Source organism: Diaphorina citri, unplaced genomic scaffold (assembly GCF_000475195.1).
Source record: "Diaphorina citri unplaced genomic scaffold, Diaci psyllid genome assembly version 1.1 scaffold787, whole genome shotgun sequence".
NCBI lineage: Eukaryota > Metazoa > Arthropoda > Insecta > Hemiptera > Psyllidae > Diaphorina > Diaphorina citri.
In genome coordinates, this window is record NW_007378220.1 from 39498 (window position 1) to 109743 (window position 70246).

The 70246-nt window shown below is 38.3% G+C and overlaps 4 protein-coding genes and 1 long non-coding RNA gene across 5 annotated transcripts; 4 read left to right on the plus strand and 1 right to left on the minus strand.

Annotated features, from left to right (window-relative positions):
* The first annotated feature begins 4200 nt into the window (after positions 1 to 4200).
* Positions 4201 to 8720, plus strand: LOC103512073 (glucose dehydrogenase [FAD, quinone]-like). Its single transcript, XM_026825656.1, has 7 exons — positions 4201 to 4463; positions 5111 to 5320; positions 5455 to 5521; positions 5599 to 5775; positions 6308 to 6793; positions 6940 to 6983; positions 7231 to 8720. The coding sequence occupies exons 1-7, from the start codon at positions 4295 to 4297 to the stop codon at positions 7929 to 7931; spliced, it is 1854 nt and encodes a 617-aa protein (XP_026681457.1). The 5' UTR covers positions 4201 to 4294; the 3' UTR covers positions 7932 to 8720.
* A 27885-nt stretch (positions 8721 to 36605) lies between these two features.
* LOC103512072 (GPI ethanolamine phosphate transferase 1-like) lies at positions 36606 to 37905 on the minus strand. The gene is made up of 2 exons (XM_008476825.3): positions 37871 to 37905; positions 36606 to 36954 (listed from the first exon to the last, which is right to left on the minus strand). Exons 1-2 carry the CDS (start codon positions 37898 to 37900, stop codon positions 36739 to 36741), a joined length of 246 nt encoding a protein of 81 aa, XP_008475047.1. The 5' UTR covers positions 37901 to 37905; the 3' UTR covers positions 36606 to 36738.
* A 70-nt stretch (positions 37906 to 37975) lies between these two features.
* LOC103512074 (integrator complex subunit 3 homolog) lies at positions 37976 to 57452 on the plus strand. Its single transcript, XM_026825658.1, has 13 exons — positions 37976 to 38111; positions 39643 to 39788; positions 40626 to 40732; positions 41859 to 41983; positions 43979 to 44058; positions 45317 to 45518; positions 45978 to 46206; positions 46705 to 46784; positions 46827 to 47034; positions 48138 to 48316; positions 48561 to 48719; positions 56664 to 57198; positions 57309 to 57452. Exons 1-12 carry the CDS (start codon positions 37976 to 37978, stop codon positions 57008 to 57010), a joined length of 1998 nt encoding a protein of 665 aa, XP_026681459.1. The 3' UTR covers positions 57011 to 57198; positions 57309 to 57452.
* A 3428-nt stretch (positions 57453 to 60880) lies between these two features.
* LOC103512077 (dual specificity mitogen-activated protein kinase kinase dSOR1) lies at positions 60881 to 64886 on the plus strand. The gene is made up of 5 exons (XM_026825659.1): positions 60881 to 61122; positions 61403 to 61609; positions 62590 to 62614; positions 62865 to 63041; positions 64609 to 64886. Exons 1-5 carry the CDS (start codon positions 61025 to 61027, stop codon positions 64795 to 64797), a joined length of 696 nt encoding a protein of 231 aa, XP_026681460.1. The 5' UTR covers positions 60881 to 61024; the 3' UTR covers positions 64798 to 64886.
* An 830-nt stretch (positions 64887 to 65716) lies between these two features.
* LOC113468605 lies at positions 65717 to 66736 on the plus strand. The gene is made up of 2 exons (XR_003392294.1): positions 65717 to 66079; positions 66198 to 66736. It is a non-coding gene; the product is annotated as an uncharacterized LOC113468605 (long non-coding RNA).
* The last annotated feature ends 3510 nt before the right edge of the window (positions 66737 to 70246 follow it).

A 70246-nucleotide genomic window follows, 5' to 3' on the forward strand; every position in this document is an offset into this window, starting at 1 on the left:
TGGGAGAGAGAGAGGAGAGAGAGAGAGAGAGAGAGAGTAGAGAGAGAGAGAGAGAGAGAGAGTAGAGACTTGGGAGGGAGAGAAGGAGAGGGGAAAGAAGGCATTTCATAAAAAAAAGGTAATCAGGCAGATTTTATTTTTTCAATCACAAGGTCTTAACTTTATTAAGGAAATAAATTATTTTATAGTTAGTTACGTAATTCGACTACCAAGTGATTCAGTGGACTATGGAACTCATACCGTAGGTATATTTTCCTTTCGTAAACACACCCGGTTACATTTGTTTTGGAAACTGATAATAAGTACTGATACCATAGGCATAGGAGATCCAAGACCTACAAACTTGAGTATACTAATTAATGTAGAATTACAAACAAATAGATAGGTAGGTAATTTTGTTATCTTTTTAATTTTAGCTAGGTATACCTACACAGGTAACTACCCATTATCCAATAAATTGATAGTGTAGCATTATTAAATTTTAATTAATTAAAAATAAAATAGCGTGATAGTCCTATTAGAAAACTCACTCTCTTTCTCTTTCACCCTCCATCTCCCTCTCTCTCTCTAAAGAGGGTAGGGGTGGGTACATAATACTGACCATACCTACACATTATTCAGGGTGTTGTTAGACAACATGAATGGATTTATTTTTCGAACTTCAGGTACCTAGTGGTTAAAATGTCGTGGGGTACCTATACCTAAAACAGGGTAGGTAGGTACCTATACCAATATCACACAGTAGATATGACTGAAGCGTGGTCAAAGCCACAAGGAAACCTATGGAGAATACCTACCTATCTACCTAGTCACCCACCTACCTACCAAAGTAGGTACCTACATATTATATCTAATATACCTACATATCTATCTACAGTTGCCTACCTGTGGTCAGAGTACCTAATAATTACACGTATCATCAAGAGAGGACTTATTTGCATAAACAGGGTGTCTCACAAAACATTATTTGCATACGTAAGTGTTCAGGGTGTAGGAAAAATAGAATATGCTCTATGAACATAGGTTTAGTTTAGCATGTAGGTATACAGAGAGTGACAAAAACCAGAATATAGATTTGGGAAGAATGGAGCAGTTGCAAATGGGTAAAAATTATAAAGAAATGGTCGATTCTTATATAAAAAGTTGGGAAAAATCCAAATCTGAGGTCAAAACTCCGAAAAAATAACTGTACAAGGTCGAAAATTCAATTTTTATTTTCTGTTCTAATGAAAGAGTTCAAATACTACTGCGTCAGACTTTACGCAGTAGTTTTTTTCGTCCGTTAGGTAGCGCCACTATGCAAGCGCGCTAGCGGAGGGGCAGAAAGAACTGCGCAGAAACTTATGCGCACAAAACATTAATGCGATGCCTGCGAGGGAGCTTTGCTCGGGACATTTGATGTGACGTCATCGCCTTCGGGAGCGTATGCCGTGACATCAAAGTTCACGATTTACCGGTAATTTTTTAATCGATTTATCTCGGGATCTAGAAGTCGTAGAAGAAAAAGAAAAATTCCGTTGGTCCTCATTTTTCCTGCTCTATGAATTCTTGCCACATTTTATACCTTAACTGTCTAAATAGGGGAGCTTCTACCTTATTCATCAATTAGCAGATGTAAAATATTGTTTTCAGACTGTATACACAACTTTTAACTTACCTACAAAGGTTTTCTTTCCCCTTACCCTATAAAAAGGAGGTAATGTAATGTATTCGATATATTTCTTTGCCGTTTCAGTGATGCCTCCTAATACTTACCATATATCGACTTGAATTTCAAACGATATCCTTAGGTACAGGTACACTTTTGTAGAAGAGACCTTTGTTACAGAATTGTAAAATTTGAAATTATTCCGGAGTCATTATAAAGTGAGCCATGACAACACTTACACTAAGAGAGAGAGAGAGAGAGAGAGAGAGAGAGAACCCCCAAGAGGATCTCTTTTGCCTGTGCTGGTATGTTCTGTGCTCAAAGTTACGATTCTCTCCCTCCCTCCCTCTCTCTCTCCCTCCCTTCCCCTCTCTCTCTCCCTCCCTCTATCTCTCTCTCTCTCTCTCTGGCACAAGCGCCATGTTTGTTTACGTGTTTGTAAATTTGTAATGCGTTGGGTCATGGGTTAAAACCTTAAAACTTAACCCCTATCTGGAATCTTGAACATAGGTAAGATCAATGACGAGTGATGGTCCTCAAAGATAACTCCATACATATACCAGAGTGATGGTCCTCAAAGAATAACTCCATATACCAGAGTGATGGTCCTCAAAGATAACTCCATACATATACCAGAGTGATGGTCCTCAAAGAATAACTCCATATACCAGAGTGATGGTCCTGATAAGAGATTGTACCCTGTAATAGCGATTATACCTAGTGACTGTGTACTCTTTTGTGAAATAAATAAACTTGATGTACTCTAGTTATAATTAAACGAATTCGCGAGTGTTTTTACTAGCCCTAATCTTTTACGAACCCGATCACGCCCACGGCTGGTATGTTCTGTGCTAAAAGTTACGATTCTCTCCCTCCCTCCCTCCCTCTCTCTCCCTCCCTCTCTCTCTTTCTTCCTCTCTCTCTCTGGCACAAGCGCCATGTTTGTTTACGTGTTTGTAAATTTGTAATCCGTTGGGTCATGGGTTAAAACCTTAAAACTTAACCCTCTCTGGAATCTTGAACATAGGTAAGATCAATGACGACTCATGGTCCTCAAAGAATAACTCCATATACCAGAGTGATGGTCCTCAAAGAATAACATCTAGTCTTAAAATTAAAAATCATACAAACAAATAAATATGTGATACTTTTAATTTATCCATTTTGTTTTCTCTTCATCCATTTTGTATTCCTTTTTTCGAGGGATTAATCCATGTTTGTGTTAACCCAAATTACATGACGCGTCCTTGGGACTACCCAGTGCTAACCGGACGTATAAATAAGGTAAATTATCTGAGTAACCTCTCTCCATAAACCAGCGGTTCTCAACCTTTTTTTGCCCGCGTACCCCTTGGGTATCCGGATTCAATCTCACGTACTCCCACCATCATAACCATACTTAGGTTGACGTGTACCAATTTTTCTTCTAGACAAGAGGGAGGAGAGGAAGAAGAAGAAGAATAAGAAGAAGAAGAAGAAGAAGAAAGAGACGACGAAGAAGAGGAAGAAGTAGGAGAAAGAAAAGGAGAAGAACCTTAAATACATAGGTACCTATGTAGGCAATTGGTGGATCCAGACTATACCCACGTGGTGGGTTATTGACGGCATTAAATTTGTTGTATTGTGACGTAAGACGGCAGTTTTTAATGCAGATTTTCCTTATGACAATCCGGCAGTTCTGGTATGCCTCCTTGAAGAATTTCGAGTTTTTAATAGAAACTTGTTTTACCAAAATTTCATTTTTCCAGTTTTTCAAGTGCCTGATGGCTTTAATTTTACCAGCTCCAAGACATTCAAATATTTTTCTAAAAAGTGTTTCTATAAAGACTGGAGACTGGATTTTTTTTTTTTCTTTTTTTAGGGTTGTACCGTAGAGCTGTGCGCCAATCAAAAGTGTTCCTCTTGTGTGTACAATGATCATTTTAATCTAAATCCAAATCCAAGTATGTGGTTTGGTAATTTATTATGATCTAACTTTGGAATAGTGAATTAGTGATGTCTGAGTATCAAGGTGACTTTTTTGCAAGTCAGGGTGCATTTTTTGTAAGACAGAGGCGTTTAGTAATGTTTATGCTGCAGACAGAACGTATAGGTTGTACCCATGGGTGTTATGTAACATGTGTTATATCTTGCTATGTCATCCTCGTTTGTTAAACCCAGTATATGAAAAACTAGTTGCTCTGGTGTTCCTGTATGATCTAACTTTGGAATAGTGAATTAGCGATGTCTGAGTATCAAGGTGACTTTTTTGCAAGTCAGGGTGCATTTTTTGTAAGACAGAGGCGTTTAGTAATGTTTATGCTGCAGACAGAACGTAGGTACCCATAGGTGTTATGTAACATGTGTTATATCTTGCTATGTCATCCTCGTTTGTTAAACCCAGTATATGAAAAACTAGTTGCTCTGGTGTTCCTGAGGGTACACATAGGTATTATGTAACATGTGATATATCTTGCTATGTCATCCTCGTTTGTTAAACCCAGTATATGAAAAACTAGTTGCTCTGGTGTTCCTGGTCTACACAAGATATCAGATGGACTACCTTTAGAATATTTTCTACCATCTAGTCATTTCATTGTAGAGCCAGTGTTCAGTTCAAGTGGTTTCGTTATCAGTGGTGTTGGACCTAAGAAAAAGTTCTCAACCATGATTGTGCGTCTGTTCGTCGTGAGTTGTTTAGTTTTCTTTTACCATGAAGTGTCCAGTGAACCTTTAACATTTTTAGAAACAGTGATGCGACTGTATACCAAAACCTATCCAGAAATACAAATATTACCCGAGTATGACTTTATAGTGGTTGGTTCAGGACCTGGAGGTGCAGCAGTTACCAACAGACTCTCAGAAGTGAAGAACTGGAAGATCCTCCTGATGGAATCCGGAGGAGAGCAGATTCCATTCAGTGAGTGGCCCCTGATAGTAAGCTACTTTCAGTTGACAAGTTTCAACTGGGGTTACAGAGCAGAGAAACAGCCAGGACAATGTCAAGCTATGGTGAAGCAGAGATGTCGCTGGCCTCCGTCTCGACATGGCAGATCCAATCCGACTTGATAGTAGAATTTTGAACAGTCAATTTGGACGTAGGTATTTAATTTCAGGAGAAAAATTTGAAACTGTGACACTGTACCTACGAGATTGATTTTTAAGAATGAATAAAAATAAAATCAGGTACTGCATGGCCTTATGGAGAGCCAAATATTTCTCTCGGTATACCGATGAATTTTTGGTTTTATAGGTATCAATATTTTTTAGAGCATGACTAAAACTTTTTTACCCAAATTATCTCAAGGCCCACAACTGACGAAATAAATCTTCCAATGTTCACTTCTTGGTCATACGAAAAAATTCGCCATTCTGTTCACAGTTCACAGCCATCTTGAGCCTCCCTCCCCTTTACAGTTCACAGTGTACAATTCTCATTTCATTTCTCCCTCTCCTCCCCTCCTCCCTCCTCAGGACCTGGAGGTGCAGCAGTTACCAACAGACTCTCAGAAGTGAAGAACTGGAAGGTGCTCCTGATGGAATCCGGAGGAGAGCAGATTCCATTCAGTGAGTGGCCCCTGATAGTAAGCTACTTCCAGTTGACAAGTTTCAACTGGGGTTACAGAGCAGAGAAACAGCCAGGACAATGTCAAGCTATGGTGAAGCAGAGATGTCGCTGGCCTCGTGGGAAAGGTATGGGAGGTAGTAGTGTATTGAACTATATGATCTATACACGAGGTACACCACGGGATTATGATAGATGGGCAGCTATGGGCAATCCTGGCTGGAGTTATGATGAGGTCTATCCTTACTTCTTGATGGGAAAGGTATGGGAGGTAGTAGTGTATTGAACTATATGATCTACACACGAGGTACACCACGGGATTATGATAGATGGGCAGCTATGGGCAATCCTGGCTGGAGTTATGATGAGGTCTATCCTTACTTCTTGATCCACGGGATTATGATAGATGGGCAGCTATGGGCAATCCTGGCTGGAGTTATGATGAGGTCTATCCTTACTTCTTGAAAATAGAAAACATGACTATTCCAGAACTCAGGAATTCCCCACATCATTCTACTACGGGATATGTCCCTGTTGGATACAATCCATATAAGAGTCAGGTGGTAGATGCTTTCCTAGAATCATCCAAATATGTCAACCAATCTACAATTGATTACAATCAACCAGAAAACTACTTGGGATTTTCAAGAATTCAAGCCACGACGAGGAACGGCAAGCGGGTAAGCTCTTATCATGCTTATATTGAACCTGTGAGAAATAGACCGGGAAAGGTATGGGAGGTAGTAGTGTATTGAACTATATGATCTACACACGAGGTACTCCACGGGATTATGATAGATGGGCAGCTATGGGCAATCCTGGCTGGAGTTATGATGAGGTTTATCCTTACTTCTTGAAAATAGAAAACATGACTATTCCAGAACTGAGGAATTCTCCACATCATTCTACCACGGGATATGTCCCTGTTGGATACAATCCATATAAGAGTCAGGTGGTAGATGCTTTCCTAGAATCATCCAAATACATCAACCAATCTACAATTGATTACAATCAACCAGAAAACTATTTGGGATTTTCAAGAATTCAAGCCACGACGAGGAACGGCAAGCGGGTAAGCTCTTATCATGCTTATATTGAACCTGTGAGAAATAGACGTCCAAATATGTCAACCAATCTACAATTGATTACAATCAACCAGAAAACTATTTGGGATTTTCAAGAATTCAAGCCACAACGAGGAACGGTAAGCGGGTAAGCTCTTATCATGCTTATATTGAACCTGTGAGAAATAGACCAAACCTTCATATTAGTTTGAACTCTCAAGTCACCAGAGTACTTATTGATTCTGAATCCAAAAAAGCCTATGGTGTGGAATTTGTTAAGAACGGTAAGAAGAGAATAGTTTTCGCTAGGAAGGAAATCATTCTCTCCGCAGGAGCTATCAATACACCACATATTCTTATGCACTCTGGTGTAGGTCCACGCGAACATTTGGAGAGCTTTAAAATCAAAGTGGAAAGAGATCTACCGGTTGGAGAAAATCTTCAAGATCACATTACTATGGCGGGTCTGGCTTTCACTCACAATACGACAGAACTGTTCAACTATAACACAATGCTGGCACAAGCTTTCACTATGATGTATAATAGAAAATCAAAGTGGAAAGAGATCTACCGGTTGGAGAAAATCTTCAAGATCACATTACCATGGCGGGTCTGGCTTTCACTCACAATACGACAGAACTGTTCAACTATAACACAATGCTGGCACAAGCTTTCACTATGATGTATAATATTAGTAAAGGCGGTGGCATGGGTAGTATTCCAGGGGGTGTGGAAGGTATTGGGTTTGTACAAACCAAATACAATACTGATCCTTCCTATCCCGATATTGAATTTATATTTGCTATCGGTAGTCTTGCAGCAGACTCTGGCCATACTGTAAGGAGAGGTATGGGTATCACTGATGAATGTTACAACCTGATATCGAATTTATATTTGCTATCGGTAGTCTTGCAGCAGACTCTGGCCATACTGTAAGGAGAGGTATGGGTATCACTGATGAATGTTACAACCAGGTGTGGAAGGTATCGGGTTTGTACAAACCAAATACAATACTGATCCTTCATATCCCGATATTGAATTTATATTTGCTATCGGTAGTCTTGCAGCAGACTCTGGCCATACTGTAAGAAGAGGTATGGGTATCACTGATGAATGTTACAACCAGGCTTACAAACATTTAGAACAGAAGAACACTTGGACAATATGGCCTATGCTATTACTTCCTAAGAGTAGAGGTAGAATATTACTCGGGTCTAGAAATCCACTGAAGGCACCCTTGTTATATGGAAATTATTTCCAAGATGAATCTGATCTGTGGACATTGGTGGAAGGAATCAAGATGGCGGTCAACTTGAGTCGAACTGAACCATTCCAAAGAATAGGAAGTAAGTTGAATCCAGTACCTTTACCTGGATGTAAACAATATGAGTTTGAATCGGATGACTATTGGGCATGTACTGCGCGACAGATTACAGCTACTGTGCATCACATGAGTGGTACATGTCGTATGGGTATTAATGAGGATGGTACGACAGTAGTAGATAACGAGCTCAGAGTACACGGTATCAAGAACTTGAGAGTGGCAGATGCATCTGTCATGCCAATCCTCATAGCAGCTCATCCTATGGCACCTATCTATATGATAGGAGAGAAATGTGCTGATATGATCAAGGACACATGGTCTCAAGGAGAGAACAAGGTAGAAATTCGGTAACACAATACAGAATCATGATATTGTGTTGTGAATAATTGAATTCTTGTGAATCACATGGGATTACCATGTGGTTCAGAACTAGTCGTCCTTGAGTTTTTGACTTACCTATTTATTTATGAAATAAGATTCTTCTAGAAACCACTGTGTTTGTGGCGAGGATGTATGGTGGGAGCTCTATTATTGAGAGTATAAATTGTCATCATTACTATAAATCCTGATAAACTTTCATTGATATTGCCATGTCCGTTATCACTTCAGCAATTTCATTTAAGGTAATTTCACTAGGTCAAGTACTGATTTTCAGTGATAGTGATTTACCGACAAATATTTTCACTGATTTTAGGTAGGTATTGTTTCTTTGAATTTTTCAAATCAGATAAAATCCGGAGCTATTTTTTCAATAGATCTAAGGTAGGTACATATGTACCTACCACTAGTTTTAGGTACACTTAAAACTTTTAGTAGTGGGTACAAAAACCTAATATGTAAATCTAATGCGTTCCTGATGTTTTTGTATTAGGATATGTTTGAGGTTTTTGAGGACTTTTTTTATGTTACATTCGAGTTGTATAGAAATTGCCTTACTTCCTAATTTCCTCATTCACTTTTATAATATGTTATAGGTTGAGATAGTAGGTATGGTACTTCTCTAGAATTCCAACACGATATGTGTAAACACTATAAACCTATAAATCAACTGGGTCTCACCAGCATACACTAGGTGACATAGGTCTCAATTCTCAATAAATCTATCATTGTACTTGATAGTCCATTGTTCCTTTAGCTTAAACATTTTATACCTTAACTGTCTAAGTAGGGGAGCTTCTACCTTATTCATCAATTAGCAGATGTAAAATATTGTTTTTAGACTGTACACAACTTTTAACTTACCTACAAAGGTTTTCTTTCCCCTTACCCTATAAAAAGGAGGTAATGTAATGTATTCCATATATTTTTTTGCCCTTTCAGTGATGACTCCTAATGTCCTAATACTTACCATATCGACTTGAATTTCAAACGATATCCTTGGGTACAGGTACACCTTTGTAGAAGAGGCCTTTGTTGAAGAATTGTAAAGTTTGAAAATATTCCGGAGTCATTATAAAGTGAGCTATGACAAAACTTACACTAAGAGAGAGAGAGAGAGAGAGAGTGGATTGGTTCGCGTTGAAGTCATGCTAGTACTAGTAGAGAGGACAAGTCTGATAGGAAAGGCCATTGCCAAGTTCGTAGCACGTAACGACCACGTAACCCATGCTTATACCATAATAGATCCACGTAACAAGTAACCAGTTGCCCCTCTGTATGCAGCTTTACATTCCTGTCCACTAATTGATATCCACAACCACATCTCACAACACAATAAAACTTAGTGGACCGGTTTGTGTCAATTTGAGAAGAAAAAATATAAAGGTAGGTACACAGACTCGTAAATTGGTTAATGATATTGAAAAAAAAAAGATTTTTGGTCACAATTAATTTTTTCTTTAGTGTTTTCCTTGTTTGTCATTTCCGAAGAACGTAATTTTGTAAAACTCTACCTTACTGTTTTAAACTTTACAGTGTTAATGCCGTTACTTATGATTTGGGATTCACTATTCTTACTTGTGGTTCATCTATTTTGTAGACAAATTTTCCTATAGAGCTTATAACATGGTGGTGTTTTATAAATATTATTTTTTGTTTTATGAATATAGGATGTACCTATAGGTAATACCTACTTGTAAGAACGTATAATGTACCTATTTATTGTATGATGTATGTCCAAAATAAATGTTTTCTAAAACCTTTCGTGTTTTTGTTTTCCCTTTCTCTATTCACCTTTACCTATTTAGATCCAATTTACGTAGGTACTTCTTTTTCCTGAATATCTAAACTGCTGAATACAGCTCTGAATTTTCTTCTTCGCCTTCATGAGAAACGGTCCATAGAAATTTCTAAAATGGCCCCCCTGTTGAGGAAGATATTACTCGTAATTAGATCACAGCAAAGTCACTAAAAGTCCGGATGAAAATTTTGCATGTTCCGGAGATTTCCAAACACCCTGTAACTTAGTACTTGAAAGCTAACTTCTCAGTTCTCACAGAGTGATCCTGAATAAATGTAGGTACCTATCTGCATAATGTTTTATTAGTTGAATGCGCAGTTAATATTATTCAACACAGACAGTGTAGTAGGTCGGGGTTTGTTTGTCAATGTTTTTTTTTCTTTTCTTTTCTTTTCTTTTTTCTTATTCAGGTTTTTTATTTTTATTTATTTTTTTTTGCACTCAGTGTTATGAGGGCGTTGACAATTCAAGAATGGCACACCATTTCCTCTGGAAGTTTATATTTTATCGGAGAGGTTGGTTTTCTCTGGCAACACTGTAAAGTCTGCAACGCGCACAGAAAGGTACATCCAAAATATGGCGATTGACCCATTTGTGGTCAGTTAGCAGTGTTCTTTCTGGCCTTCGGAACATGGGCTCGGCACATTAGATCTTCTTCAATTGCCTTTGATATCGTCATTCTCCACCTGACTTTTCTCTATGGAAATGGAAATGATAAATACGCTACTGTACCAAAGATAAAAGATAATTATACACCTATAGTAACTAGTCACCCAAGTAACCATAGTCAACTTGGAATAACTAATGCCCTAGAGATGAATACAATCCTGATTGAGTGTGTAACCCTACCAGTATAATTTTCATATCCCTCTGCAACGAGCACAGAAAGGTAGGTACATCCAAATGGCGATTGACCCATTTGTGTTCACTTAGCAGTGTTCTTTCTGGCCTTCGGAACATGCATGGGCTCGGCACATTAGATCTTCTTCAATTGCCTTTGATATCTTCATTCTCCACCTGACTTTTCTCTATGGAAATGATAAATACGCTACTGTATTAAAGATAAAAGATAATTATACACCTATAGTAACTAGTCACCCAAGCAGCCATAGTCAACTTGGAATAACTAATGCCCTAGAGATGAATACAATCCTGATTGAGTGTGTAACCCTACCAGTATAATTTTCATATCCCTCATCTTATCGGTTCTGCCACATAGATTTGGCACGCAGTCCAACATTTCCATCGAGAAGAATAATATGTACCTACCTATGTTTGTAAATCAACATCTATGGTAGCTTACTAGTCAAGTTACCACTCAATCAACACGGAATAAATAATGTGCTAGTTGTTATAATACACTAATAGGTTACGTGTTACTACTGTAAAAGGGTGTAAATAGTGAGTTAATGTGTTTAAACATAAACATTGTCGTGTACATGGCTTTCCTTTTTGACTGGATTGTTCGTGGTACTTATGGCATCCGAAATTTTGAACCGCAGCTCCCTGGTTTTCCCGTTTATGAATCTCATGCCTTAGCAACTGCACTCAGTACTTGAGACTTCTTAAAAATGGTACCTATAACTATAAATCCAAGGAAGAACTCAAGTTTCAGAAATTTTTCGAGGAATCTCAGATAGAAAGTTCAATCTTGGATCGAGAGTGGGTGCAACGGACTCTAGATTTCACAATGCTTCACAGTTTAATTAAAGCTGAGGATATCCTCCACTTCTTACCCTTGTAATCATTTCCCATGTAATCCTGTTTTGCGTAAGGAATCTTTCTTGAGACTTTTGAAAATGTTGGTTTTCCTATATTCATTTTGACCCTCAATCCTTGCACCACATCATTACTATGAATAATTCTAGCCCCTCTCTTAATAGTGGCGATGTTGTTAACTTTGGTTGTTAAAACAAATGAGGCCGAGAGGATGAAGATTAAGGATGGGTTCTATTCCTGAACAATATTAAGGATAACTTTCCTCTGCACCTGGAGAGTTTCTGCTTCAAGGCACAACATCCCGAGGGCCGGGTGGGAATTTTTTTTTATATAAACTACTCGTCTAATATCTTCAACTTTTAAATTATTGAAGTTTCAATTTCAGAAACTTTGCCAAGGTGTGGAGGTGAGGTAAGGTGTTAGAACTGTTTCCCAGGGCAAGGAGCGGGTTTGACGAATTGCAATGGATGGGATTCCTCCATTGAGGAAATTCCCTGAAGACATTATCCTGGAATAGCAGAGAGGTGAGCTGCTGGAGTGTTTTCATCAAGTTCTCGTGAATATTTCATTTCACGCTTCTGTTCCTTCTCGTTCGGTTCACATTGATTTCCATCAGTAGTGCATTATTTTGCATTTAATATGTATAGATAATTATTGTTAACGTCTATAATTCTATATCTATGTATGTTATACACTTGCTGTCTATTATAAGTGTATCTATATATCTATGTATGTTATAGATATGCACGTGGTGGAAATAAATAAAAAGTCCAGTTGTGCCAACAATTAGGTACCATCGAGCTTTGAGTCGGTGTGATGTTTTAATCTGAGAAAAAGAAATTGTTGGCAATATGAATTGATGACCAATCAAATCGCTTTATCCGATTGGTTTGGCTTGAACAAAAAGTTACTTACGGAAGCTCCGGTTCCGGCCAACCGGGCATAACCGTTTCCAGAAATAGCTAATTGTGCTCACAGATTGAATCATGGTGGCATCGATTCTTTTCATTTGGACCAGGGAACCAGCCTCATATTTGGATAAGTTGAAAGCTACGTATAAAAGTAGTAAAACCCTGGTAGTTACTAGATTACTACTTTTTACTTTCCTTAAATTTAAGAAAGAAAAGTTTTTTTATATATATAGGAATTAGTGAATCATTGTAAAGTTACTACAACTTATTTATGTAACAATGTCTAAACAGGTGTCTAAGTAAAGATGAGCTTATGTCATTTTCAAATGAAGAAGACACGTTTAAATTATTACTTTTATACATAAAAATACAAGTTTTCTTAAACAATAGTTACATACGTATGAGAAGCACCTGATAGAAAGCTCAAAGCTGCCCTGGATAGATGGAGTGCCTGTATTTGTATCGTGTTATAGTATACATAGGTACTTTTGAATACAAAAGTACATAGCACGGGCAAAAGTTCATGGAAAGCTTGAGAAATAAACCACACCTCCTCTCTCTCCTACCTATTCTCTCATCTCCTATGTTTTTTTTTCTTTTGACTTCTGACGTATTCTTATTCTTGTTCACACATATTAATGTCGATTTTTCTTTCCTTCGCTGTCTCTCATATCCGCCAGAAACAATTCCAGCCACGGATAGCAAATAAACCTGGAATATTATCCTCTTCAAACTTCCACCACTAAAAACCTTAACAGTTATGCAGTGACTCTATACCCCTATGAAACAAATAGGAAACAGAACTTACAGATATCTTAATAAACCCTAACAAAGGTCATGAACCCATGGCTTTTGGTGCATTGTATGCCCTTTTCAATTGTACTTATTTTGTCCTCCTTCCAACTTACTTTGAATAAGCTCTAAAAATCTTCAAGTAAAGCACTTGATAGAAAGCTCAATGCTGTCCTGGATAGATGGAGTGCCTGTATTTGTATCGCGTTATAGTATACATAGGTACTTTTGAATACAAAAGTACATAGCACGGGCAAAAGTTCATGGAAAGCTAAAATTTGCCGTTTTTGACGAAAATTTCGACTTTTTTTTCAGAATGTAAAAAATATTCGAACCGGCCCTTTGTCTTTATTTTAGTGGAATTTTCAAATTTCGTAAAAATGGCGATAGAATTTCAAATTTTGTGTTACGTAAAATAGTTAACAGCAATGAAAAAATGGGTGTTGGGCCCTGTTGTTTCTTAAACGCCGATTTAATTATTATATTCACAGGAATGTATGATTATAGCCCTGATTTATTGCGAAGAAAGGAGTAGGTAATGTTGGGCCCAGTTGTTTCTTAAACGCCGATTTAATTATTATATTCACAGGAATGTATGATTATAGCCCTGATTTATTGCGAAGAAAGGAGTAGGTAATAATGGTAATGTCTTTGTTCTATGTAGGAAGATAAGTTTCAGATTTAGAAACAAGAAGAAAAGGAAGCCGGTAAATTATGAAGAGAAGAAGAAGAAGAAGAATAAGGAGAGTTTTATTAAGACCAATCTACGATCTTCCTCAATTTTTTTCGAGAACCTCCCTCTAATCAAGCAGTAGTTATAATTATTATAATTAAGTATTGAGGATAAAATTTCATAACCCGCTCGGCTGGAATTGAACCTAAGCCCTTCTGTTCACGGGGCAAGCGTCTTGACCACTAAAAAAACGAGACAGAACAAGGAGGAGGAGGAAGACATGGGAGAACAAGAAAGTAGAAGAAAAACGGACACATACCTACCTACATGCAAGTAGGCCGCGGGTTTCATTCCCGCCTGGGGCGGATTTTATCCTGATGGGATAATGTTCGTTCTCGGAACGGCTGGCTTTCTCCTATCCTGTCTTCCTTCTCTCTAAACGAGACAGAATTTGCAGCTCTAGGTACCTGTAGGTATCTTTCAATCTTGCTTACGACTGGTGATGCACAAGAGAAATTTCAGAGAACAAAGTCCTGTTAGTCCGGGAAAATTGGACTTTGACTTGGGAAAAATTAGTAACAAAGGTTTCTCTTCGGCAAAATCCTCGGTATGTGACCCTGAATCATGGATCGAACGTCCCCTAAAATCCCCGGTACGTATGTTATAATAGATAGGTACTACGTCTCTTCTCGTCAATTTCGGTACATGACGAGAGAAATTTATCGTCTCATCGTGCATGACTACATACTCGTACATATGTATAGTGATTACTTCGCCACTGGTCACTGAGGTAAAGGCTAACTTCTCATTGTCATCCTGAGATTATTTTGTTCCCTGTCAAATTGGACTGGTTCGCGTTGAAGTCATGCTAGTAGAGAGGACAAGTCTGATAGGAAAGGCCATTGCCAAGTTCGTAGCACGTAACGACCACGTAACCCATGCTTATACCATAATAGATCCACGTAACAAGTAACCAGTTGCCCCTCTGTATGCAGCTTTACATTCCTGTCCACTAATTGATATCCACAACCACATCTCTTGTTATAATACACTAATACGTGTCACTACTGTAAAAGGGTGTAAATAGTGAGTTAATGTGTTTAAACATTGTCGTGTACATGGCTTTCCTTTGACTGGATTGTTCGTGGTACTTATGGCATCCGAAATTTTGAACCGCAGTTCCCTGGTTCTCCCGTTTATGAATCTCATGCCTTAGCAACTGCACTCAGTCCTCTGAGACTTCTTAAAAATGGTACCTATAACCTATAACTATAAATCCAAGAAGGAACTCAAGTTTCAGAAATTTTTCGAGGAATCTCAGATAGAAAGTTCAATCTTACCGGCGTGAACGACCTGGGATTCCAGAGTTAAAACGCCTTATTCGAAAAAAAAATTTGTTAAGAACGGTAAGAAGAGAATAGTTTTCGCTAGGAAGGAAATCATTCTCTCCGCAGGAGCTATCAATACACCACATATTCTTATGCACTCTGGTGTAGGTCCACGCGAACATTTGGAGAGCTTGAAAATCAAAGTGGAAAGAGATCTACCGGTTGGAGAAAATCTTCAAGATCACATTACCATGGCGGGTCTGGCTTTCACTCACAATACGACAGAACTGTTCAACTATAACACAATGCTGGCACAAGCTTTCACTATGATGTATAATATTAGTAAAGGCGGTGGCATGGGTAGTATTCCAGGGGGTGTGGAAGGTATCGGGTTTGTACAAACCAAATACAATACGGATCCTTCCTATCCTGATATCGAATTTATATTTGCTATCGGTAGTCTTGCAGCAGACTCTGGCCATACTGTAAGGAGAGGTATGGGTATCACTGATGAATGTTACAACCAGGCTTACAAACATTTAGAACAGAAGAACACTTGGACAATATGGCCTATGCTATTACTTCCTAAGAGTAGAGGTAGAATATTACTCGGGTCTAGAAATCCACTGAAGGCACCCTTGTTATATGGAAATTATTTCCAAGATGAATCTGATCTGTGGACATTGGTGGAAGGAATCAAGATGGCGGTCAACTTGAGTCGAACTGAACCATTCCAAAGAATAGGAAGTAAGTTGAATCCAGTACCTTTACCTGGATGTAAACAATATGAGTTTGAATCGGATGACTATTGGGCATGTACTGCGCGACAGATTACAGCTACTGTGCATCACATGAGTGGTACATGTCGTATGGGTATTAATGAGGATGGTACGACAGTAGTAGATAACGAGCTCAGAGTACATGGCATCAAGAACTTGAGAGTGGCAGATGCATCTGTCATGCCAATCCTCATAGCAGCACATCCTATGGCACCTATCTATATGATAGGAGAGAAATGTGCTGATATGATCAAGGACACATGGTCTCAAGGAGAGAACAAGGTAGAAATTCGGTAACACAATACAGAATCATGATATTGTGTTGTGAATAATTGAATTCTTGTGAATCACATGGGATTACCATGTGGTTCAGAACTAGTCGTCCTTGAGTTTTGGACTTACCTATTTATTTATGAAATAAGATTCTTCTAGAAACCACTGTGTTTGTGACGAGGATGTATGGTGGGAGCTCTATTATTGAGAGTATAAATTGTCATCATACCTATATAAATCCTGATAAACTTTCATTGCTATTGCCATGTCCGTTATCACTTCAGCAATTTCATTTAAGGTAATTTCACTAGGTCAAGTACTGATTTTCAGTGATGGTGATTTACCGACATATATTTTCACTGATTTTAGGTAGTTTCTTTGAATTTTTCAAATCAAATAAAATCCGGAGCTATATTTTTCCAAATGAGAAGAAATAGAAAAGAAAATGGTTTGTCAGTGGAGTATACGGGAAAACTGAACAATACAAATAGGATTAGTTAGCGGAACTTGAAGTCTCCCTGTTCAGCGGACCAAATTTCGCACCAATTTCACAAAAGGATGATGGCTGATTTCACTTAGGGACAAAGGTAGCTTAACTTTGGAAAACTGTTGTGCCAGGAAAACCAACATCTACAATAATATCTTTTAATTCTTTACCCTGATTGGTTACTGCGAGTTGTTATCCTCATTCTCTCCTGATGTAACCAATGAAGGAAAACGTACTAACACGAGTAGCAACGTTACAAGGTACAAGTTCAGTATATCACAGATTTCCGTAAAGCACATAATAGGTATCTTGAAAGCTTAAATATTGATACATCCATTTTAATGTGGGTAAGTAATGTAAGAACATACTTGTCAGTTAAGTAGGTACTCAATTTAAGTACTTGTACGAGTATGGAAGTATATGTTTATGAATTATTGAATTTAGTTTCACCTAAAAGCTGCCTAGCAAGTTCCTGACAAACCATCGATAATTTATCGATTTATAATTAGTAATTACCTATATTATCTATGAAATTATGTATTCATCAGAAATATTACACTACTGGTACATACTTATCCTAATAGATTAGTTACCGGAACTTGAAGTCTCCCTGTTCAGCGGACCAAATTTTGCACCAATTTCATAAAAGGATGATGGCTGATTTCACTTAGGGACGAAGGTAGCTTAACTTTGAGAAACTGTTGGGCCAGGAAAACCAACATCTACAATAATATCTTTGAATTTTTTTACCCTGATTGCTTACTGCGTGTTGTTATCCTCATTCTCTCCTGATGTAACCAATGAAGGAAAACGTATTAACACGAGTGACAACGTTACAAGGTACAAGTTCAGTATATCACTGATTTCCGTAAAGCACATAACAGGTAAGCTTAAATATTGATACTTACCTACATTTATTTTAATGTGGGTAAGTAATGTAAGAACATACTTGTCAGGTAAGTACTTAATTTAAGTACTTGTACGAGTATGTAAGTAGGTATATGTTTAATTGTTTATGAATTATTGAATTTAGTTACACCTATAAAAGCTGCCTAGCAAGTTCCTGACGAACCATCAATAATTTATCGATTTATAATTAGTAATTACCTACATTATCTATGAAATTATGTATTCATCAGAAATATTACACTACTGGTACATACCTACAAGTATATTTATCCTAATACCTAATAGAGACTTTAGTGGAAATACTTTCTATAAAATGTTTACAACTTTACTATAACATAAGTTGCAGGCAGGAAATGCACTAGTGTGTACAAGGAAAAATGGTTCACAGGGAAAATGGTTCATGGATACCACCAGATAGTAAACCTAATGTCAACCAAGAAATACATCACTTGAATGCCCACTCTGGCCCACCACACCCGTTATGGTTACTGGAAAGGCATGGCCTTTGCAGACAAAGCTTCTCAGAAAGACCTGTGACCTCATGGAGCGTACACCACCTTCCGATCAGATGTAATTAATAAGTCAGATAAGTCAGATTCAATTAGTTCATTGGACTATTAGATTTAGATTCCTGTTCTGAATGATTTCCTTATGAAAACTGAGGCCTGATCGCCTTTCCGGTCAAAATAATTGGATTTTGGATTCTGTAATCGTCACCAGTAGCAGAAAATGGCAACATTTCTATCTCTCGCTCTTACCGCCTCACCGCACCTCTATACATGTGGTGGTGGTTCCAGTACAACAAGTTTTATAGGTACCGCCATATGTATTTACTTTTATAGGTCCGACAGGTTTTTCTTCTTCACAGGTAAGTCCTAAGTGCCTTATTTGTAGATCTAGATTGTGACAAATAGCACGTAGATATACCTATATACCTACCTAATTACTAATTTTATTACTGTCTATCACTGAAAAGTACCTATCATAATAGGTAGATATATATTATTTCCAGTACCTACCTATGTATTTTTATCTAATACCTATTTTAGGTTGTTTTACGCATACTTAGGAGCTACCTTAGGTACATTACCTACTAAGATAATATACCTACCTACCTATTACCATTAACAGTCATCTAATAACTTGATACTTGTTAGCACGTGGCTTTTCCATATTTAGGTTTAATAAGTAAGTACCTATCTACATAGTTTTGTTAAACTTGAATCAATTTATGTACAAAGACCACTAAAATTATTGTGATGTCACAATACCTACGAAGAAAATAATATATGTACTTAGAAGATATTAGAAGGTAGATACTAGAAGAGTACATGCTTCGGTATTAATCAAGTTTTCTTGGCTATAAAAAACAAACCCTTGTTAAACACTATAATTCAACCAAAATCGATCGACATCAAATGGTACCCGTAAAGTAGGAAGTAGATACAACCCATACCCCATACCCCATATACAACATATAAGATCAATTTTGGTGTACTGAAAAATGAATTTCATAGTGTGGATGTGATTCATGTGTATGGACCTTAGTCCTCAGTGTTTCTAGATTTCCTTTAGCTTATAGTCCTTCCACAGAACAAACCCTTGCTTCAGATTCCCTCTCTCTATTCTCTAGAGATATTTTAGTTGTCACAAAATTTCCTCAGTAATTTTTGAAAGAAAATGATACATTGTGAAGGAAAATGATGTACCTACCTAGAATAAATGAGAATTAACCACATGAGATACCTAATATTGATTTGGTCCTTTTCGAGCTTTGGTAGGTACCTACATACCTACACACTGGAAGATTAATAAAATCTCTCTCTCTCCCTCTCTGCCTCTCTCTTCCTTCAAAACTAATTCGAATCCTTTTTGCTCATCCATCAAACCAAACAAACCAAATGTAAAAATTATGAACTCTTTTACGTCAGAAACCATCAAAATTTAACTCGTTATTGATGTTCTAGTAATTATCTATAATTCTATAGTTAATTTCTGCGTAGTAGGGTAAGTGTACCATTTATTCGCCCACCTAAAAAACGTACCATTTATTGGCCCACCTGTACCTACCATACGCCACATAAGTCTGACTCTCACTCTCTCTCATCCGTTCTCTACCTCTCTCTTTTACTTCTGCCCCTTTCTTTCTACCTCTTTTACCTCTTTCTCCCACTCTTCTTTCTCTTACCTTCTCTCTCTCTCCCTCTCTACTTCCCTTTTTTTACGTCTGTCCTTCTCACCTTCTCTCTAACTATTTGTCTCTCTATCTAGGTATCTCTCTCTTTGTCCCTCTTTCTCTCTCCCCCTCCCTAAAATTTTTGCCAAATTAAAAAAAAGGTATCTATAGATAATTATTTAGGTATACCTAGGCTAGGTAGGTAGGTACTGAGTTTTTCAGCAAAATTCGTGGTTTTATGAATCGTAGGTACACTGCACCTTGCATACACAAAAGGTAACAGGCGTTCATAAAAATTCCCTAAACCAAATATTGCGCTATTTAGGTCGCTCGGTACATACTTAACTACATAATATCCATGTACCTAATTATATAGGGGTAGGTAGGTACTTTAGCGCTATTTAAGTACATATGTACTTAACTATACATAATATCCCTGTACCTATTTACTTAGGGGTTAGAGGTAGGTAAGTAGGTAATTTAGTCATATAAAAACACTCACTTGTCCCTCTTTCTCTCTCCCCCTCCCTAAAATTTGTGCCAAATTGAAAAAAAGAAGGTATCTATAAGTTTATTTATTTATTTATTTAAACACTTAAACGGGCGGACCCTTTGCTATCTAAATACACAATTAACCCTAACTAAACCTTATTTCAAAGTACAAGATAAAATTGCAAAAATATCAACTTAATATATATCTGAGTTAAAAAAAAAAAAGGAGAAAGAAGGGGAAATCTAGTTAGAATGGAAGTACTCATGGAGGAAATGTGATTTTATCTCAGGAACAGAACAACAGAAAAGATCAAGATCTTCAGAAAGCTCGTTGGCAAGTCTTTGGAACCGGTTAAGGGGAGAGTTTATTAGATAGTTATAGCGAGCATGAGGTGTATAGATTCTAGTTACCTAGGTAGGTACCTACTGAGTTTTTCAGCAATATTCGTGGTTTTATGAATAGTAAGTACACTGCACGTTGCATACACAAAAGGTAACAGGCGTTCATAAAAATTCCCTAAACCACATATTGCGCTATTTAGGTCGCTCGGTACATACTTAAACTACATATAGGTAATATCCATGTAGGTACCTAACTATGTAGGGGTAGGTAGGTACTTTAGCGCTATTTAAGTACATACCTAACTACATGATATCCCTGTACCTATTTACTTATTAGGGGTTAGAGGTAGGTAAGTAGGTAATTTAGTCATATAAAAACACTCAAGAGCCCATAAGAAAAATACGACATTTTTACGCTCATTCTATGGGAACATAACTTTTTTTATGCTCAAAAGATTTTGCCGATAAATTTCAAATTCATGCTCAGCCTTACGAAAAAGACTCTTTACCTACCTAGAAGAAGAAGAAGAAGAGGAGGAGAAGAAGAAGAGGAGGAGAAGAAGAAGAGGAGGAGGAGAAGAAGAAGGGGAGGAGGAGGAGAAGAAGAAGAAGAGGAGGGAGCGAGGGAGAGGATGAGAAGGAGGAAGAGAAAACTTTTCTTGTTTGTTGCTATTCGGACAAATGAAGGCAAGGGAGAGGGGAGATGAAGAAGAGAGAGAGAGACAGAGAGGGAAAGTGGAGGAGGAGGAGGAGAAGAAGGAGATTGCAATGGATGTGAAAGAAAAGAAGAGAAGAAACCTCGTAAATTTTCCGTCAACTTTTGTTCAAGTTTTTTTCTTGTTGGACAAATCTTTACACTTTACAAAAAAAAAAAAAACACATCAGAAGATAGGTACGAATTCGCAGAGTAGTGCATCTGCCTTTTAACCGCTAGGTCCTGTAAGGCGTTCTCGGAACGGCTGGCTTCCGGCTTTCTCCTATTCTGCCTTTTTTCTCTCTTTGCTCTCGGCTCTCGGGACGATAAGATCTCAGTAGTTACTGTTCCCTCTAACAAACCTCTTGAAAAAAGTGAGGTGTCAAAAAAAATTCAAGGCATTTGAAATTAAATTCAAACATGGTTGATGTCAGGAAAAATAATCGTTTTAGTGGAAAATGAAAAACTATGGAAAATGGAAACCCTCAAAATGCCTCTCTCTCTCTTTCTCTCTCTCTCTCTCTCTCTCTCTCTCTCTCTCTCTCTCTCTCGCCCTCTCTCTTTATCTCTTAGGTAGGTACACATCAGAAGATACGAATTGGCAGAGTAGTGCATCTGCCTTGTAAGCGCTAGGTCCTGTAAGGCGTTCTCGGAACGGCTGGCTTCCGGCTTTCTCTTATTCTGCTTTTTTTCTCTCCTTGCTCTCGGCTCTCGGGACGGTAAGATTTCAGCAGTTACTGTTCCCTCCATCAAACCTCTTGAAAAAAGTGAGGTGTCAAAAAAAAATTCAAGGCATTTGAAATTAAATTCAAACATGGTTGATGTCAGGAAAAATAAACGTTTTAGTGGAAAAAGAAAAAACTATGGAAACCCTCAAAAATGCCTCTCTCTCTCTCTCTCTTTTCTCTCTCTCTTTCTCTCTCTCTCTTTTCTCTCTCTCTCTCTCTCTCTCTCTCGGAATTCCCCTATGAGGCCTTAGCCTGGAAAATTCAGTTAAGATGCCATCATAATAACTTTCATCCTGAGAAGAAAAATGTATGAGAGAGAAAGAGGAGGAGGGAGAGAAACAGAGGAGGAAAGGGAGAGAGAGAGAGAGAGAGAGAGAGAAAACTCTGGTCACATTCATAAATCATCCGACAAGGAGATCTCCATAGGGAGAGAGAGAGAGAGAAAATTCCCCTATGAGGCCTTAGCCTGGAAAATTCAGTTAAGATGCCATCATAATAACTTTCATCCTGAGAAGAAAAATGTATGAGAGAGAAAGAGGAGGAGGGAGAGAAACAGAGGAGGAAAGGGAGAGAGAGAGAGAGAGAGAGAAAACTCTGGTCACATTCATAAATCATCCGACAAGGAGATCTCCATAGGGAGAGAGAGAGAGAGAAAAGTTAGGTAAAAGCGCGAGTTGAATATCAAACTGGAAAGTTCTAGATGTGTTTTTGTTCTATGAAATAATATATTAGCTGTATGTTATGTATTATAGGTACCTACCGTATAGGTATAGGCGCTTAAGATGTCACAGCGCCCAACGATGGTTTGGAAATTCAAAATAATGAATCCTGTCGACTTTGGCCCGGTTTGAGTATTTTTTCGTGAAAAAATTTTTGACGAAAATTTTTTTACAATCTAAAAATAGGTATATATTTTTTTTTTCAATCGGTTCGAGTCTCCAAAATTTTCACGAAAAAAAAAAAAGAAAGAGAGAAAAGTTAGGTAAAAGCGCGAGTTGAATATCAAACTGGAAAGTTCTAGATGTGTTTTTGTTCTATGAAATAATATATTATTAGCTGTATGTTATGTATTAGGTACCTACCGTATAGGTATAGGCGCTTAAGATATAACAGCGCCCAACGATAGTTTGGAAATTCAAAATAATGAATCCTGTCGACTTTGGCCCGGTTTAAGTATTTTTTCGTGAAAAATTTTTTGACGAAAATTTTTTTACAATCTAAAAATCCATTTTTTTTTTTTCAATCGGTTCGAGTCTCCAAAATTTTCACGAAAAAAGTACCTAGGTATTAGGTTCTGAGGTATCTATGTATAGAATAGGTAATAAAAGCCATGTAGGTACCTAGGTAATACCTATATACGTGTAGGTATGAGTAGGTAATTTTAGGTACCTATGGAGTATTAAAATGATATTTTATTGATGAATCGGTAAGCTGCTCTGTTGCCAAATAGAAACTCTGTTGCCAAATTATTAGATAATTCTGTTCTCACAGTATTACAGAACCTAAGTTTTCTTTGGAGACCAATATTTTCCTCCCTTTTCCCCTCTTGTTCTTTCAAAAAGTCGATTCTTGAGTTTAAATCCATCATGGAGAAAGCCAACACAAACCTCACAAGAACAACAACCGAGAGAGAACAAAAAAACGTTTTATTTGAAAGTTAAATAGTTTTCTCCGAGTTTTCTCTCTCCCGAAAAAAGAACGCAGAGAAAAGAAACAAAAACACATCTCCCGGCTCTCGGTCAGTTCCCAAATGAATTTCTCGGGAAAGTTAATCAAAAAGGTTTCAGACATATTTATTGAAGAGGGATTATTCGTGGGTAAAGTCCACATTAGATTGTAAAGTCCACAGGAAAAGAAACAAAAACACATCTCCCGGCTCTCGGTCAGTTCCCAAATGAATTTCCCGGAAAAGTTAATCAAAAAGGTTTCAGTCTTTCAGACATATTTATTGAAGAGGGATTATTCGTGGGTAAAGTCCACATTAGATTGTAAAGTCCACACTAGAGTGGGTATACAATCTATACGAATAAAGTATTATAAAGTCCACTACAATACACACATGGTCAAACATTTAGGAAAACTCCAACTTCTCTTCAGTTAAGGCCAAAGAGCTTACCAAACAGAAAGTAGGTAGGTAGGTAGGTATGTATCAGATCGAAATTCTTAATCCTCAGATGAAATCAGATCCTTATTTAGCTGGGTTTGATCTAAAAAATGGGTACAATACACACAATACATGGTCAAACATTTGGGAAAACTCCAACTTCTCTTCAGTTAAGGCCAAAGAGCTTACCAAACAGAAAGTAGGTATAGCTGGTATAGGTAGGTAGGTATGTATCAGATCGAAATTCTTAATCCTCAGATGAAATCAGATCCTTATTTAGCTGGGTTTGATCTAAAAAATGGGTCTGTAAAGCATACTTCAATGGCTCTAGAAAATGCCGATCTCCATTGAATATACATAATTCAATACCAGGAAGTTTTATTGCAAAACGAAAATATCGAATTTGGCAGAATGAGCATTTCGCTATCTACACTTCTAAATTAGGCTGCCATCAGGACGAAATGTTAAAGTTAGGTACATCCCTAATATGTTACATACATATAGGTAGCTATAACATATAGAATGTTACATACATATATAAGTATAGCATGTTACAGTATAGAATAGAACGTCCTGGCATGATGTATGACAGTATGACCAGCGTTGTAACTTTGTATCCTAAATAATGAAAAAATATCTACACAAAACACATACTACCTATCTGTATAGGAGAGGAAGGATACATATATACGTATCTAGTAGAGATGTGCTGGTACAAATTACAGGCATCTAATATCCCTAAGGAGACCCTGGGATGTATAAACCTAACGTAGAATATAACGTATAACATGTATAACGTATAGAATGTAACGTATAACATGTAATGTATAAACCTAACCTATTGCTATGCCAGAGAAAGACAGGGCTGGTCGAAACGTGTCCGTTTGTCCATGTGGATTACATAAAACCTATGTGGAAATTGCGAAATTCAGAGTGGGAGATTTTTTGGGGCAGCGTAATGTCTAATAGGTAACTGCTAAGGTTTTTAGTGACAGGGGTTTTACCCTCTTTTGGTCACAAGCTACTTGCCTCCTAATATTCTTCACCCAGCCTGAGAAGGACCCGTTGGGAGAAAGTGACAAGCATCACCTTACGTTAGACAAGCATCACCTCACGTTAGACAAGCATCACCTCACGTTAGACAAGCACCACCTCGCGTTAGACAAGCATCACCTCACGTTAGACAAGCATCACCTCACGTTAGACAAGCATCACCTCACGTTAGACAAGCATCACCTTACGTTAGACAAGCATCACCGTACGTTAGATAAGCATCACCTTACGTTAGACAAGCATCACCTCACGTTAGACAAGCATCACCTTACGTTAGACAAGCATCACCTTACGTTAGACAAGCATCACCTCACGTAGCTTCCTGCGTAACGTGTATCAATGATGTGAGGCAAGCGGCCTGGAAAACTCAGACAGTAGTTTAAAGACATTCCCATTCTGGGGGATCTGGTTTAGTGGGATATCTCCTAAAACTCTCTGACCTAAGGCTCGCTTGCAATCTTATCTTTTCTCTTCTAGTCCTCACATTGATAATAGTATCGTCAGGTTCACCACAATGCTCACAGAGCCCATCCTCTCCCACGAGAGTGAGTATCCGTTTCCTGTAGTCCCTACAGTCCTGAAATTGGCCCGGTCAGGGTACGAGTGATTCAGCCGATTCAAGGGCACGTCTAGTTCTATTATACGAGCCTGCACACTCTGGCTCTATAACTCACCTTGTCGACACGATCGATCGACACCATATGGGTACTGAAAGTTGTCCTGAGATCAGTATTCAACAGCAAAATGGGTAGGTACCACCACCGCACCGTATCCACATGTCAAAAATTATGTACAGCTTGGCCTAAACTGGATTAAAAGAATAGAAAATTAATTTATTCGTCTTATTTAGCCGCCATCTTGTCCATCTGTAATACTTATAGCTTCTTAAATCGGCAAAATAACCAATTTTTTCAAGTCAGCATACCTGAAAACATACAATTCAATATATTATTTCAATATACCTATTGGACAATTTTTAAGGATTTCCCTATAGTAGCAGCATATCCCAAAAACGGGATCAACCATTATGGGATAACGGTACATCCTAGAAGAAAAGTGTAAATGTATAAAATGTAAGAAATAAAAATACAAACAACTTTCTAATTCATTGTTCTTCACAAAAAAATACCGGAAACGAGATATTGTAAGAAAACCTCTTTTTTAGCCGCCATTTTGGAAAAATCATTACGGTACGGGATTACGGTACATCCTAGAAGAAAAGTGATGTATAAAATGTAGAAAATTATAATACAAACAGCTTTCTAATTCACCGTTTATAAAAAGAAATTACCGGAAACGAGATATTGTAAGAAAACCTCTTTTTTAGCCGCCATTTTGGAAAAATCATTACGGTACGGGATTACGGTACATCCTAGAAGAAAAGTGATGTATAAAATGTAGAAAATTATAATACAAACAGCTTTCTAATTCACCGTTTATAAAAAGAAATTACCGGAAACGAGATATTGTAAGAAAACCTCTTTTTTAGCCGCCATTTTGGAAAAATCATTACGGTACGGGATTACGGTAAATCCTAGAGAAAAAGTGTGAATGCATAAAATGTAGAAAATAAAAAGACAAACAACTTTCTAATTTATTGTTATTAGAAAATTTTTATCGGAAACGAGATATTCTCAAAAAACCTTTTTTTTTTTTTTTTTTTGGTTTGGTTGAGTAATATACCTTTTTCATTTCACTGTGAAAGTTTTATTAAGACCAATCTACGATCTTCCTCAAGTTTTTTTTACACTTCAGAGAACCTCCCTCTAATCCAGCAGTAGTTATAATTATTATAATTAAGTAAGTATTATTGAGGATAAAATTTCATAACCCGCTCGGCTGGAATTGAACCTAAGCCCTTCTGTTCACGGGGCAAGCGTCTTGTCCACTAAAAAACGAGACAGAATTTGCAGCTCTAGGTATCTATAGGTATCTTTCAATCTTGCCTACGACTGGTGATGCACAAGAGAAGTTTTACAGTTAGACAACAAAGTCCTGTTAGTCCCGGAAAATTGGACTTTGACTTGGGAAAAATTAGTAACAAAGGTTTCTCTTCGGCAAAATCCTCGGTATGTGACCCTGAATCATGAATCAAACGTGCCCTAAAATCCCCGGTAAAATCCCCTAAAATGTTATAATAGGTACTACGTCTCTTCTTGTCAATTTCGGTACAAGACGAGACAAATTTATCGTCTCATCGTGCATGACTACATATATGTATAGTGATTACTTCGCCACTGGTCACTGTAGTGGGTGGCCTAACGTCACAATTTTGGCCAAAAGCTGCATTTATTCAGGAAAGCACCAAATTTGGTATGGACCTTCATTGGGGCCTCCCGGCACGCTTGATTTAAGTTTTTTTCAGGTCTACTATACCTTCTTATATATGTATACAAGGTTGAAGTATTGTGTGTTGTAATCGCTTTGCAGGCCATTTTACCGTCCTTTTAAATCGAAATTTTCACTCGCTTTTTCTGTAGTTTTTATCTTCTTTTCTGCCAGCCTAGTTAGCTTAGTTGGTAGTGCGTCTGCCTTGTAAGCGCTAGGCCGCGGGTTTGATTCCCGCCCGGGGCGGATTTTATCCTGTCGCTGCATTTGATCAAAACATGTACAAACCCTTCTTGAACCGTTCAATTCACGCAAAGGACTTTACAAACTGCTAGTGTTGTAGAATATGACGAATCAACTTCAATCCAATTTAGCTTTAATTAGAAGTCGAAGTCTGCGGGTTCGATTCCCGCCCGGGGCGGATTTTATCCTGATGGGATAATGTTCGTTCTCGGAATGGCTGGCTTTCTCCTACCTGGCTTCCTTCTCTCTTCGATTTCGGGACGATAAGACCATAGCAGTTACAGTTCCCTCTGTCAAACCTCTTTAAAATGGTTCGATTCCCGCCCGGGGCGGATTTTATCCTGATGGGATAATGTTCGTTCTCGGAACGGCTGGCTTTCTCCTATCCCTCTCTTCCTTCTCTCTTCGATTTCGGGACGATAAGACCATAGCAGTTACAGTTCCCTCTGTTAAACCTCTTTAAAAAAATTCCTTCTCTCTTGATTTTGGGACGATAAGACCATAGCAGTTACAGTTCCCTCTGTCAAACCTCTTAACAAAAAAATACATGTGTTTTTTTTTGGGACGATAAGACCATAGCAGTTACAGTTCCCTCTGTCAAACTCTTAAAAAAAAAAGACTTGTCCAAATTCAAGTCAAACAAATCAACTCAAACATTGGTATGTTAACATAGAGAAGGAGGTGGGGTCCTCCTTGGACAAGATGGTAGTGGAGGGTTCCTTAAGGACATGGGAGGAAGTGGAAGGGTCCTTAAGGACATGGTGGGTATTGAGAGATAACATTTGGGAAAAAGGGTTTGTCATCTTCAGAGCTTTGACAAAGTTGACTAAACACACAGTAGGTTACACAGGGAGATAGAAAGGTTTACTCATTGTAATACAGGGTGTTCCTGATATGTATCTACCAAAAGAAGAAGAAACTTCTAAAAAGAAAAATAGAAGGAAAAAAATCCATGAGGTTTTTATGAAGAGATTTGATGGACGGAACTGTATCAGTCCCAAAATCGAAGACAGAAGGAGAAGATCAGGGTACGAGAAAGCCAGCCGTCCCGTCCCGTCCCGTCCCGAGACCGAACCTTATCTGTTTGGGATAATGTTCGAAATTAAACAGATACAAATTTCATCTCCGCTCAAATTTTAAAATATTCCATCAGCAATTGTCCTAGAGTACCTATGTGATCTAATCCTTCGGACTTTATTCCACCTAAACTGACCACTACCCTGTCCATTTCTAAATCCCAAGACCACCCTGTAACAAGGATGTATTAAAAGCGAATTAAACTTCCCAGTTAAATAAATTCCTACAGCATAATGCGAAATTAAGGTAAGAGTTTACCTATGGAATGTTTTGAAAGACAGTAGGGCATTGGATAAGTAAATATGAGAAACGAAATTCATGAGTTTTTAAAGAATTTAAAATGGACAAAGTCACAAAATTTCCTCAGTAATTTTTGAAAGAAAATGATACATTGTGAAGGAAAATGATGTAGAATAAATGAGATTTAACCACATGAGATACCTAATATTGATTTGGTCCTTTTCCAGCTTTGGTAGGTACCTATATACCTATACCTAATACACACTGGAAGATTATTAAAATTTCTCTCTCTCTCTCTCTCTTCCTTCAAAACTAATTCGAATCCTTTTTGCACATCCATCAAACCAAATGTAAAAATTATGAACTCTTTTACGTCAGAAACCATCAAAATTTAACTCTTTTTTGATGTTCCAGTAATTATCTATAATTCTATAGTTAATTTCTGCGTAGTATGTGCAGGTAGGTACAACTCCGCATCATGGAGAAAGCCAACACAAACCCCACAAGAACAACAACCGAGAGAGAACAAAAAAACGTTTTATTTGAAAGTTAAATAGTTTTCTCCGAGTTTTCTCTCTCTCCCGAAAAAAGAACGCAGAGAAAAGAAACAAAAACACATCTCCCGGTCAGTTCCCAAATGAATTTCCCGGGAAAGTTAATCAAAAAGGTTTCAGACATATTTATTGAAGAGGGATTATTCGTGGGTAAAGTCCACATTAGATTGTAAAGTCCACACTAGAGTGGGTATACAATCTATACGTCTAAAGTATTATAAAGTCCACCACAATACACACATGGTCAAACATTTGGGAAAACTCCAACTTCTCTTCAGTTAAGGCCAAAGAGCTTACCAAACAGAAAGTAGGTAGGTACCTAGACTACCTAGGTATGTATCAGATCGAAATTCTTAATCCTCAGATGAAATCAGATCCTTATTTAGCTGGGTTTGATCTAAAATGTGGGTCTGTAAAGCATACTTCAATGGCTCTAGAAAATGCCGATCTCCGTTGAATATAATTCAATACCATCAGGAAGTTTTATTGCAAAACGAAAATATCGAATTTGGCAGAATGAGCATTTCGCTATCTACACTTCCAAAAATTAGGCTGCCATCAGGACGAAATGTTACAGTTAGGTACATACCTAATATGTTACATACATATATAGGTAGCTATAACATATAGAATGTTACATACATATAGGTAGCTATAACATATAGAATGTTACATACATATAGGTAGCTCTAACATATAGAATGTTACATACATATATAAGTATAGCATGTTACAGTATAGAATAGAACGTCCTGGCATGATGTATGACCAGAGTTGTAACTTTGTATCCTAAATAATGAAAAAATATCTACACAAAACACATACTACCTATCTGTATTGGAGAGGAAGGATACATATACGTATCTAGTAGAGATGTGCTGGTACAAATTACAGGCATCTAATATCCCTAAGGAGACCCTGGGATGTATAAACCTAACGTAGTTCCTCCTCCTCCTCCTCCTCCTCCTTTGGTTTTCTCCTCTTCCTCTTTTCGTTCGCCCTCTACAGCCAATGTGTTCCCGACTCTCCAGAGAGGTAGAGGAGGAATTCTTGTCGTTTGATTGAGGTTTGGAAATGAGTGGAATTGTGCCGTCGGGAATATGAAACCAGGCTACGTAAATTACATTATGCAGTTTAGAACCAAATATGTTTGGGTGAACATGAGATGTACGAAGAGAACTGCTGATTCCAGAGATTTTTACGATAATGATCAGATATTCATTTGGGATCGTACGGTTTGTGTTATTATTATGGAATGGGTGTACCATACGACTCCACCAGGAGTCTGAGGAGTAGGTACCTACCTTGGTTATTCTTTATTCTTAGACAGGTACAATTTCTATTACTGGATGTTAGCAATCAATGTGGCCAAGATACCTACGTATTGGATCTTCAACTATTACACCGACGAGTTCGCTTCTTGATATACCTACCTAACCATTCTCTCAGGTTCTGCATCCATGATATTCGCTTTCTCCCTCTTCCTCTTCTTCTTCTTCCTCCTCCTCCTCCTTTGATTTTCTCCTCTTCCTCTTTTGCCCGTTTTCGTTCGCCCTCTACAGCCAATGTGTTCCCGACTCTCCAGAGAGGTAGATAGAGGAGGAAATTCTTGTCGTAGAATGTAACGTATAACATGTAATGTATAAACCTAACCTATTGCTATGCCAGAGAAAGACAGGGCTGGTCAAAACGTGATGTCCGTTTGTCCAAGTGGATTACATAAAGCCTATGTGGAAATTGCGAAATTCAGAGTGGGAGATTTTTTGGGGCAGCGTAATGTCTAATAGGTAACTGCTAAGGTTTTTAGTGACAGCATTATGCAGAGATGTGACTCTCTACCTCTCCCTCTTTCTCTCTCTACCTCTCACTCAGTGGCGTAAGCGTGGTCTAAAGTCAAGTGTAAGGCGTGTATTATAGGGCACTAATTTCCATCACCATGCACATTACTACATAAGTCATGCACATGCTTCTAAGGAAGAGGAGGAGAAGAAGAAGAAGGGGGAGGAAGAGGGGGAAGAGGAGGAGGAAGAGGAGAAGAAGGAGGAGAAAAAGGAGAAGGAGTTTTTCCACCTTACCATTGTGATGTGAATGTGGAATAGAAAGTTATTTACATATCTACTCTATACAGGGTGTTCTCACTAACTTGAGAGACACGTCTCTAATGACTAGATTAGGTATATGAGGTAGTCCAGTTATTAATGGCCTCATGTAAACACCAGGGCTGTATTCAGTAGGTAGGTATATTACCAGGTACTTACCTAGGTATTTATATTATTTTTTGCTCCCAAATCTCACAATACCTACGATTGTAGCAAGATGAAGCGAAATAAAATTCTTAATGATCCCACACCCTGAAAGTTTCACAGATAAGCTACCATACAGTATGGCTGTATTCAGTAGGTAGGTATATTACCAGGTATACTTACCTAGGTATTTATATTAATTTTTGCTCCCAAATCTTCCAATACCTACCTACGATTGTAGCAAGATGAAGCGAAATAAAATTCTTAATGATCCCACACCCTGAAAGTTTCACAGATAAGCTACCATACAGTATATGAAGTTACAATGATGATTATTATTATTGTATGGTTTTGTATTGTGTTGATACTCGCATAAATTTTCAAGTTTAAGATATGAATTATGAGGAGTGAGGAAATAGGTACGAGATATCTTGGTAGGTATCTACCTATGTAGATATCTTAGGTTCTTAGGTAACTATAAGATGAAGATTCATTATAATTATTATTATTGTTGTTGTTGTTCCAGGTTGTTTACCTATACTGTCCACATTATTATCTATCTACTTTTCAAATATGAGATACCTACTTATCCCTTTATTTTTATCTTTCTTGATATCCAGGACAGCAAAAAATTATGCACTCTGTCTGTCTGTCTCTCTCTCTCTCTCTCTCTCTCTCTCTCTCTCTCTCTCTCTCTTTCTTTCTTCCTCTCTCTACCTCTTTCTCTAATGGACACAGATCCAGGTCATTAAGGAAAAATTTATGGTTCAGCGAGTATCGAACCCCCAGAAGATGATGCGAGTGTACCTATCTAAATATTGAATAGATAGGTACATAATATCTTAATAAGTATAGGTACCTACATACTTTTTTTTTAAAGAGGTTTGACAAAGGGAACTGTAACTGCTATGGTCTTATCGTCCCGAAATCGAAGAAAGAAGGAAGACAGGATAGGTTTCCTGTTTTCAAGCCTAGATTCAAAATTTCATCAAAATTCCGACCAGGCTATCGCGAGTTATATCGGAACAAATATTCAAACATCCAAACCAAATGCAAAAGTTTCGAGTCAAACGTAGACATCACTTCGTTCGGTCAATCTCACCTGTAAGAGGGTATCCAGTAGAGTTCCCATAAGTAGTAGACACTTGTCCAGGATAAAATCTGACCATTGAGACACCATGGACTTATTGAATTGTTCTCCTTCCAGAAACTGTAAAAAAAAGAAAAAAAAAATGATGTTGGCTAAAAAAAAGGGTGAATTTTTGGTACAGGTCTCATGCCAACAGATCAGAGGAAAGATTTTTTTTTGAAGAGGTTTGACAAAGGGAACTGTAACTGCTATGGTCTTATCGTCCCGAAATCGAAGAAAGAAGGAAGACAGGATAGGAGAAAGCCAGCCGTTCCGAGAACGATTCCTCTTTTGTTTGATAGAGATACGTCACAGTATAAATTCTTGCCTTGGTGGTGTAGTGGTCAAGACGCTCGGTGGACAGGAAGACGTGGGTTCAATTACAGCCGAGGTATGGAATTTTATCCTCAATATAATTTGAGAATTTGACTACAATAACAGTAGTAGCCTACTGCTGGAGTAAAGGGAATTTTCAGTCCTTACGATTAGTATAAATAAGCACTTTGTATTATTAATATAACTGCTAAGGTCATCTTTAGTGACAGGAGTATTACCCTTCACTCGGTGACAAGCTACCTGTCCACTAACATTAACCTCACCCAACCTGAGTAAGGTCAGGAAGACTCATCTATTGGAAGGAAATTTTTGTGCAGACCAAAAATAGATTCGCTCAGTTCTGAGAACCCAAATTCAAGGATCGACGTGCCTAGATTCAAAATTTCATCAAAATCAGACCAGGCTATCGCGAGTTATATCGGAACAAATATTCAAACATCCAAATCAAATGCAAAAGTTTCGAGTTAAACGTAGACATCACTTCGTTCGGTCAATCTCACCTGTAAGAGGGTATCCAGTAGAGTTCCCATAAGTAGTAGACACTTAAGAAGGGGGAGAGAAATGAGTGAAAAGAAGAAAACACGCTTATGACATTTCTCTCTCTCTCCCTCTTTCTTTCCTTCTCTCCCTCCCTCTTTTTTTCCCCACCATCTCTACCTCCCTCTTTTCCTTTTCTCTCTGTCTCTCTTCTTCAATTCTCTTTTTTGATTTTCTCTACCTATTTTTTTTCGTATTAATTTTCTCTCTTTCATTTTCATTTTTTCAAGTCCGTCGTGTCATTGATATACAAATTAATCAGGAAGAGCTTATTTTCTACTTTTTCTCCTCTTTCTACCTCTCTTCTTCAATTTTTTCCTCTCCCTCCATGTCCTTGCATCTCTTTGTGTGTTTCTCTCGCATTTCTCTACCACCTACTCGTATTTATTTCAGGATTCTACATAGTTTCTACGTAAGTATGTACAATTGTACATACCTACTATACATTTCACAATTTTATTTTTGTCCCATAAAAAATAGGGGTGACTAGGGAAATTTATATGAAAATAGGGAATTAGGGAGGGGCGGGGGAAGACTATAGCACCCCCTCTTGTTTATTACTTCCGCAGCGAAATGTTCCCAACAGCTAAAAACAACGAATTAAAAAAAAAAATAAAAAAAATGACGTTTTCTTTAGCTCTAATTTAAATGAATGTTCTCTGAAAGACATAATTTATTAAATTTCGGCAAAACGAAACAAGACAAATTGCCTGCAGATGGATCCCGAGATAAATCGATTTAAAAATTACCGGTAAATCGTGAACTTTGACGTCACGGCATACGCTCTCGTAGGCGATGACGTCACATCAAATTTCCCGAGCAAAGCTCCCTGGCAGGCATCGCATTAATGTGTTTGTGCGCATAAGTTTCTGCGCAGTTCTTTCTGCTCCTCCGCTAGCGCGCTTGCATAGTGGCGCTACCTAACGGACGAAAAAGACAACTGCGTAAAGTCTGACGTCACACATATTTGAACTCTTTCATTAGAACAGAAAATAAAAATTGAATTTTCGACCTTTTACAGTTATTTTTTCGGAGTTCTGACCTTCTGACCTCAGATTTGGATTTTTCACAACTTTTTACATAGGAATCGACCATTTCTTTATAATTTTTACCCATTTGCAACTGCTCCATTCTTCCCAAATCTATATTCTGGTTTTTGTCACTCTCTGTACCTATACCTACATGCTAAACCTATGTTCATAGAGCATATTCTATTTTTCCTACACCCTGAACACTTACGTATGCAAATAATGTTTTGTGAGACACCCTGTTTATGCAAATAAGTCCTCTGATGATGATACGTGTAATTATTACTCTGACCACAGGTAGGCAACTGTAGATAGATATGTATATTAGATATAATATGTACCTACTTTGGTAAGTAGGTGGGTGACTAGGTAGGTAGGTAGGTATTCTCCATAGGTTTCCTTGTGGCTTTGACCACGCTTCGGTCACACCTACTGTGTGGTATAGGTATACCTACCCTGTTTTAGGTATAGGTACCCCTCGACATTTTAACCACTAGGTACCTGAAGTTTGAAAAATAAATCCATTCATGTTGTCTAACAACACCCTGAATAATGTGTAGGTATGGTCAGTATTATGTACCCACCCCTACCCTCTTTAGAGAGAGAGAGAGAGAGAGATGGAGGGTGAAAGAGAAAGAGAGTGAGTTTTCTAATAGGACTATCACGCTAATTAATTTTTAATTAATTAAAATTTAATAATGCTACACTATCAATTGGATAATGGGTAGTTACCTGGGTAGGTATACCTAGCTAAAATTAAAAAGATAACAAAATTACCTACCTATTTGTTTGTAATTCTACATTAATTTCTAGGTGAGATGGTGAGAGGTTAGCATTGGTAAAATCCTTTGATTCTTTCCTCCATCTATTTATAGCTTCAACTTTGATAAAATTAATTTTCTTTGGAGTTTTCAGCTCTTTTTGCCTTTTCTTTCAAGTTTTCCAGCAGCTTTTGCATCATCTCAGATTTCAGTGATTATTCTAATCATGGTTTTCACAGCGCGTGTCATGGACACTCCCCTCAGTGTTTTTGTTTATCTTCCTGTCTGCGTTTATTTTCATTTTATTTCAATCAGTTCTGAATTCCGAATAAGAAGTTCTATTCGCCTCTTCAGTGACATAGGGCATTGAACAGCCATTTTTTTTAGTAAATGTAAGTTAGGTAGGTATAGTTGTATTTTTCTTCCGGAAACTGAGCCGATTTCCCCTCTTCTGAAGCTCATTTCCCCTCTTTTAAAGGAAAATATGGGAATTGATTTAACCACTAGGTAGCGTGGTAGTGCCTGTTGTAAATACCTTTACTTAGGCTTGCCAAATATCCAAAATGTCGATTCGGGACGCGAATCCGCGAACATAATTGCCAAATTCGCGAACATAATCGCAAAATCCGCGAACATAATCACGAAATCCGCGACCATAATCGCCAAATCCGCGAACAAAATCGCTAAATCCGCGAACATAATCGCGAAATCCGCGAACATAATCGCAAATTAAGTATTATTCTAGTTCCCTGAACTAACATGACAATAAAGAAACAACCTACACCAAAAGATAAAGAAATTGGAAAAAATATAACAACAGAAGTAAAATATTTAACTATTTACAAAGTAAGTATGTAACAGGGAGGAGGAGATTAGTCTTTAAATAAATCGATATAACTAAAAATTTCCTTGATCGGTACAATGTTTAGAATTTAGAAATGTGAAATTTCAAGTTATCTTTAAAAAAACACAACAATTTTTTGAAAGCTTAAAAAAAAACGATCTTTTTTCAAGCCTAGACTAGCCTGGCCCAGTGTATAAGCTTAATAGTTTCTCTTATATCTCGCACTAGGTATCAGATAAGAGGCAAGAATATACAGACAGAGTAGTGCCAATGTTATGCTATGTACAATGACTACATGGGATATACTAAGTCCTATTTGTTTCCAGCTGCCTGTGTTCCGAACTTGATATAGAAACACAATGCCCATCATATCGCAGAAACCAAGCACTACTTGTAGAACCAACTCCGCCTCACCCTGGAAACAAACAAAAATCAAACAGAAATCGTCAATTATTCATGGTAATAATGTACTTAACCGTAATCGTGTATGTTAATTGAAACTCCGAAAGTTTTCACATAAACTGAAACCCCATGAAGATGCCATGAGGTGATACCGGTTCGGTATATGTATATCAAGCAGTGGCGTAGCGTCCATGTAGGGCGTGTATGGCGGCCATACACTCAAAAATTCTACTCAAATACCTACCCTTAAATATTGACTTTAAATAATTATTGTATTCTTATTAGATAGATGTTGTGATAGAAATTAGTGTCCGCCCTACACTTGGAGTTAGACCACGCTACGTCACTGATATCAAGTAATTGAAGTAGACAAAGTTATTATTTTTACACTTTTGATATAGAGCTTCACAAAGTTACCGAGCTATTTTTATTAAACAACTGTTACATTAGACACTTGTGCTCTGTATCGTAGCATGCCTATCTCGTCTCCCGAAGTATGTCCCTCATCAGATGGGCGAGAAGAGACGCCAATTTAGGTGCTGGGTCAACACGAGAACACGAGAAAGTAACCCGTTGATATACTTCACTAGTGTACCCAATATTTACAAGGCGTTAGTAGCTCAGTGGATAGAGCACTTTAATTTCACTGGAAGTGAACCACAACACGATCGCTGATTCTCCCCTTTAAGAAGCGATCCTGTGTTCGTACAAAAACTACCCACTCATGTCTGGTAACTTACATTTTAGACACCCTGTATAGATACCTACCCGTATTTGTTATATGACTTTTTTGGAGTCATCATACGAAATTCCTCTTTGGACTGGCAGCGGGTCTGGTGGCGCCATTATGTTCAAACTAGTCCAAAGAGAAATTTCCTATGATGACTCAAAAAAGTTACATAATAAAATACGGCTATACATTGACTTACCCGTGAGTCACATCTGGAATGTTGCACCATATGTATAGATCTATTAATAATGTTTGAGCGATTACCTCTTTGGTGTTCAAAAGAAATTTTCTGAATCAAGTACTAATGCAAGCACTGTTCTATTTTATTTCAGGTCGGGATCTGGTTAGACTCCTGCAGAACGTAGCAAGGATACCCGAGTTCGAAGCCCTGTGGAGGCAAATGATTCATCAGCCACAAACTTTGAGTCCCAAATTTACAGGTAAGTAAAAATCAAACCCTTAATGGCTGGTTTCACAAAGTGAGATCAAACGCAGGGCCGGATTAGCCCCCCGCGGGGCCCGGGGCAGTTTCAAAGGCGCGGGGCCCCCAGGACCTACCCCCCTCCCTACTAGAAAACTGCTAGGCTGGTTAGGGTTAGCTGTTCTCCTCCCTGTTTATAGTCCCACAGCCAGACGCTAGTCTACTCTCTGTTTAACGTCCCCTAGCCAGATAAATGTCCAAATAATCTCAGCACCCAATGTTTACCTACCATGCTGACACCGGTCACTATGCGCATTTATATTAGCTAGGTACTCATTTTCCTCACGAGGCTGATTGGGCCCCGCAACAGCCAGTCACGGAATCAATCATTTGCATGATACAATTATTTGACCCCACCGGGAATATTTAGAACCCGGGTCTCCCGCGTGCAACAAGCCAGACAAATGGATTCAAGTATCTGGATTGGATGGATATGAAAATCCCATTCACTGGACTCGGATTTGATAGATTCATTAGACTCAGACAAAATTATTTTAAGAGTATCTTTCAGATTCACTTAACAATAAAAAAAACCCCCTAAGCTAAAAACTTCAGCTGTTAAATCTGAAGTTGTTGTAGGCGATGACGTCATGATTCTGACTCCCGCTTCGTTCGTTGTGCGCAAGCGTTACTGCCCATTGTGACGTCACAACTGTTTGCTGTTTGTGAGCACATCTTTCATGCAAAATATCATGCAACATTCTTTTTTTTAGAAAAAACCCATAATATCTAGTGTAAGTCCTCAAAGCGCGGGGCCCCCAAAAGCGCGGGGCCCGTGGCAGTCTGCCATTCTGCCTTATGGGTAATCCGGCCCTGGTCAAACGCTATTTAAGTTTTACTCTTGGATTAAGCAATCTACCTAATTGTTAAACTCACTTTGTGGACCAGGCCGTAAATGAGCAACCTTCGTAGTCCAGTGAGTAGACTTGCACACGGAAGGTCCCGTGTTCGACTCCCGGTAAAGTAGACGTTTTTTTCGTTTCTGTTCTTCAAATATGAAGTGCACTCAAACTCGTGAGGACAATTGAGTTGCTACTTGAATTGAGTAACTACCAGCAGGCTGGTTATTTTAATCTATTGTATTCTTTTCCAGTCTATCTATTTTATTTTATTCTCATTTGTATTTATTCTATCCCATTTTATTTTGTTCTCATCTCTTTTAATTTATTTTATTCTTTTCCAGTCTGTTTTATTTTATTCTCATCTGTATTTATTTGATCCCATTTTATTTTATTCTCATCTCTTTTAATTTATTTTATTCTTTTCCAGTCTATTTTATTTTCTTCTCATTTGTATTTATTTTATCCCATTTTATTTTATTCTCATCTCTTTTAATTTATTTTATTCTTTTCCATTCTATTTTATTTTATTCTCATCTGTATATATTTTATCCCATTTTATTTTATTCTCATCTCTTTTAATTTTTAATTTATTTTATTCTTTTCCAGTCTATCTTATTTTTTCTCATCTGTATTTATTTTATTTCACAGGAATTCTTCAAATTCTTCAGACTCGTACGTCGCGTCGCTTTCTACAGTCTCGCCTGACGCCAGAAATGGAGAGGAAACTCGTGTTCCTGACGTCCAATGTTAAATTCGGTCTACAGAAGCGATATCAGGATTGGTTCACCAAACAGGTAAGGTGTATTTTATTATCCAGAGCTTTTCTAGGTTCCCTTGATTTTTTACCCTTTGGACGTAATAGCGCGACCACTCTTGCTGCCACGACGCCACGGGACGCTTTTATATTTTCAATGGTTATCCGAAAGAGGGGTCTCTGATTGAAATTTTGCTATTTGCTTAATGAAAAAATTCCAAAAATTAAAGAGTCTGTCTCTCATTCAATGGAGATATTGGAGATGTTTTCATACATGGGTTTGTGTGGGTAAAACACCGTAGAATACGGTGTTCAGGGTAACCGTGCCCAGTGGTATTGTGCTTGTTTGTCATGCAGAAGATACCAGGTTCGAATCCCGATAATCTGTATCATTTTCATAGGTTTGCTTTATCAGGCGACTACGCGCTATTAACAGTCACGCGACTATGCTTCCAATATGCGACGGACCTTGGACTTAGTTGTCAAATAAATCAGTGTTTCTTAATTAGTTTGGCCCGCGGAACCCTTTTCAAAAGGTGAACATCTTTGCGGAACCCTGAACTTTCAAGATTATTCACCCCAACGTTAACACAGACGAAAGTCCATAACGTTGGGGTATATCCACTAAAATACATTCACTTTTTTCTTTTGAAGTACAAAAATAATACATTTCATTAGCTATAATTATACTCATTGTATTATGTATTGTATTGTATGCCGAATAAATTGTACCAAATAAAAAAGAAAAAAAAAATCATAGGTTTGCTTTTTCAGGCGACTACGCGCTATCAACAGTCACGCGACTATGCTTCCAACATGCGACGGATCTTAGACTTAGTTGTCAAATAAATAAATGAATGTTGTGTTTTGGTTTCAGTATCTCTCAACTACAGAATCACAAGCATTACGTTATGATGTGATTCGATTCATTGTAGGAGTTATACATCCCACCAATGAACTTCTATGTAGTGACATTATACCTAGGTAAGTGAACTCACTTTTTTTCAACAAAATACTCAGATTTATTTATTTACAATTCATGAACAAATCGAACAGCCATTACATTACACTTCCTTCTAGAGATGTGTTAGGAGTGAATAAAGTTAATAGTGAATGAGCATGCCCATCTCGTAGTATGTCTCTCATCAGATGGCGTCTGATCTTCAATCTTCTTCTTTACCTTCGCTTTTTCCCGTGTACAGACGGGGTCGGCGTTTTTCGTCAGCCTCTCAATCAGCACTGGCGTTATTACTTTGGGCTGACATTTGGTTTTGGCTACAGAAATTTTTCGAGTGGATGCCGTTCGCACTCAACCGTGCTGTTTAAGCGAGGGAAATTTTTAAAGTCCCCCAGCCAGACCATTTTTTTCTTCTTTTTTAACTTGAATTATATTTTTTTTTCTTTTTTTTTTTTAATCCAAGCAAGGTTTTTATTTGTAATTTGTGAATTTATTCTATACCAAATACATACCTAAGACCTTGCTTGGACTGTGGGAGTAAAGGGATTTTTCAGTTTCATTTTGGCAGTATAAACAGGGTATATTCTATTCTATTCCAATTTCAGATGGGCAGTGATAGGCTGGCTACATCCATCTTGTACATCCCCAGTAGTATTAGCAAACTGTAAGCTAGCTCTGTTTTATGACTGGCTGTGCTATGACCCGGAGAAGGACAATATTATGAACATAGGTAAGTTTGCATTAGACTCGTGTAGTCTGTGTCATAACATGTCCTTCCTTTCGTACTTAGTATGAATAGTATGTCCCCCATCGGATGGGTGAGAAGAGACACAATACTTCCCATGTGGCTGCTGGGTCAACACGACAACACCACCATTGAGCTATTTTCAATCGAAATAACTTTTTCAGTTCATTCTTGAAATCGAACCCGGGACCTTCTGCATGGCAAGTGGTATACGAGTACAACTTTACTAACTGTGCTCCTGGTAGTACATGGCTTTACCCGGGTACCTACCCCATTTCCATAAGATCTCATTAAAAGCAATGTACATACCCAAGACCTTGCTTGAACTGTGGGAGTAAAGGGATTTTTCAGTTTCATTTTGGCAGTATAAACAGGTTATATTCTATTCTATTCTATTCCAATTTCAGATGGGCAGTGATAGGCTGGCTACTCACGTCTTGTACATCCCCAGTAGTACTAGCAAACTGTAAGCTAGCTCTGTTTTATGACTGGCTGTGCTATGACCCGGAGAAGGACAATATTATGAACATAGGTAAGTTGTACATTAGACTCGTGTAGTCTGTGTCATAACATGTCCTTCCTTTCGTGCTTAGTATGAATAGTATGTCCCCCATCGGATGGGTGAGAAGAGAAACAATACTTCCCATGTGGCTGCTGGGTCAACACGACAACACCATAATCAGAAAGTAACCCATTGAGCTATTTTCAATCGAAATAACTTTTTCAGTTGATTCTTGAAATCGAACCCGGGACCTTCTGCATGGCAAGTGGTATACAACTTTACTAACTGTGCTCCTGGTAGTACATGGCTTTACCCGGGTACCTACCCCATTTCCATAAGATCTCATTAAAAGCAATGTAGAGACCAAAGTAGAATTTAATTTCTGTAGATTTAACACGTCCCAGTTGTAGGTGTTTTGCAAGCGTTTACTCGCGGGTATTTTGACAGTATAAACAGGTTATATTCTATTCTATTCTAATTTCAGATGGGCAGTAATAGGCTGGCTACTGACGTCTTGTACATCCCCAGTAGTATTAGCGAACTGTAAGCTAGCTCTGTTTTATGACTGGCTGTGCTATGACCCAGAGAAGGACAATATTATGAACATAGGTAAGTTGTACATTAGACTCGTGTAGTCTGTGTCATAACATGTCCTTCCTTTCGTGCATAGTATGAATAGTATGTCCCTCACCGGATGGGTGAGAGACACAATACTTCCCATGTGAACAGCAGAACCAGAAAGTAACCCATTGAGCTATTTTCAATCGAAATAACTTTTTTAGTTGATTCTTGAAATCGAACCCGGGACCTTCTGCATGGCAAGTGGTATACGACTTTACTAACTGTCCCTCTGATAATACATGGCTTTACCCGGGTACCTACCCCATTTCCACAAGAGCTCATTATAAGCAATGTAGAGACCAAAGTAGAATTTAATTTCTGTAGATTTAACACGTCCCAGTTGTAGGTGTTTTGCAAGCGTTTACTCGCGGGTTCGATTCCTGCCCGGGGCGCATCTTATCTTGAACAGACAAGGTTCATTCTCGAAGCGGCTGGTTTTCTCCTATCCTGTCCTCTCTACACTTTCCGGATGATAAGACCTCAGCAGTTACAGTTCCCTCTGTCAAACCTCTTCACAGTTTTCAGAAAACAAAAGTTGTAGGGATTTCTATCATATTTTTGTTCATGTGGCCCAGCAGGGTATAATTGAGGGGCGCGCAGCAAGAAGGTCAAAAGTCGACTTTTGCCCTTTTTGCGTATACAGGCTTATTCGACGCGGAATTTTGTTCCTTAACATAATAATAAGACTGGAAGTTGTCACAGAAAAGCAGTTTTTTTATATTTTCCAGATGCTAATGTGCTCCTAATGCCCACCTCCATGCCCCAGTGGTCAAGAGCACTGGTGCTGGGTTTGAATCCTGGCCAGGGCAGAAATTTCATTTTTTAAGCAAACTTTTCCATTCTTGGATAGGTATGGATGTAAAAGAATGTGCCTTGAAGTGATGTGAAAGCAAATGCCAAGGTGCAACCTGGAGGTGCTGGGTTCGAATCCTGGCCAAGGCAGACATTTTCTTACCAAACTATTTTATTTTTGGATAGGTGCAGATGGAAAAGAATGTGCCTTGAAGTAATGTGAAAGCAGTGCCAAGGTACAAGGTATCTTAAAAAAAAGCATAATAATGCTTGTGCAATTACCTCTTTTGTTTTTAAGAGAAATTTTGTGAACCAAGTACTAACATTTCGATTTTTCACGAAGTTACACGAAAAAATCCTTTTTGTAAACAAACAACACTTGTATTAGTAGGAAAAACTTTAAATGCGATTTCCCGAAAACGCGATTTTGCTACATTTGCAAGAATTTTAATGAAATAAATCATTCAAACCGTTCCTGAAAAGTACCATTGGAAGTACTTATATAGGAACAAAAGGAAGATATCTTTATAGTTACGTCAAAATAAACCATTCTCATTTTTGCCCTTCTTGCTGCGCGCCTCTCAATTGAACCATTGTAATGTTGTGTTTCAGAGCCTGCTATTCTTCTCATGTCGAATTCAATTCCAAAGCATGCCAGTATCACGGCCGGTCTACTTGACTTCCTGTGTAGGGTGAGTACCTACCTAAAGTTATCTATAAAGTCAAATGTGTTATTATATCTCAACTTTGGTGCTCACTGCAGCATTGTAGGATTTTCCAAATATCTCTAATGTTTTTTTTTTTTTTTTTTTTTTTTTTTTACATATACATTTTTTTTTTTTATATATAAAAAATAGGTACTTGCTTTTTTTTTTTCTTTTTACATATACATCTCTTTATTTCATATAATATACATAGGTACATGACAAATTAGGAACACATTATTATAGAAATAAGGAGAAATAAGGAGATTGTTGTTGTTGTAGCGGCTTTAGCTTTCGCCGAATGGCAATAGCAGAATAAAGAAAAGAATGATGTCTTTTTGTATCTGCTATACACCGGGGTGATGGTCTCTAGCTCTAGCCATGTTAAATTGGCTGGCTCGTCCTGAACCGCAGTCAACCATCGTGAGGACTTGTGCTTGGTCTTTAAAAGCAGAGAAAACCCTTTGAAAAACTGCCAGCCTGCTAGGCTGGTTAGGGTTAGCTGTTCTCCTCCCTGTTTATAGTCCCACAGCCAGACGCTAGTCTACTCTCTGTTTAACGTCCCCTAGCCAGACAGTCAGGAGAGAGTAAAAACTATTTCTTATTTATTAATGAAAATCTGAAAGTATTCAGTGTTAAACTTTGTCCTACAGTGGGTATAACTACCGAGCTGTTTTTTTTTTTTTTTTTTTTTTTTTTTTTATTTTCCGTAAAGAGGCTGATTGGGCCCCGCAACAGCCAGTCACGGAATCAATCATTTGCATGATACAATTAATTGAACCCCCACCGGGAATAATTTAGAACCGGGTCTCTCCCGCGTGCCAGGCGGGCGCAGTGGACACTACGCCCATGGGAGCTGACGATATTATTTAGTGTAAAAGTCAGCTCCCATGGCGTAGTGATCACTGCGCTCGCCTTCAGGCGGGAGACCCGGGTTCGATTCTCGGCGGGGTCAAGAAATTTGTATCATGCAAATGATTGATTCCGTGACTGGCTGTTGCGGGGCCCACTCAGCCTCGTGAGGAAAATGAGTAGCTATGACATATAAATGCGCATAGCGACCGGTGCCAGCATGGTAGGTAAACATTGGATTTTAGGATTATTGAGATACATATTGGACAAAATCCTACAATGCTGCAGTGAGCACCAAAGTTGTGATATAATAACACAAAGAAACTGCATTTACATTTACATTTAGTGTAAAAAAGAAAGAAAAAAATTAAATCCCTATGTCTTCGTATTTCAGATCATCCTCAATTTTCATCCGACCCTGACCGAGCATATCAAGGCAGGCGTGGTCTCCTCTCTGCATCAGATCCTAGAGAAGCGAGTACTACCGTTGCCAACCCTGGGCTCCGTGTTTGATTCGGCCAAGCTAGATGCAGAGTTGAGAGCCATGGTGCAGGATATCTTCGGTGTATTCTGCCGCTCACCCCCGTCCCCGCCTGGTGAGTTGAAAAAAAAATCTAACGCATCACCGTTAGTAGAGCTAAACCCCCGGTGTGGTTGAGTATTTCATATAAATTTAAAGTTATGGGTACCTATGATGTGATTTTGGGTAATTTTTCAACGGGGTAAAAGTAAGTGTTATTTGTTCATGCCCATAAATTCATATGTGTTTATCTGATCGGCCTTCAGCCGCTGGCAAAGCTAGCTATGTTATACTTGTAAAGAATAAAATATTGCGGCCTTCGAAGGCCGCACCTTTTGGTAACAGATCTGGTGTTAATCATAATGCAGCCTTCGGCCCTGGCAAGGCCGGCTATGTAAGCTGAGTAAAAAAAGAAATATAATGCGGCCCCCGGCCGCTGCGATTTTATTCAAATTTGGATATGTTATAGGTATAATCAAAAGCTACCTTTGTTGGCATAATGGGACTAATTTTTTTTCACCTTTATTATTTCCAGGGCCGGGAGGAGGTGGAGGGGGAGGAGGAGGAGGAAAGGAGGCCGTGTTCAGCGACGACGAAGAAGATAACACGCCCACCCTGAACAATACAAACAGCAAGCGAGTCAAGCCCAGCCCTGGGGGCGCCCCCATTAACTCGGCACCGCTACCACCCTGTAGTGATCTGCTGAGTGTAGATATGAAATCTCATATGAGTACCCTGTATGGAGAGAACGATTCTGAAGTCAAGTAAGTGAGACTCGTGTGGTCTGTGCCGTAACATGCTCATCCCGAAGTGTGTCTCTCATTTCGGTGCTGGGTAAAGAAAATAAAACCATTAAGTTACCCCCATTGAATTATTTGCTATTGAAATACGAGTGCAAATTTTTTTGTCGACTCTGGTAAATAATCAAACCCTTATTTATTTTGCATTTTCCTTTAAACAAAATAATTCCCATACTGTAAAATGTTACTTAATAGAATTCAGAGCGAGTGGCTGATGCCAGTTGCCGCTCTATCCCTTGATCATTTCCAATATTTGTGAACAATCTGTTGATATAAACGATATACTTCAATCTTCAAATTCTATCAATGTGATTTCTCAATTATTTAGCCTTAAGATACCATGCCTTAAGATATTTAGCCTTAAGATACATGGTATCTTAAATCACATTGATTGATCTCAGGTACCATAAGCATTGTACAAAACAGTACACTTCAAAACCTGTTCTGTTTTTTCCCCCTCAGATGTTTAGCTATGGAACGGATAGTCGAGTTAATACTACAGGAGGATTATGAGCAAGAAATCCTGAGTGCAGTGGGCAATCCATTGCAGGTATCTTAGTTCTATATTATTTAACCCATTGCAGGTCGTCTGGTCATGATGAAGGGCCCGGGTATACAGACTCTACTACAGGTGTCTCTCACATGGGAAACGTTCGAGCAGATGTGTCTATGGCAGTTATTCTCAGCGCATGATATTGCTCTCGCTCAGATTCTACCTATTCTACCCAGACTGAAGTTCTCCTTCCACGCGGAGGCCTTGTCTGCCATCCTGTTACTCTTGAAACAAGAAAAGTAAGTCCTAAAAGTGTAGTAAAAAAGCACTTTTCTGGGGGGTTCGTGGAAAAAAATTGTAGAAATTTTTTTCTATGAATGTAAAAGTATAATAACTTTATTTTGGATTAAAAATTACATTTTAAAACTTAAATTACAAGTGGGTCCCATCTTCCCATGGAATAGTTTGGATCATCTTCCTAGTGCCTCTCAATCTCATTGAGATGGTGCGGATTATGGTCTGTTACTCTTGAAACAAGAAAAGTAAGTCCTAAAAGTGTAGTAAAAAAGCACTTTTCTGGGGGTTCGTGGAAAAAAAAAAATGGTAGAAATTTTTTTCTATGAATGTAAAAGTATAATAACTTTATTTTGGATTAAAAATTACATTTTAAAACTTGAATTACAAGTGGGTCCCATCTTCCCATGGAATAGTTTGGATCATCTTCCTAGTGCCTCTCAATCTCATTGAGATGGTGCGGATTATGGAGATCTGGGTCTGGATCTGCAGGCAGTTTTTATTTTATTTTATTTATTTATTTTACGTGCCCAAAAGTTTTCTTCCTTTTCTCAGATAAAAGTGCAGCAATTTGAGCCAAACTTTATTAAATTCCACATGTAGTACACAATCAGTTGAGCAGATAGAAATACTCCAGCTCGTGGAGGTCTACTAATGACCCCTTTATATGAAAGTATTTTCAATCTTATTTTAACTGTAGGTAACCATTTTGTAAAACAAACAAAACTGTAGGTAACCATTTTGTCTGAGAAGTATTCTGTGTCGTTTTGACAAACCAAACTTTGTGAAGTCCGTCATTAAATTTTATTGGTTGTTTCTCTCGTAGACCTGATGAGGATTCCCTGAAGCAAGTTCTATGTCGGGAAGTGAAGCCCCTATCTGATATGTTCGTGGTGTCTACTTTATTAAATTCCACATGTAGTACACAATCAATTGAGCAGATAGAAATACTCCAGCTCGTGGAGTCTACTAATGACCCCTTTATATGAAAGTATTTTCAATCTTATTTTAACTGTAACCATTTTGTGTGAGAAGTATGCTGTGTCGTTTTGGCAAACCAAACTTTGGGCAGTCCGTCAATTAATTTTATTGATTGTTTCTCTCGTAGACCTGATGAGGATTCCCTGAAGCAAGTTCTATGTCGGGAAGTGAAGCCCCTATCTGATATGTTCGTGGTGTCTATACTTCAACATTGGTGTCAGACGGATGCGGACCTGTTGGCGGAAATATTGTCGGATCTCCTCTCAACGAGATGTCCTGCCACCTCACCCAACAAACGGAAAAGAGGTAAGATTCCGAAAGTTCTAATAGTGTTCATATGTTTCTTACCTTTTTTTCCCCCCTTTAGGCCCGTTCGCTTGAGGGGTTTAGAAAATATTTCAAAATAATCGAAATCGATAATTCGATTAATCGAAAGAAAAAAAAATATCGATTATACCTAACCCCCCAAAAATCACATCATAGGTACCCATAACTTCAACTTTTATACGAAATACCCAACCCAATTTTTTATTCTTTGTTGTCATTTCAGGAGGTCAGGGGCAAGGTTTAGGCGCCAAGGCCGGGGTCACCCCTCCCAGTGCTGAGCGTATTCTAGGACATCTAGAGCGAGTTAGATACGGATGTAAAGTTCTATTCCTCAACACACGCATGCAGCGCGCACTACACATAGCACAGGCCTGCTGTACAGGTAAGAGAAACATTTAGAAAAAACCACCGAGTCAATACTTAGACCTCTTTTCGTTCGGTACATGAACATGTGCTAGTATAGGGTTAAATGGTAGAGATTGCTCTTTGAAAAAGTTTGTCCAGTTCAGACTTATGTGGCGTATGGTACAGGTGGGCGAATAAATGGTACGTTTTTTAGGTGGGGTACAGTGATTTAAAGTAGGCTCCAAGGGTGTCTCACTTATAAGTGCGGCATGTAAAAAAAATTAGGATCACTGTCGCACTCATACGTGCGAAGTGTACCATTTCATTTACCCTACTTAGTGGTTTTATTCAATAAAAGAGACATATGTCACAAGCCTAAGGCTACAAAAAAAGCAACTTATCCATGCTCATGAGAGAGAAGAAAGAGAGAGAGAGAGGAGAGTAGGAGAGAGAGAGAGAGAGAGAGAGAGAGAGAGAGAGAGAGAGAGAACAAAAGAGACATATGTCACAAGCCTAAGGCTACAAAAAAGCAACTTATCCATGCTCATGAAAGAGAGAGAGAGAGAAAGAGAGAGAGAACTTTGATTTTTTAAGCATTTATTTTAAGAGAGGACTAACATTGTGGGTCATTGTCCCTAAAAGATTTGAAACCATTGTTTAAGGAGATAAAAAAAAAAAAAAGCTTTTGGCATAGTTAAATAAAGATCAAAACTTACCATTTAAAAACTTTATTATTTTCAGCTTATTCACCTTGAAGTCAAACCGACAATCAAGAAGCAAATTATCCGAGAGCTCAAAGTTCTACATGAGTGTAACTTTGCACACATCGTTGGATAAGATATAAAAAAAAGCTTTTGGCATAGTTAAATAAAGATCAAAACTTACCATTTAAAAACTTCATTATTTTCAGCTTATCCACCTTGAAGTCAAACCAACAATCAAGAAGCAAATTATCCGAGAGCTCAAAGTTCTACATGAGTGTAACTTTGCACACATCGTTGGATTCTACGGAGCTTTCATCAGTGACCAAGACATTAGTATTTGCATGGAGTACATGGACGGGGGCTCACTGGATCTTATTCTGAAGAAAGCTGGCAAAATACCCGAGCACATTCTAGGCACCATCACATCTGCGGTAAGGTGACAACTTACTTAGGGTTTGTTTGCTCGAGGTTAATTTCACTGTATAACTGCTGAGGTTTTTAGTGGTGGGGGTTTTACCCTCTGTTCTTTACTAAGCTACCCACCACCTCACATGAAGTTCACCTAGTCTGAAAGAGGCAGGAAAAAACCTGTAGACATTTGCCTAAAATACCTTGGTGGTTGCCCACCTGCATACCAACTACATGATAATATTGCCCAACTAACAGTGATCTATTGGGAAGTATCACAGCAGAGGTCTTTTTTTTTTTCAAAGGTTTGATACAGGGAACTGTAACTGTTAAGGTCTTCTGGCCTTATTGTCCTGAAAGCAAACAGATAATTAAGACAGGACAGGAGAAAGCCAGCTGTTCCGAGAACAAACCTTATCTATTTGGTATAAAATTCACACTAGGTGGGAATCAAACCCATGACCTAATGCTTACAATACAAACATGTTACCTTGATAAAAAAAAGAAAAGAAAAAGAAAAAAGAAAATAAACTTAGTGATTCATTCCTTCAGTATTAAAACAAGTCCCATATTCATCTTTTCAGGTGCTCAAAGGACTAACTTACCTGCGAGAGAAGCATGCTATTATTCATCGTGATGTGAAGCCGAGTAACAGAGTTTTTTTTTCTCTCTCAAGAGATTTGATGGCGGAACTGCAACAACAAAAATATCAACAAAAGTAATGAAGAACACAAATAGCTTTTACTCTTCACAGTTGGGGGAGGGTTTTTTTTATTGTTTGTTTATACAGACATGTTTCACCATTGCTGGCATCATCAGTGTAAAAAATTGCACATAGGAAAAAGAAAGCTTCACAAAAAGGAAAACTCCTCCCCCAACTGTGAAGAGTAAAAGCTATTTGTGTCCTTCTTTTCAAGATGAATCTTCACAAAGTCACGTCAGAATCTATCAATATAACAAAAGTAATCCCAAAATCAAAGAGATGAGGACAAGAGAGAAGTAAAACAACTGTACCAAGAATAAATTGTATCTGTTGAGGATATAATTCATCTGGAGTCAGAATAAAACCTGCAACATAGCATTTTAAAGGCTAATTAAGCTCTGTTCTGGTTCTTGTCTGTCAAAATCAGAAGGAGAAATAATAATTCAATTGTTCCCAGGGTACTTGTGCACAAGTCACGTCCGTGGAATATTGCTACCAAAGGAACTTGCACAAACAAGCAGTGACCCTGGTTAATATAGGGTTAGGTTAAACACAAGAAGGAGTTTTCACAATTAGAGCAGTGATTAGTGTTATTATAGGGTTAGGTTAAATTGTTTAATGCGAGCCGTTTTTTAAAGAGATTTGATAGAGGAAACTGTAACTGTCAAGGTCTTATCGTCCCGAAAGGTAAAAGAGAACGAAGACAGGATAGGAGAAAGCCAACCCTTCGGAGACCTAACCTCATCCCTTTGGGATAAAATCCGCCCCGGGCGGGTTACATATTTTCCATTCTGCCCGGGGCAAACTTTTCCTTAAGAGTCAAGTTCGTTCTCGGATTGGCTAGTTTTTCTACTCGTCCTGTCCTCTTTCTGTCTATGTCATAAATGAAAAGACAGACTTCACTGGTTTTTACAATAATGTGTTTTTTTTTTCCTCTTTACACATTTAAACGGACATGTTCAGACTTCACTGGTTTTTACAAGAATGTGTTTTTTTTCCCCCTCTTTACACATTTAAACGGACATGTTTCACCCCTGTGGGCATCATCAGTATTCAATGAAAATTTACATTTTAGAAGGATATTTTTACTCCATTTAGATTTAGAAGGACAGAAGGGCTCCTTTTGTCTTCCCTTTTGCTAGAAGTGTACGTAATTAGGTAATTGACTTTTTTTTTGTGCAGAGGGGGAAATCTTCCAAAGACGGCCATTGCAAAAAAAAAAAAAAAAAACTTCAGTTTATTTATTAAATTTTGATAGTGGGAACTGTAACTGCAAAGGTCTTATCGTCCCGAAAGCGAAGAGTGAAGAAAGACAGGATAGGAGAAAGTCAGCCGTTTTTTTTAAAGAGATTTGATAGAGGAAACTGTAACTGTCAAGGTCTTATCGTCCCGAAAGGTAAGAGAGAACGAAGACAGGATAGGAGAAAGCCAACCCTTTGGAGACCTAACCTCATCCCTTTAGGATAAAATCCGCCCCGGGCGGGTTACATATTTTCCATTCTGCCCGGGGCAAACTTTTCCTTAAGAGTCAAGTTCGTTCTCGGATTGGCTAGTTTTTCTACTCGTCCTGTCCTCTTTCTGTCTATGTCATAAATGAAAAGACAGACTTCACTGGTTTTTACAATAATGTGTTTTTTTTTTCCTCTTTACACATTTAAACGGACATGTTTCACCCTCGTGGGCATCATCAGTATTCAATGAAAATTTTCATTTTAGAAGGATATTTTTACTCCATTTAGAAGGACAGAAGGGCTCCTTTTGTCTTCCCTTTTGCCAGAAGTGTACGTAAATTAATTGACTTTTTTTTTGTGCAGAGGGGGAAATCTTCCCAAGACGGCCATTGCAAAAAAAACCTTTAGACCTACTAAAACCCAACTTCTCCCTTTAGGGCCCTGGTAATCTATTTCATTTATTCTTTCACCCCCATATACAGGTATCTAGAAGACAGCATCGGTCGGCCGCTGTGCGTTCTGTTCCGCTCCATGTGTCAGCTGCGTGAAGACGATTCCCGCTTCTCCATGCTGGCCTGTGTACTGAGCGAGCTCTACACAGCCGCACCGTGTGTCGGCTACCTGCTCCTCTACTATCTGTGTGTGTCCAGTCGTGAGACGTCCTCCTATGCTAGCGAACCTAGCGGAAATAACACCAACAAGATGTCCAATAATAATAGTAGTAATGAGTAAGTCATTTGTAATTTTGTAATTTGTAATTTATTTGTACAATTTATTTGACATAAAATACATAATATGAGTACAATGTATAGGTAAAGATAACAGTATTATTTATGTATTTAAAATTACTTATGTATTCATTAAAATAATATAATAATAATAACAATAATAATAATAACAATAATAATAATAAGTTAGCCTCCAAATTAGCCCCTATTATTATGTTAAGGCGGTCTCTTCCTGATCCCTGATGTGCCGCGTCCATTTTAGTTTAGGACTATTGCACTGCTAAATTAGCCCCTAACTTCCCAACCTAGAAAATATCTTCGGGAATCGAACGCGGAACTCTGGAATGTGATCCCGTAGCCTAGGTCTGATAGTTCTGAAAAAATGGACCATTTCAAGGAGGGCTTATTATTATCATTATTTTCTCTCTGCATATCATAGTGACAGTTTTCCCTAACCAATTCCGATCGACATGAAGTAAAGAAGGTTGAGAGAATAGACGTTCATAGAACTGGCAAAATAGAACTGACTGGAAAGTTGACAGAGTTGAACAAGCTGGGTCCGTCCCTCCGGGAATTTTTTAGCCCGTAGTTTATTCGATCGTGATTAAAGAAAATCAGTACCTATGTACCTACCTAATTTGTTTGATATTCAGTTTATTATTATTCTTGATTTTACTTTCATGTAATGATTTAAAATCAAGACTAGAGCCCGTTCTCCCTTTACTAAGACCTTGCTTGGACTGTGGGAGTAAAGGGATTTTTCAGTTTCATTTTGGCAGTATAAACAGGGTATATTCTATTCTATTCCAATTTCAGATGGGCAGTGATAGGCTGGCTACTGACGTCTTGTACATCCCCAGTAGTATTAGCAAACTGTAAGCTAGCTCTGTTTTATGACTGGCTGTGCTATGACCCGGAGAAGGACAATATTATAGTGGGAACTGTACCTGCAAAGGTCTTATCGTCCCGAAAGCGAAGAGTGAAGAAGAACAAGAACAAAGGAATTTTAATTGTGTTGAGCATAAATGCTTGTCATAAATGTCGTTTCATTTATTCTTTCACCCCCATATACAGGTATCTAGAAGACAGCATCGGTCGGCCGCTGTGCGTTCTGTTCCGCTCCATGTGTCAGCTGCGTGAAGACGATTCCCGCTTCTCCATGCTAGCCTGTGTACTGAGCGAGCTCTACACAGCCGCACCGTGTGTCGGCTACCTGCTACTCTACTATCTGTGTGTGTCCAGTCGTGAGACGTCCTCCTATGCTAGCGAACCTAGCGGAAATAACACGAACAAGATGTCCAATAATAATAGTAGTAATGAGTAAGTCATTAAAATAGTATAATAATAATTAGTTAGCCTCCAAATCAGCCCCTATTATTATGTTAAGGCGGTCTCTTCCTGATCCCTGATGTGCCGCGTCCATTTTAGTTTAGGACTATTGCACTGCCAAATTAGCCCCTAACTTCCCAACCTAGAAAATATCTTCGGGAATCGAACGCGGACCTCTGGTATGTGATCCCGTAGCCTAGGTCTCATAGTTCTGAAAAAATGAACCATTTCAAAGAGGGCTTATTATTAGCATCATTTCCTCTCTGCATATCATAGTGACAGTTTTCCCTAACCAATTCCGATCGACATGAAGTAAAGAAGGTCGAGAGAATAGACGTTCACAGAATTGGCGAAATAGAACTGACTGGAAAGTTGACAGAGTTGAACAAGCTGGGTCCGTCCCTCCGGGAATTTTTTAGCCCGTAATTTATTCGATCGTGATTAAAGAAAATCAGTACCTATGTACCTACCTAATTTGTTTAATATTCAGTTTATTATTATTCTTGTTTGATTTTACTATCATGTAATGATTTAAAATCAAGACTAGAGCCCGTTCTCCCTTTATTCCCAATATACGGTTCAAGTCACCCATCCATTTATTGGCCTTGCTCGGCGTAGCTTAACATAGGTAACGCTAAAACCGGTCTTAAATGATCGACTGAAGTGTTATCTAAAACTTTCTCGCTTTGAGTTCATAGGTCGTCGCGACAAATTTCAAGATCAGAGCTCAATTGTGTGAGAAAATGTGAAAAAAAAATCCCACAATTACTCAATTAACTTTAAGTCACCCATCCATTTATTGGCCTTGCTCGGCGTAGCTTAACATAGATAACGCTAAAACCTGGACAAAATTTGCACCACCATTTTCGTGATCCTGGTAAAAAGACCTTTAATTTGATATATAGGTCGACCAGGTTTGGATAAGTCCCTTCTACGGGGACAGACGGACAGACTGACAGACGGACAGACAGACGACACCGAAGCGAATACAATAGTCCGTCCCTTTTACCTTTTTATTACTATTGTAATAATAAAGGAAGGACGGACTAAAAACTGCGACTCCACCGGGAATCGAACCCGGCGTGATAACCACATGTATTTGGAGGTTGGCCCTGTTTAACTACACACTAGAAATTGTGATAAGCAACCTCAGAGGCTATTAGTGATATATTCTTATTTCTTGTCTTGTCTTGTCTTGAATGGATAATTATGTAGGTAAGATTAACACTCGTATTTATGAACAAGAATGATCGTTCTTAGATCAGTCCCAAGTCTAAATTGACCAATCAAATGCCTTCAGACTATGCTTAGCACGAACTTGAGAGCCAGCATTTTGTTCATAAATATGGGTGTAAGTTGGAATGCGTAAAATGTGAGCAAATTGTGATAGTGTGTGACTTGGCTTTCTGATTTCGCAGGAGTAACAATAACAAGAGCTTTGTATACAAGGAATTCTGTACATACATAGACAAAGAACTTGAATCCTGCCTCCTGACAGATCTGACGGTAAGTTGTTGCCAAAACTAGGTTTGATTCACTTTATAACAAAACTTGAACATCCAATGGAGCAGTTGCAAATGGGTAAAAATTATTAATAAATGGTCGATTCCTATGTAAAAAGTTGTGAAAAATCCAAATCTGAGGTCAGAAACGAAGTACACTGGCCTTTCCACAATATATTTGTTCTTTACAAGTATAACGTATGTAGCTAGCTTTGCCAGTCCGGCCGCTGGAATAAACACATAGGTATGAATTTATGGGCATGAACAAATAACACTTACTTTTACCCCGTTGCATTATTACCAAAAATCACATCATAGGTACCCATAACTTCAACTTTAATACGAAATACCCAACCCAATTTTATATTATTTGTTATTATTTCAGGAGGTCAGGGGCAAGGCTTAGGCGCCAAGGCCGGGGTCACCCCTCCCAGTGCTGAGCGTATTCTAGGACATCTAGAGCGAGTTAGATACGGATGTAAAGTTCTATTCCTCAACACACGCATGCAGCGCGCACTACACATAGCACAGGCCTGCTGTACAGGTAAGAGAAACATTTAGTGGTCCAGTCAACTGTAGAACTTACTCTCACTCCTTTTCGGGTCCAAAATTAATTGAGGTAAGTAGTTAAGTGTCGAAGAAAATGTTTGCCAAGTTTCATTGAAATGGGAAGAACCGTTCGAGAGTTATCGTGTATCAAACATACCAGACAAAATAGGAGAAAAAACCACCGAGTCAATACTTAGACCTCTTTTCGTTCGGTACATGAACATGTGCTAGTATAGGGTTAAATGGTAGAGATTGCCCAAAACATTTAGTGGTCCAGTCAACTGTAGAACTTACTCTCACTCCTTCTTGGGTCCAAAATCAATTGAGGTAAGTAGTTAAGTGTTGAAGAAAACGTTTGCCAAGTTTCATTAAAATGGGAAGAACCGTTCGAGAGTTATCGTGTATCAAACATACCAGACAAAATAGGGGGAAAAACCACCGAGTCAATACTTAGACCTCTTTTCGTTTGGTACATGAACATGTGCTAGTATAGGGTTAAATGGTAGAGATTGCCCCAGGCAATATTCGCCCTTTGTAATTTATTTAATTTGTGTACCTTCAATTATAACCAATAGAGAATCTAAATAAATTATTGTTTGTATTTCAGACACACAACGTACGCTCTATTCTAACCTGTTCGCGTTACTAGACGAGGGAGAAACATCCAGCACCACCAACAACTGCTCCAATCAGAACTCAAACAGCAAATCCAATTCAAACAAACGCGGTCGCCGTGTCAATCGTTCCAGCGGTGGCGGAACCGGTGGAAGCTCCAACGCGAGAAACTCGGGCGGTTCCACGGGGCGGCAAAGTCGCGCGACATCGGCGAGTGTGGTGGATATTTCATCCGAGTCTAGAAGCGACTCGTCAAGTGAAGAGGAGCTGGTCAAGGTGAAACCCGCGCCCAAGAAGCGGAAAAAAGCGCCCGCGGTGCTCCATTCGGATTCGGACTGATTGAAGTGACCTTGAAAACTTGATATTCTCATGGCCGTGACCTTGAAGAGTAAAGTGACCTTGAATTGCGATTCTCACAGACGTGACCTTGACGTGTCCTTGAGAGAATTACAATTCTAAAGTCTTTGACTATGGAGTGTCCTTGGAATTTATCTAGGCCGTAACCTTGAAAGCTTAATATTCTCAAGGTCGTGACCTTGAATGTGACCTTGAGAGAATTACGATTCTAAAGTCTTTGACTATGGAGTGTCCTTGGAATTTATCTAGGCCGTAACCTTGAAAGCTTAATATTCTCAAGGTCGTGACCTTGAATTGCGATTCTCACCAACGTGACCTTGGAGAATTATGAGTCTCCAAGGCCGTGACTTAAAAGTGTCCTTGAGTGAAACAACTTTGGAGGAGTACAAGCCCGTATTTATGAACGCAAGTTCTCGCTCGCAAATCAGACTGAAGTTTCAAATTGATGCTTCAGTTCTTCTTGAGATAAACTTGTAAGAGTTAAGATTAAGTCTTTGACCTTGAAATGTTCTTGGTGTTTGGTAACCTTGGTGAAACTGTACAAAATCAAAGGTGTCTACTATTTGAGATCCTCATCATCTTGTTGATAGTAGAGAAGAAACACGTTATGGGATTATGGACTAAAAGACGTTATTTAGAATACAAATTATTCAAAACGTTCTGTTTATTGATGCAGTTTAATAAATAGAAATAAACAAATGATGCTTAAAAGCCAATGAAATAGAAGTTTAATGTAATGAAATTCCAATTAATGAATAAAAACTAATTAGCCATTCATGTATTACAAATTACAATAGTTGTGTCCAATTCTCCAATTTTATGTACAAATTACTTATGTATATGAGTATAAACTTGGTTTAGATTTAACTCTCGGTTGAAGCAATCTGATTGGCTGATATTTTTGATTTTTTAATCCAAGAGTTATAGTGGATTTCACCAATGACTCAATGAGAGATTTAACTAATGGGAGAATTTTTAATCATCCAAGAACGATATTTTACTAATCCAAAAGGGAGTTTTTAATGATCCAAAAGGGAGTTTTTAATGATCCAAAAAGGAGTTTTTAGTGATCCAAAAAGGAGTAGATTTTAAAAACTCCCGTTTAGATGATAAAAACTCCTTTTTAGATGATTAAAAATTCTCCCTCAGGAGATGCGCAGAAACGTATGCGCACAAACATGAATTGCGCAGAAATGCATGCGCACAAACAGATTAATGCATTTCCTGCGAGGGAGCTTTGCTCGGGACATTTGATGTGACGTGATCGCCTACGAGAGCGTATGCCGTGACGTCAAAGTTCACGATTTTCCGGTATTTTTTAAATCGATTTATCTCGGGATCTAGAAGTCGTAGCAGAAAAAGAAAAATTCCGTTGGTCCTCATTTTTCCTGCTCTATGACTTTGAAACATCACGCAAGTAAGCGCGACTGTTCTATTATTGTTAAGGCGTTAAGCTAACCATTTGGCGTGGCAGTTTTTTTTCAATCCCATTCGATTAGATAGTTGTTTTGTATTTTCATCATTTGTTGGTCCATAAAAACAACTGAGAATCTTAATCTCGATTTACACCGGGGCGAACTTTATCCCAAACAGGTAAGGTTCGTTCTCGAGACGGCTGGCTTTCTCCTATTCCTGAAATTCCTCCCTCTCTTCTATTTCGGGACAATACATAGGACCTCCATTGTTATAATTCCCTCTATCAAAATTTGTGAAAAGATTACGAAAATAACATAACTTTCTTTCCGATTTTTTTTCCCCCGATCCTCCAAGTATCGTTGACCTCCAATTTACAACAAAACAAAAATCGACCTATTTTTTTTTCGCCTGTTTGATTTCAGTTATGTCAAGAAGACGATGCCAACCTTCTGTGTTATCTAGTTCCTTATATTTATAATGAATTCAACAAAACAAAAATCGACCTATTTTTTTTTTCGCCTGTTTGATTTCAGTTATGTCAAGAAGACGATGCCAACCTTCTGTGTTATCTAGTTCCTTATATTTATAATGAATATTCCATTCGATTAGATAGTTGTTTTGTATTTTCATATTTTGTTGGTTCATAAAAACAACTGAGAATCTTAATCTCGATTTACACCGGGGCGAACTTTATCCCAAACAGGTAATGTTCGTTCTCGAGACGGCTGGCTTTCTCCTATTCCTGAAATTCCTCCTCCTCTCTTCTATTTCGGAACAATACATAAGACCTCCATTGTTATAATTCCCTCTATCAAAATTTGTGAAAAGATTACGAAAATAACATAACTTTCTTTCCGATTTTTTTTCCCCCGAACCTCCAAGTACCGTTGACCTCCAATTTATAACAAAACAAAAATCGACCTATTTTTTTTTTTCGCCTGTTTGATTTCAGTTATGTCAAGAAGACGATGCCAACCTTCTGTGTTATCTAGTTCCTTATATTTATAATGAATTCCCGGAGCATGTGGTTAACAATGGACACATACTCAATGTCGTAGTGGGAACTATAGACGCGCGACAACTACAAACCCTCATCTCACTGGTTATACAAGGTAAGATCTAGCTAGCCTAGTTGCTTATAGTTATACAAACCCTCATCTCACTGGTTATACAAGGTAAGATCTAGCTAGCCTAGTTAGCTTGGGGGGTGTCGCGCCCGTTACACCAGGTAAGGTTGTTATCATTATAGTAGTAGCTTCCACCGTGTTATTTCATCGTTGGCTCCATCTTTGTTGTTGGTAGGGACAGGAACCATGCAGCTTTAACCGGTCTCAGCCACCACAGCATCAGCTAGCCTAGTTAGCTTGGGGGGGTATCGCGCCCGTTACACCAGGTAAGGTTGTTATTATTGTAGTAGTAGCTTTCACCGTGTTATTTCATCGTTGGCTCCATCTTTGTTGTTGGTAGGGACAGGAACCATGCAGCTTTAACCGGTCTCAGCCACCACAGCACCACCAAACAAGGTAAGGTGTGCCAGTCTGGTAAGCGCTAGGTTGCAGGTTTGATTCCTGCCTGGCACGAACTTTGTCCTCAACAGACGAAGTTTCTGCTTCTGACAGCTGGCTTTCTCCCAACTTGTAGGCACTTCTCTTCGATTTCGGGGCGATAAAAACTTCAGCAGTTACAGATAATACAGATATCTAAATAATATTTTGATTTTAACCCATTGCAGGTCGTCTGGTCATGATGAAGGGCCCGGGTATACAGACTCTACTACAGGTGTCTCTCACATGGGAAACGTTCGATTCGAAAACAAAAACCGGTCGATGTGCACCGGGCCTTAACGCGCCTTCTCATTTTAACGCGCACGAGAGGTTTTCAAAAAAGGTAAACAAACCCTTTCGCTCCGATATGGCCTTCAGTGAAAATTTCAAAAATTCAAAATTTGAATTTTGCGTTCAAGAGATTTCTCACATATTTCGGTGTTTCTTGTTTCTTGATAAGAAATTGAAATTCAAAGTGCAATTTTATTTCTTCTTCATGCCTTTTGAATTTTGCGTTCAAGTCAAGAGATTTCTCACATATTTCGGTGTTTCTTGTTTCTTGATAAGAAATTGAAATTCAAAGTGCAATTTTATTTCTTCTTCATGCCACTTCAAGAGATTTCTCACATATTTCGGTGTTTCTTGTTTCTTGATAAGAAATTGAAATTCAAAGTGCAATTTTATTTCTTCTTCATGCCAATACGTCTGGAATGAACCCGTGATTTCACGTTCCGTCGGCGTTTTCTCTTTCTCTGTGATCTTATTTCTGTGATTCTTTTAATTTTTCCTCGGCACAATAAATCAATATTGATCCCTCAGGAATTAGATGTTCTCTTGCTAACTGCTCCCTGTCTCTTTCTCTTCTCCTGTTCGTCTCCATAGTATGATTGGCGTTTTCTCTTTCTCTGTGATCTTATTTCTGTGATTCTTTTAATTTTTCCTCGGCACAAAAAATCAATATTGATCCCTCAGGAATTAGATGTTCTCTTGCTAACTGCTCCCTGTCTCTTTCTCTTCTCCTGTTCGTCTCCATAGTATGTCGAAGAACAAACTGAATCTTACTCTGCCACCTGGTTCCCTCGAGCCCATCGGAAACACACCGTCTGCCCCACCCTCCGCTGCTGCTGAATCTGAGTAAGTATCAACCCACTCAGAAATAGACAGAGGGCCCCCTGTGGAGCTGTTCTTCCTGATTTCTCCCCCTCCACAAGTTAAGGTGCTAAACAGTTAACTAAATTTAATCAATATTGATCAGACTGTTTAGGAGTGAATGGTTAAATAAAGCCTTTAAAAGTGTTCTGATCAGTCACAAAGCTTACCAAGGGAATGCCCACCAAAAATTAGTACAGTAAGTACTTTGTTGCATCAATTTTAATGATTTTCTTTTCTTTAATAACATTCAATTTGTTTTCAGACGTAGCGGTAAATTCATTGGAGCCACAAGTATCGAAGCCCTACAGGAGAAGCTAGAAGAGTTAGGCATGGACGAATCACAAAGGAAGCGTATGGAGTTTTTCCTCTGCCAAAAAGAAAAGATCACCGGCAAAGAGTTGAGCGACAGTGATTTTGAAAAGCTAGGAGAGCTCGGAGCTGGCAATGGAGGCGTTGTGATGCCACCAACGTGACCTTGGAGAATTATGAGTTTCCAAGGCCGTGACTTTAAAGTGTCCTTGAGTGAAACAACTTTGGAGGAGTACAAGCCTGTATTTATGAACTTAAGTTCTCGTTCGCAAAGCAGACTGAAGTTTCAAATTGATGCTTCAGTTCTTCTTGAGATAAAGAAACTTGTAAGAATTAGGATTCTCAAGTCTTTGACCTTGAATATTTCTTGGTGTTTGGTAACCTTGGTGAAACTGTAGAAAATCAAAGTTGTCTACTATTTGAGATCCTCATCATCTTGTTGATAGTAGAGAAGAAACACGTTATGGGATTATGGACTAAAAGACGTTATTTAGAACACAAATTATTCAAAACGTTCTGTTTATTGATGCAATTTAATAAATAGAAATAAACAAATGATGCTTAAAAGCCAATGAAATAGAAGTTTAATGTAATGAAATTCCAATTAATGAATAAAAAAACAACTTACTTAGGGTTTGTTTGCTCGAGGTTAACTTCACTGTATAACTGCTGAGGTTTTTAGTGGTCGGGGTTTTACCCTCTGTTCTTTACCAAGCTACCCACCACCTCACATGAAGTTCACCTAGTCTGAAAGAGGCAGGAAAAAAAAAAAAACCAGTAGACATTTGCCTAAAATACCTTGGTGGTTGCCCACCTGAATACCAACTACATGATAATATTGCCCAACTAACAGTGATCTTTTGGAAGTATCACAGCAGAGGTCTTTTTTTTTTTCAAAGGTTTGATACAGGGAACTGTAACTGCTAAGGTCTTCTGGCCTTATTGTCCTGAAAGCAAACAGATACCTAATTAAGACAGGACAGGAGAAAGCCAGCTGTTCCGAGAACAAACCTTATCTATTTGGTATAAAATTCACACTGGGTGGGAATCGAACTTATGACCTAGTGCTTACAATACAAACGTGTTACCTTGATAAAAAAAAATAATAAATAAAATAAACTTAGTGATTCATTCCTTCAGTATCAAAGGTTTGATACAGAGAACTGTAACTGCTAAGGTCTTCTGGCCTTATTGTCCTGAAAACAAAGAGATAAATAAGACAGGACAGGAGAAAGCCAGCTGTTCCGAGAACAAACCTTATCTATTTGGTATAAAATTCACACTGGGCGGGAATCAAACCCATGACCTAGTCCTTACAATACAAATGTGTTACCTTGATTAAAAAAAAAAGAAGAAAATAAACTTAGTGATTCATTCCTTCAGTATTAAAACAAGTTCCATATTCATCTTTTCAGGTGCTCAAAGGACTAACTTACCTGCGAGAGAAGCATGCTATTATTCATCGTGATGTGAAGCCGAGTAACATTCTGGTCAACAGTGGAGGCGAGATCAAGATATGTGACTTTGGTGTATCCGGACAACTGATCGACTCTATGGCCAACTCCTTTGTAGGAACAAGATCTTATATGTCTGTAAGTAGATTTCTTTCTAGGTTTGCACACCCAGGTTTGATTCCTGGCAGAGTCGATTTTTTTTTAAAATTTTTTTCCTGGTCTGTGCTTGGAATACAGGGTTCACTCGAAATTGTGAGGACAGATTTAGTAAAGAAGGCTCTTAGTAATGTGATATCCACATCGAACTGAGAGGCTTTCAGCTCTGCCACAAACAATGCTAATTTTTTTCATCATTATTATTGCCTGTACTTGAGAACTTAATGTGAAAAATGGTAAAGACTACCTTCAAAGAATTGGCTTATTGTTGATTTATCTTTAGATCTGATCTTGCGAAAAATCGTGTGTGCCAGACTCTGTGTTTACTACTTGCGTACTGGCGTGGGTTTGGATTCGGGCTGGGGCGTCGGTTACGGATTTAATCATAAATGATTTCTTGTATGACCTATTCTTTTTTATAAATACTAATTATTGTTTGTTTTTTCTTTTCCCCCTCATTATCATTTGTATGACTTTGTAATTTTTACATTCCTAACTTAAGTATATCACAATAAAAACATTTATTTACTTATTTATTGCCTGTAATTGAGAACTTATTGTGACAAATGGTAAAGACTACCTTCAATGAATTGGCATATGAAAGTAGTAATAAATTAATGATAAGATTGATAATAAAGAAACTAGTGCTGTCTTCGCAAATAAAAATAAGCTATGTCAAAATAATTCCTATTGAATTTTTCAGCCAGAATGACTGCAGGGAACACACTGCTCGGTACAGTCCGACATTTGGTCTCTGGACCTATCTCTATAAATAATGTCCTCTCTGTATTTCAGCCAGAACGACTGCAGGGGACACACTTTTTCTTTTAATTTTTTTTTGCTGGTCTGTGCTTGGAATACAGGGTTCACTCGGAATTGTGAGGACAGATTTAGTAAAGAAGGCTCTTAGTAATGTGATATCCACATCGAACTGAGAGGCTTTCAGCTCTGCCACAAACAATGCTAATTTTTTTCATCATTATTATTGCCTGTACTTGAGAACTTAATGTGAAAAATGGTAAAGACTACCTTCAAAGAATTGGCATATGAAAGTAGTAATAAATTCATGATAAGATTGATAATAAAGAAACTAGTGCTGTCTTCTCAAATAAAAATAAGCTAAGTCAAAATAATTCCTATTGAATTTTTCAGCCAGAACGACTGCAGGGGACACACTACTCGGTGCAGTCCGACATTTGGTCTCTGGGCCTATCTCTATAAATAATGTCCTCAGACTACCTTCAAAGAATTGGCATATGAAAGTAGTAATAAATTAATGATAAGATTGATAATAAAGAAACTAGTGCTGTCTTCTCAAATAAAAATAAGCTAAGTCAAAATAATTCCTACTGAATTTTTCAGCCAGAACGACTGCAGGGGACACACTACTCGGTGCAGTCCGACATTTGGTCTCTGGACCTATCTCTATAAATAATGTCCTCTCTGTATTTCAGCCAGAACGACTGCAGGGGACACACTACTCGGTGCAGTCCGACATTTGGTCTCTGGGCCTATCTCTATAAATAATGTCCTCTGTGTATTTTTTCAGCCAGAACGACTGCAGGGGACACACTACTCGGTGCAGTCCGACATTTGGTCTCTTGGCCTATCTCTAGTGGAGATGGCTATTGGCATGTATCCTATCCCACCACCGGATGCTAAAACCCTGGCGGCCATATTTGGGCCCTCACGTGGAGATGGCTATTGGCATGTATCCTATCCCACCACCGGATGCTAAAACCCTGGCGGCCATATTTGGGCCCTCACGTGACGAGGAGTATGGAGGGGGAGGGGGAGATCATTCCCCTGTAGGTGAGTGCATTGCCCTTGATCGAACGAAGTGAACTCGACGATTATCCTTCATTTTTCCTCCGGTCTTTTTGCAAGTTAACTAAAAAAAAAGTCAAATCATGAAATTTTGAGGTAAAGCAGAGAGCTTTTTCCCAACTTTGTGGGTATCACAGTATTACAAATCTTTCATTCACTCAATATTTATCATCGCTCTTTTCTTGTTAATTTGTAATGCCACCACTGGTCGCTACTCGATTAAAGTAGCTACTCAGGAGGCTGAACTCCAAGCACAGAGCCGAAAAAACCTCGGCCCCGCCGGAAATCGAATCCGGACCTCCTGCGTGCAAGCCTTGTGTGATACCCACTCGGCCACGGAGGTTGCTTTTTGCATTTTAACTCTCAAACGAGCCTGTCTAGTTAGCTTGGAGGGTAGCACGTCTGCCTTGTAAGCTCTAGGTCGCGGGTTCGATTCCCGCCCAGTGCGAACTTTATCCTAAACAGGTAAGGTTCGTTCTCGGAACGGCTGGCTTTCTATTCTGTCTTCCTTCTCTCTTCGCTTTCGGGACGATAAGACCTTAACAGTTACAGTTTCCTCTATCTCCTATCCTGTCTTCCTTCTCGAGAGAAATACTTAGTTAAGCCTCGGTCAGCAAGATGAGATTTTTTTTGACGAAAAAAATACTCACTGGAACTTAGATTCTAAAACGTTTAAATGCATAAAAATAAAAATGCATTTTTTGGGAGTTTTTAAATATTAGGGAAGATTTTTTTTTTAAGCATTTGATGAAATGTCTGCCTTTTCAAGAAGAGGTGAAAGATGTTTTTGGAGCCTTTAAGTTTTAAATTGTCTTGAGAATTTAGCATTTTTTGGGAGTTTTTAAATATTAGGGAAGATTTTTTTAAAGCATTTGATGAAATGTCTGCCTTTTCAAGAAGAGGTGAAAGATGTTTTTGGAGCCTTTAAGTTTTAAATTGTCTTGAGAATTTAGCTAAAAAATAAATCAACAGGCTCTTTTTAGACAGGTATTTATTTAAAGATGAGTTTCAACAATAAGTTTCTACCTCTCAAATGAGATCCTATGATTTTCATCTCTTATTATATTTTTCTATTATTAGGATGGGTCCATGGCTATCTTATCCCTTTTCCCGTTTATACGGGGTGGCTTAGGTCGGTAGTTATCAAGGTCCGGCCATCAGAAGATAACTTACTTTGGACCCTAACATCTAAGGTTAGGATGGATCCATGGTTATCTTATCCTTTTTCCCGTTTATACGGGGTGGCTTAGGTCGGTAGTTATCAAGGTCCGGCCATCAGAAGATAACTTACTTTGGACCCTAACATCTAAGTGTGATTCCAAGTATAATTATTACGTATACCTTCGTAATTCTAATTTTAAAATTATAATTATTGTTCTTCTATTTAGGTACTCGACCATAACTTTTCCACCAATATTTTTTTTTCTTTTTATGTGTTTTTAAATTTATTTAAATTCGTTGTTAATTATCTATGTGTATTTCAATTAATTATTTTGTGAGATCAGAAAGAAGGGTGAGAACTCGCAAATTTTGATTCGCCGTATGAAAGACCTATACAATAATTCGGTACAAGTTTAAAGTTGATCGATAACCATTATCAGATTTTCGAGAGTTTAGAAGAATGGGAGTTTGTGCTTCAAATAGGTTACTTTGATAGAATTGATCTGGACAGTCGGACCCCGAATCAAGTCATATTTCGATCCTGAGATTTTTTTTTTCTTTTTTAGAGTTTTCATGTCCCTAGTCTTGAGATAATTTTACCCTTTCGCCTTTCTGATCGAACATTGTGCACTCTAGACATTTTATTAAATTAAAACAAAAAACTCTTCGATGTTTTTCTTGTTGCTTAACATTGTAGAATTTATTTCATTTTGTACATTAGGTTTTACAGGTCTCGAGTTAATGCTACATAGAAAATTTAGAACTTACATCGCATCGTTCGAAAACGCAAAACTTCATAAAGTTATCAAACGAAAGTGAAAGTTTAAAAATAGGTAGAACACGAAGAGGCAAAGAATAGGGGGGAAAAAATCTGGTGTGAACATCACACGACTTTCCTTATCCTACTGAATGATGCTTATTTGGGTGTTCTCCTAACCTAACTTTTACAATATATCTAACCGTATAGTCGGTATAGCTGAAAACCACCAAAAAAGGTCCACAACCGCCAAAAAACGGTCCAAAACCGCCGACCGTAGCACCAATCTCAACTAAACGTTTTGTGCTACATCCTTGTCACATTTGTGAACTACATACCAAATTTTAAGTCTCTAGCTCATACCGTTCCCGAGATATTGTTAAATTACACCGAAAATCGCCAAAACGGTAAATTTTCGTGTCGCATCCTTGTCACGCTTTACAGCATACCAAATTTCAAGTCTCTAGCTCTTACCGTTCTCGAGATATTTTGTTTACAGACAGAAGGACAGACAGACACACACACACACACACACACACACGGACCAATGGCTGAAACTTTGGATTTAGGCTCTAGGGACCTCAAACCGTGTTTTGGCACTAACAAGCTGGATCCGTCCCTCCGGGAATTTTTTGAACATCGAAAATTTGACCCGATTACATTACTTTTCTTCCTATAGGATAAGGAAAGTAAAAAAGAGATAGGTACATATCTGGGGAAAATTTCGTCTGCACTTAGAAAATAAATAAATTGTGTAGTAAAAATAGATATTCTTGGAAGGTGTTGGATTAAAGGTCCCTACTGACAACGAATATCTTTTTAATAGAGGAAACTGCACCTGTTGAGAGTGGAGAGGAGGACAATATAGAAGAAAGCTAGCAGTTCTGTTCTGAGAACTAACTTATAACAACAGGGTGTTCCTATTGGATATTGGAACACCCTTTATATGACCCAGGAACCTCATCTTACCCCCTGTCACCCTACTATAAGACCCAGGAACCTCATCTTACCCCCTGTCACCCTACTATAAGACCCAGGAACCTCATTTTACCCCATCTGACCCCACTATTTTATCTATCTCTCTACCCCAACTCTTTCTGTTTAAGCCATTAAACCTTCTTCAATTTTTCATTTCATAAGAACTTTTTGCAATGAAAAGTTTACAATCGGGAAATGGGTGGAAATATCCGTTTTGGGGTCCCCTTCCTCTCCTTTTAGTTGTGTAAAATATTCAATAGGTGTGGGATTATGGAATTTGTGGAGGTTTATCAAAGAAGAAATCAATTTTTCTATTCACAAATCGCCCTTTTTTCATTGTTTTCGCCCTTTATTCTTTGTTTATTTGAAGGGCTATTTCTCTACTCTTCTTTCGTTGAATTGAAATGCCCTTTCATAGAATTTCCATATTATTCCCTCTCCTTGATTATTTTCATTAAGGGCCATATTTTCTCTTCTGATTTTCATTGAAAAATAAAATCTCCTTCAATTAAGTCCTGCCCTTCTTTATTATTTGGTTTGGACATCAAATGTGCCAAAACTGTGAAGGTGATGAAGTGAAAGTAGGATTCCTGCTTTCATTGAGGGCCCTTTTTTGTTATTGTTTTCGCCCTTTATTCTTTGTTTATTTGAAGGGCTATTTCTCTACTCTTCTTTCATTGAATTGAAATGCCCTTTCATAGAATTTCCGTATTATTCATTATTCCCTCTCCTTGATTATTTTCATAAAGGGCCATATTTTCTCTTCTAATTTTCGTTGAAAAATAAAATCTCCTTTAATTAAGTCCTGCCCTTCTTTATTATTTGGTTTGGACATCAAATGTGCCAAAACTGTGAAGGTGATGAAGTGAAAGTAGGATTCCTTCATTCATTTACCTTGTACTTTATATTAAGCAACAATTGGATTGGGATCTGGACGGCAACTGTGCACTCTGCATTTTTCACTTCACAATTCATTTTGTTGTCTGACCATCGAAAATTTGACCCGATTACATTACTTTCCTTCCTATAGGATAAGGAAAGTAAAAGTAATCCATATTTCAATAATCTTTTTCCACTGGTAATGTCGCTACTGGTCGATACTCAATTATTCTCATAAGACCGAGTACAGAGTGCACCCCGTATTCTAAGCAGAGCCGAAAAAACTTCTCCTTTGCCGGGAATCGAACCCGGGGTCTCCAGCTTGCAAGCCTATACTCACTAGGTCAAGGAGGTCAAATAATTTAGACCTTGACTGCTAATTTCACCTAGCTCCTAGGAATTCACTTACCTTCTCGGTATAATCTCAGTGACGGGCGGAATTCCTATCATAATACAAGTTTCAGCCAGAGGGTCAAGCGGTTAATAAAAAAAAAACTTCTCCTTTGCCGGGAATCGAACCTGGGGTCTCCAGCTTGCAAGCCTATACTCACTAGGTCAAGGAGGTCGAATAATTTAGAACTTGACTGCTAATTTCACCTAGCTCCTAGGAATTCACTTATAGCTCCTAGGAATTCACTTGCACTCTAGGAATTCACTTACCTTCTCGGTATAATCTCAGTGACGGGCGGAATTCCTATCATAATACAAGTTTCAGCCAGAGGGTCAAGCGGTGCGGATGCTATCAGTGGTTTGGAATGGTTGCGGGTTCGACTCCCAGCTGAGGACGCTACGAATGCTTTCAGTATGAACATGGCGAGGAGGGACAGGGCGTGTGGTTTCGAGTAGTACTTGCAGTCGAGGGTACCCTGGTTCGATACGGAGAAATGACAAGAATTATTACAATAGATCAGTTGCGCTTACTTGGGTGTTGTTTCAAAGTCATAGAGCAGGAAAAATGAGGACCAACGGAGTTTTTCTTTTTCCTCTAAGACTTCTAGATAACGAGATAAATCAATTTAAAAAATACCGGTAAATTGTAAAGTTTGACGTCACGGCATACGCTCCCGTAAGCGACGTCATAGTTCATGACTCCCGCTTCGTTTGTTTGTGCGCAAGCGTTTCTGTGCATTTTGACGTGAAGTCTGACGTCACAACTCTTTGAACTTTTTCATTAGAACGGCAATTAAAAATTGAATTTTCGACCTTTTAAAGTTACTTTCTCGGAGTTTTGACCTCAGATTTGGATTTTTCACAACTTTTTACGTAGGAATCGACCTTTTATTAAAAATATTTTCCCAATTGCAACTCCTCCATTGTTGTGTCTGACATTACTTTAGAAGTTATACAGTGACTTTAAAGCACTATCAAACAATATTTTGTCAGTCTTGCTCGCTTGGAGGCTAGCGCGTCTGCTTTGTAAGCATGGGTTCCATTCCCACTTCGCACCCGGGCTTGAACTTTATCCTAAACAAATAAGATTCGTTCTCGGAACGGCTGGCTTTCTCCTATCCTGTCCTACTCTCTTTCATTTCGGGACGATAAGACCTTAGCTGTTACAGTTCCCTCGATTAAACCTTTTCAAAAA

Excerpts from the sequence above, each read along its gene's own strand:
- LOC103512074 (XM_026825658.1), top strand. The coding sequence starts at position 37,976 with ATGCAAGCACTGTTCTATTTTATTTCAGGTCGGGATCTGGTTAGACTC. Across the intron at positions 40,733-41,858 it reads TGTAGTGACATTATACCTAG|ATGGGCAGTGATAGGCTGGC; the intron begins GTAAGTGAACTC and ends TTCCAATTTCAG. Across the intron at positions 46,785-46,826 it reads CCTGAGTGCAGTGGGCAATC|GTCGTCTGGTCATGATGAAG; the intron begins CATTGCAGGTAT and ends AACCCATTGCAG.
- LOC103512073 (XM_026825656.1), top strand. The coding sequence starts at position 4,295 with ATGATTGTGCGTCTGTTCGTCGTGAGTTGTTTAGTTTTCTTTTACCAT. Across the intron at positions 4,464-5,110 it reads GGTTGGTTCAGGACCTGGAG|GTGCAGCAGTTACCAACAGA; the intron begins GTGCAGCAGTTA and ends CAGGACCTGGAG. Across the intron at positions 6,794-6,939 it reads GCACAAGCTTTCACTATGAT|GTATAATATTAGTAAAGGCG; the intron begins GTATAATAGAAA and ends TTTCACTATGAT.
- LOC103512077 (XM_026825659.1), top strand. The coding sequence starts at position 61,025 with ATGTCGAAGAACAAACTGAATCTTACTCTGCCACCTGGTTCCCTCGAG. Across the intron at positions 61,123-61,402 it reads TCCGCTGCTGCTGAATCTGA|ACGTAGCGGTAAATTCATTG; the intron begins GTAAGTATCAAC and ends ATTTGTTTTCAG. Across the intron at positions 61,610-62,589 it reads GGCGTTGTGATGCCACCAAC|TATCAAAGGTTTGATACAGA; the intron begins GTGACCTTGGAG and ends TCATTCCTTCAG.
- LOC103512072 (XM_008476825.3), bottom strand. The coding sequence starts at position 37,900 with ATGGTGCAACATTCCAGATGTGACTCACGG. Across the intron at positions 36,955-37,870 it reads ATTCCAGATGTGACTCACGG|GGTGAGGCGGAGTTGGTTCT; the intron begins GTAAGTCAATGT and ends GTTTGTTTCCAG.